This window comes from Eucalyptus grandis, chromosome 6 (assembly GCF_016545825.1).
Source record: "Eucalyptus grandis isolate ANBG69807.140 chromosome 6, ASM1654582v1, whole genome shotgun sequence".
Taxonomy (NCBI): domain Eukaryota; kingdom Viridiplantae; phylum Streptophyta; class Magnoliopsida; order Myrtales; family Myrtaceae; genus Eucalyptus; species Eucalyptus grandis.
This window is the reverse complement of record NC_052617.1, coordinates 35,357,690-35,420,417: the sequence shown is the minus strand read 5'-3', so window position 1 is coordinate 35,420,417 and position 62,728 is coordinate 35,357,690. Positions and strand designations below refer to the sequence as shown.

Genomic DNA, 62,728 nt, shown 5'->3' with positions numbered 1-62,728 from the left:
GTGGCCTGAGTTTTGAACTTTATTTTGAAAGGGTAATTATGAAATGTATAAGAAATGATACAAACCCCACATATCCAACTATAGTATCATAGCTTTTTTCTCACTATTCTTTGTATTAATCAGAAAAAAAAGTTATCCACTAATAGTAACAGTAATTATCAGCTCAATACTTAAATATATAGTTTATTAACCTAGACATACCATGCGGTAGTAGTTAAGAAAACTTAAAAAGATCCATTGATATATATTTTTGATTTTTTTTTTCCAGCCATACCTGATCTCAATCAAATAACATTAGAAAATTTAAAGTAGGATTTCAATCACTATTGCTCTTGATTTAAATTCTCTAAAGAAGAGCAACTTTCTTTGATCCTTTAGTTTGAGATAAAGATATATTCAGTGCCATTCCTTGTCTAACCATCAGATGCAATTGACAAAAGCAGCGTTTGGATTCCAAAATGTGGGCCTGAGACATTCATTATCTCCCTCTCTTTACTAAAGAATCCTCGACAAGACCATCTGTGCAAGCCTGGCATTGACCTTGACCTGAAAAGCAAAGCGACGACTCGCAGGGGCCAATTCACATGTGCGCCAGCTTTGATTGTTTGGTCGGTTTGATTTCCGAGGTTTGCTTTTATTAGAAACGTGATTCATACTTCAGGCTATTTGTCATTTTCCCTCTTACTAAAGCAGCTTTTCTGAAAATTCTACCATCGTGTCGACTGAGGTAACAAGATAAATTTTGCAAGCTGGACCCATTTTTTAAATTTATTCTATGATCTTATTTAGTAAATTCAAGCTTTCGATTCAATTCGATCTCTTGCAGATTTTTATGTTCAAGGTACGAGTCATGTGGACTGTGAAATTTAAACAAATACAATAAATTGATTCATAAGAAGTGGTCTACCTTAACCTATAGAATGATTTGTACAACTTGTTACTCCCTCTAGCTTTTTTTTTTTTTTTTTTTTTTTTTTTTTTTGTGGCTAAATTTTGATGTAAAATATGTTAATTTTGGTCATCATGACATGATACGTAACTCACCACTTGTTATTTCATCGACTATTAAGATATGTTGCGAGATTCATACATATCTATTTAACACTTAGTGTCCTTGATGAAGAGGACTTCTTCATCTAATAGGAGTAATGACCTGAATCAATTTGGCTGACGAAAAGGAAAAAATGAATTGATATGAAGTCACTATTTGGAATTAGCTCAATCAAACAGATATAATGGAAAATTCCTTTGCTTGGGTACAATTCTACTACAAAATTGGAAGAAAAGAGATAATAAGAGCTCAAATGGCTCGTCTATTTAATGATCCTTGCAACTGTCAAAGGAATCCCATTCCTGGAAACTCATCTTTTAGGAGGAAAAAAAAAATTAGTTCAGAGTTCAAATGCCACACTTATTACCATTTGTAGTTTTCTCGTCCTAATTGTAGTTATGTCTTTTGTTATCTATGAGATGTGGCACTATATGTTCTAGTATCCAAATATAAACTATTGGAATTTTTATTTAACAGCTTAAACTTAGAGAGTTTAGTTGGCACTAGTTCTATAAATATGATCCGGGCAGGGTGCTAAAGGGTCAGCCAGATACCTGTCCCACATCGCTTGGGAGAAGCCCGCTGGCCTGCTTTATATCCGTGAAGGTCCCCCTCACCTCTCAAGACGTCTTTTGAGGCTGAGATCCCGAATAAGCATGGGATTCCGAATTCAGATTTTTTTTACGTTCTTATTTACACGTTTTAATTTTAGGCCAAAATCTAGCCTATTTTCGTAAAGGAAGAGTGTTAAAGTTTTTAAATATTAAAACATGCCTTCATCTAACCGCTTAAATTTTTAAAATAGTTGACAAGAATTATACATGTCTATTTTGCATGTAATGTGCAACGTTTTTTTTTTTCCCGGTTGATAAAGCATTCTTTTCGTTATGAAGTAGGAAATGTAACGTGCCATTTATAAGCAAGAAGAGGATGTACATCGTGAGTTAAGGTTCTCTGAGCATTCAAGTTTTCGGGAGAGAATTATGAAGATTTGGGCACATTAAAACTTCTGCTTGGGGCAAAAGTTGGAAGCTTTTTGTTGCCTAAAAGACTTTTTTGAACAAATTACACGTAGGAAACTGACATTATTCGAGTAGCCCGCGTCAGATTCGAAACTGTTCCTAATGGACCTGAGAAAAAATGAGATACCTTAAGAAGCAGTAAACCAAAACTAATGGAAAACTTATGCAGGTTTTAAACGGGATTAGGCCTCCCCAGAAAATCTACAAAGATGATTTTAGTCACTCAAAGTGATGCAACACTCCATTCAAAAGTAAACACACAACATCAGAAGATGCATAATGATCTTCGTAAAATTCCTATATTAATATAAGCTTTGCTATTGCATGGCCTTGAGTCATCTTGAAGTGATCGGTCAGCCCGAAATGCGCGAGCAGGAGCCAAACATGAGTGAGAAGCTCTCCTCCTCTCCTCAGCTGATCAGCGTGGCAATCCCCTCTACTTTGTCTTGCTGCGTACAACAATACATCCACCCAAAGATTCCAGATAATCTCCCACTTTTTTATTCTGTCCTCTTTATTTAGCACCCTCACGAGCCGGCATCCATCGAACAACACCGATTTGCTCCTGCCACCCTTAACCTTAGTCGGTGGAACCTCGGTGTTCACTTTTAGCAACATATTGCAAGCTAACTCAAGAGCTTTTTGGCTTCTGCGGTCTGCGCTGGAGGCACCGCGTCTCTCTTCAGGTTTGGGTTTGGAATGGGCTTGCTCTTCGAAGAACTTTATGGCCTCGGCAAATGTGTCCCGGATCCTGATTTGCCCGATTCCGTTAGGCAACGTGAAGGGATACCTGACTAAAAGATAAAGCATGTACCGTGAAAGGTGCTTGCTTAGTTTGTAATTGGGAAACCCCGACTCTTTTACTTTCTCCGAGTAGAAGCAAAGTTCGGTCGCAATGTGCAAAGTGAGGATAATTTGGTCGAACTCAGCCTCGGTGCCCCAAATTTCATCTGTATGTTCTCTGCCAATTTGGCCTGGATCCGTGGGCATTTCAAGTTTTTCAGACTTCTCCTTCACACGTTCAAAGATCTTTCTTTTAAGCTTGGGCTCTACATTTTCAGAGGTCGTGTAGTGATACTTATCCAGCTTCTCATTGATGTTTAAGCGCTTGAGAATTCCATGGCAGACCAAGGGATTTTCATTGATGCAGAACTCTAGCAAGCTGAACTGAGCAATGGAATTCGACCACCGAGGCTGTCTGGGCAACTGGACACAAGTCACAGCACGGTGAAGGGCACGGCTCTTGTTATGCTTACTCAACCACACGTCTGTCCAGTCCGAGGACAGGAGTATCAAGATGGAGTAAATTTCGAAAATAATGATGACGGCCAGCAATGCGTAAGTTATATAAAGGTCGACTGGTGAGCAGTTTGCGTACTTCTCAGTGAGAGAAAAGAATGCAAGCACAAGGAGAGTGAGGGAGAAAGTAATGAATCGGCGTAGGAATCCCCAAACACTATACAAAAGCATGGCCTTCGTGTAGAGCAAATCATACATGAACCCAAGTTCGATCTCTATCAGTTGAAAAGCGTCATTCCATGAGATACCCTTGAATATGGACCGACTCATGTCCCGGTCGTCATAACTTAGTATCAGATCAATGAAGAGACACTTAAATTTTTGAAGCAATTCATCGGCCTTAATTATCAGATCGCCTGTCACATAAGGAGTGGCTGGGACTTGAACTTCAATTACTTCATCAGCGGTGACGTGGTACCCCTCAGCCTGCTTTAGGCTATACTCCGCCATGAATCTGGGGTAGTTAGGGCTGGGATCAGGTGGACTGAGCATAGATTCTCTGAGCTTATCCTTGCTTGCCAGCCACTGGACCCATGTCCTCTCACCATACTTGATTAGCCCAACCAAGATCATCACAAGTGACAAAACCGACAGAGAAGAGCTTGTCCAGGCCATGAACAGAACATAAGCTGTTGCTCCTGCTTGAACACCTAGGGCAAGAAGATGTCTGAGCCAAAGTGCATTGTCTTCCAAGGAATAAGCAGTGATGGTGTCAGGGCCGCCCAGGAGAAGCAAAAGCAATGGTGCCCACAAAGCCCACAAAGCAACTAGCTTGCTGTTATCGTCAAGATGGCCAGATGTTCCATTCACCTCTCCCAGCTTTCTCGAGAGGACACCGAGAGCGACGGTTGCTACATAGTCTGAAGTCAAATAGGCACACCAAACAAGGACTCTGAGCCTAACCGTGGGGCTGGACTTCCTTCTGTTGCCCAGAAGGAGGAGGACTATTTGGACACCAAGTGTGAACAGAACCATGGCTCTCAGCTCCCACTCCTTCCAGATTTTCCTCAAATCTACGTCAAACAGAGCCTTTGATGTTTTTATCTCCTCTGTTATCTCCATTAGTGCAAGCTCCTACCTGATGAAAATAACAAGCAAATGCATAAAAGACGAGAAGTTTGGATCATTCAACTGTGTTTAGCTTCCCCAAGTTTAAGTATTTGCCAAGCCGAGACACTAACCTTTTTCATCCATCATCTTACTTGACTTTGAACAGAGGAAAAATAAAAGGGAAAAAGTCAGTGACCTTACCTTCCTATGGATTCCCACCAGCTAATGTAGCTTTACTTGGACCAGTGGAGGGTTATTTCCTGAAAGGACGAGACAGCAGTTGACGTTCGAAGCCTAAACTGGAAAACCCTGAACCAAGAAACGGATGCCATCGTAATTTTCCTATGCAGGAAGGAACATTGTTGGGAGGCAGAAGTCAAGAGTCTGAAGAGCAACAATAATGCAAGAGGTGAACAGACCTGTGCTGGTTAATGGCGGAAGGTCATTTTATTAAATGCTGAGAAGAGACCAATAAATATCTGAAAAGGATGCTAAAGTGAAAGCAACACGACTATAATTTTGCTTAAGTCAACATAGGTGGTGGAAGAATTAGAGGCTGACCCACGATTATAATTTTGCAGTACAAAACCCATCTGCTAGTGTTGAAATTTGTATTTCCTTAAATTGCATGTGGCAATACACTTATGATCATTAATATTTATGTCCTACTACTTACAATTAGCATAGAAGATTTGAGCTTGAGAAAAAAGAGAACCTCAGATCGTGATTGCAATATCGATCAGCAACAACGCAGAAACCAGATGTATATTTTCCTTCCCCTTGTGGACCGCCCTCCGATTTTCCTTTTTGCTTCACACTTGAGTTTTGGTCATGGCTTCAATATTAAACAGTGGTGATAACATTTCAAAAAGTTGCCATCACACTAAGACTCAGTATCTTGATGGATGATTCTTGTAGATTGGTTACTAAAATTTTATTACAATAATAATCTCAGGTACATGACACTCTTAATTGAGTTCACTCTATACGGATCACGAGCAAACTCTCAAACTCGCCGAGGCACACTCAACTCACTTGGCACTAAGACAAGGCTCTTGCCACTCTGACACATCTCCTCAGTTAGGGAGATCCTTCATAAAATGGGACCACATCCCGGAAGTGAACGGCTCTGAAAACTTAGCTTTTTGGCCTCATATAGCATGCTTTTCTGCCAAGAGATGGACATTTATATCTGCAGACTAAGTTTCGTCTTGAACAGTTGAGTCCTTGATGATTGATTTACGCCGCACGTGAAGATTGGTTGGAGTATAGCTTGATGATTCAGTAGAAAATGATCCTGAAAGGTGCACCCTTTACATTCCTAACTGATTCTTGAATCTACATTTGGCTTGAGAGGGGGGAAATGCAGACCTCCAAGAACAAAAATGCAGACGATGACTAAGAATTTTCTAACATCGAGCATAAGCACTTTGAAAGTCGAAGGTAAGAGAATTTTGGCCGATAATGAGAGAATATCCAATTATTCACTTCGAAAAACATGTCATTCCCACTGCTCCTCCTGACTTTCTCTACAAATGCTGAAGTCCATCTGACCTGTCCAATTGGTTACATCGCCTGATTTCTAGTTCTTGAAGGAGAGGCATAGCCCTGTCCTGCACGGTCCAGTGCTCAAGTTTGTCAAGCATCCACAGTTTCAATATGCGTAAATTATGGAATCCGCTGCTGACGTGGCATCCAAGGTCCCACATACGAATCATCAAAAAGCCTAAGGATGCTCAGGTCTTGCAGCTGCCCCAGCATTGGCATTGGATCTTCCTCCAGTTTGAACATGGACAATGTGAGTTTCCTGAGGTATGATGGGAGCACCCTGGAAAGCTGGCTGGCAGGGATAGGCAACGAACCAAGTTAATACAAATTGCATAGGTGGCAATGTTGGGCCATGGATGTCACCTTGAGATTTGATGGTTTACCAAACTCATCTATTGATCTCAGCTTCAGTGATTGAAGATTAGGCAGCTGCTTGATCCACTTAGCTACTGCTTTCAAAGAGTTTGTGGGGCATGTGAGTCCCAGTTTCCGGAGGTTCACTAATCGATCTAGTCTGTTGACCAAGGCCTTTTTGTCACCTCCGTAGAGCCCCCTCAGTGTATGGAGGTTGGTCAGAGACCCTTTCGATGGCTTATGGAAAAACGCATCAATGGGTACCTCGTTCATGTAGAAATGCCGGAGGTTCTTCGCCTTCCAAGTGGAACTTGGGATAGAGGTGACATTAGTGTGCTTCAGATCCAAAGTTTCCAAGCATGGTAGATATCCAATGGCAGACGGGATTGAATCCAGTGCAGTTGACCTCAAGCCTACGAACCGTAGAAGCAGCATATTACGCATCGACTCAGGAAGCACGGGCTTGTCCACACCTTCTAAGCCATGAACCTTCGACAATCCAAGGCCTCCAAGAATATCTAGTTGAGTTATCCTAACGTCAGCAATAATGTCAGATATTTTTCTCATCTCAAATAGAAATTTTATTAAGATCATTTATGCAGTTTAGCTCAGATTTGACAAAGATAAATTTTCAATATAAGCGTATCTCTATGAAGAAGGTAAAGTTAACAATAAGAACGCTTGGACTAATTTTAATAGTTATCCTCGTGCCATGGCGCCCTCTGTCCTAAGGATTTAGACAGGTTTTCCCAATTATACTAGATTTGTACAGAAGATACATTCATTTGATACAAGTTAATCATATATAGTTCACCTTTAATTCTACTAGTAAAATAAAGTGTAGCTTGGAAAGTTATTTAGTTTCCTTAAACTTGGTAGAAATGGGAAGTAGAAGACTTTGTTTGTTTTGTAGAAAATCAATGATTTGAAAAATATTTTCTTAAAAATGATTGCCTATGCTGCTTGAAATAATTAGTCAAATAAAAATATTTTCATTAGTGACAACAATATACGGTGAAAATATTTTTTATTCATTCATTTTTGTAAGCAATACAATCGGTTATTTTTGGGAAAATATTTTTCAAATCATTTATTTTCTGTATAACAAAGACATGCTAAAAAGAAATATTTTCTAATCTTGCCCAATTTGTATTGTCTTTCCTTGTTTTTGTGTGTGTGTGTATTGCTCATTAAACACATACTCAATGACATGGCATAAGCCACATGAATTACCACATCATCTAGTAAAATTTTCATTATTTTTTTTAGTGAATAAGCTAATAAATGAATAAACTTATGATGAAAAATTGTCCATCTTAGTGCATGGAAACACGTAGCATCACTCATGATCATAACTACTCATTACCGTAACCATTATTTTTTTTATCAAGAGATCATAACAGTCGTGTTTTTTTCTTTCGGTCGAAGATCACAACTAGTGTTTAATAAGCTAATAAATGAATAAACTTATGATGAAAAATTGTCCATTCAACGGTATGAGAGGTGACAAGAAAGGAAACTAATTCAATGGTATAGAAAACTTAATGTAGCTGGAGCGAAGGATGAGCCCAGTGGCAAAGGCCCTTACCCTTTGAGTCTTAAGCAAAAATTCCAAACATCGCAGATCTCAAAGATCTATTTTCGACAGCCCAGAATCTCTCAGAGACAGATGATCCCACCAATACACACAGGCTTGGAGAAAGATTCTGGATGATAGAAGTATTTGGGTTCTGTATTTTCGGGTGGTTTCATCTTACGCTTGGATAAACATTCGAAAAGGTGATCGTCTGATTCTATTTATTGTACCATTGGTGATGTATATATACTTCACCATGGCATAACGAACAAGATCCTTTCGGTACTCTAGCTTGTACGAGGCAGCGCCATATCTTAAGCAGGATTTACAGTGGCGAGCCTGATTAGCCGATGCAACAAGAGGGGTGGGCTGTTATTGCCTGCAGCTGGAAGTGAGGAAATTGGTGAAGATTCAGGTCGAATGACAGCCCACGATGGCCCACGACAGACCTGTTGCAGCATCAATGCAATTCAGCAAAACCAATCTGTAATGCAATTCAGCTCTATATTCCACGAATTACTCCGTCCAACATAGCAAACCCGGCAAGCGGAGTAGTACCGGACGGCACCCTACAAAAGTGGGCTGGGCTCGAGTCTCAAAGAATGCAAGTTTCTTGAGGCAGCTCGGGTGGCCGGGGGCTTTTGTCTCCATAATGATCAGATTGTGGTGGACCGGGGAACTGTTGAGGTCCCGATCCGGATGGGTTACTTGGGTGCTCCAGAAAGCCCAGAAATCTAACATAATCCAATCATTGATCCGAATTTGATGCAACCTACACATGCAATCCCCCAAAAATATATCAAGTAAGTGAAAAAACCCAGAATTTGTACCAAAGGCAAGTCGAAAGCAGAAGGCAAGCTCATGAAACAAGCAGAAGCCGATAAGGAATCGAACAGAGAGGGAGAATGGAATTAAGGAGGAGACAGATATGAATTCACGTCTCTGACGAAGATGTAATTGGCGACGACCACGGTGGCCACGATGCCACCGAGTATGGCGGCTGGACCAGTGAGCAGACTCCACTTGCCGTATGTCATCTTCTCCTGCTTCTCCTTCCACCTCCCTCTCTCTGCGATCAATCTGTTGACAAAGCTTGATTTTCCAGGAAAAGGAAAAGAGGAAAATAAAACAAAAATGCTATTTTTTATTTTTTATTTTTAAAAATTATTGTTCTTTTCACTATTAACATTTATTCTTTTTCTTTAATGGGCAATTCAAAGAATTGGACACACGTGAATAGGGGTGAGTATATTAGAGACCGAATCAGATGAGTTGACTCTAGGTGGTTTCTGAGGGTGTTGGTAACCAGTTCTCAGTGCCATATAAAAATGAATTAGTGATTTTCTTACGATCCACTTCTATGAGGGGGATCATACTAAACCGGACCGAAGGAAACCACATCACTATATTTTTTAATATTTTTTAATTTCTTAAAAATAGCGACAAGTTTAGTATTTTATTTTTTGGAAAAAAAAAATTTCTTGGTCCATTATGTGCTATTTTTTGGAGGAAAGATTTACCTTCAGGAATGCTGAAATTTAAAGCAATGCGGAATTGCTAAGTGACCGATTTCATTAAACCAAATCGGACCATCTCGCTAGTCCATGGTCTTATACTCCTGCTATTTTTCCTAAAATCTAACGACCCTTTGAGCTTTGCCTTGCTCATTCTCCTATTCCTTCTGTTTCTTTTCCCCTACATCCATAATTGCAAGAAGGGAGAGAGAAAGGAAAGAAGAAAAAGGCAGAACGTCGGACGCACAAGAGAAGAAAAGGAAGCAATCATGCAGCACATTAGACCCGAACAAAAACAAGAGAGGGAATCAAAATATGCTAAAAAATTGGGAAACAAAGGGGTAATATGATAATGACGCTTCATTAAAGAGTGTGAAAGCAAAAATAGTAATGGAAAGAGCGCCGCCCTATTTTCTCCTCCCCATGGACTGCCTTCCATTTTTCTTTATGTTTCTCGCTTGAGTTTGGCCATGCTTGAATAGTAAACAATTATGATAACATTTCAAACAGTTGCCGTCATGCTAAGATTCAGTATTTTAATGGATGAATCTTGTGCATGTGTAACTCAAATTTTATTACAATAATAATCTCAAGTACATTGACACACTCTTAATTCAGCACACTCTATAGAATTCACTCTCAAACTCACCACGGCACGCTCAGGTCACTCGGCACTCAATCCACACTCTTGCCATTAGGAACGAGAAACTTTCATGAGAAAATAAAAATAGAAAATAAGACATGCAAATTTTACATGGAAAAGCCTTTTAAAAACAATAGAACAGATTCAAACCACAAGCTCGACTTTGTTCGGTTCACTTTTGATCAACACATTTTGTTGTCATCTTCTTCTCCATCTCCATCTCTTCTTCACTTTCCTCTCCTTCTTCAACCTAGTTTGCTGTCATCCTCATCATCATCTTCATCTTCATCTTCAGTGTGCGCCTAATTTGCCTACAAAGGTCAAGCACAAAATAACTCTGACACTCGCAAAAACAATTCAATGCTATGAGCACGACTTAAGTTTATAAGACAGATCAGAGCAAACTCTGGACGAAATCATATAATTCAGTCTCGAGAGAGATCAAATACTGAGCTACAAGATCAAGGATACATGATGAAAGCTAGGACTAACAAATAAGAGAAGCAGCAATAGCCAAATCACCATGACACTTTCATTGCGGTTCAACTGTTTAATAAGATAGAACAGTGACAAGAATCTGAGTTCCAAAGCGTAACATACAGATGGAATTGAACATGAGGGCAACAAAGACCTACCTGGACGAGAAAGCTTCCAACAATTTACTTTAATGTACACTTTTCTTTCTATTCCTCTGATTTCTTTTGTGAAACTCTCTGGCATTCCAGTCAGGGTAAGCTCCTTCAAGCTCTGCAAGTGCTTGATTCCATCAATCATGCTCAATTGATCACACCCTCTAATTTCTACTTCTTGTAAGATGGGCATCGTCCCATCCTCCACTTTCCAATTCCTCAGTTCGTCGAGCATCCACAGCTTCAACACCCTGAGTTTCGGAAATCCCCCAACATCGCAAGTCATTTTACTTCCCAAATATGAATCAGCAAGGAGTCTGAGGATGCTTAACTCAGGCAACTTGCCCAGCACTGGCATGGGATCTTCCTTCAGTGCCAACATCGACAGTGTAAGATTCCTGATGCACAATGGGAGTACCCTGCGCAGGTTTACTGGATTCACTAGTTTCCCGAGCAAGTATAAGTTGCAGAGCTTCGTCTGTTCCTCCAGGGACTCCAACTCAATCTTCGATGACTTACCAAATTCGTCAATTGACCTCAACTTCAGAGAGTGAAGATTAGGTAGTAGCCGAACCCAATTCAACACAGACTTCACTGACTTTTCATGACACATGAGTCCCAATTTCCTGAGGTTAACCAGTCTATCCAAACCTCTGGTCACGACCTTTTCATTACCTACACGCAGCCCCCTCAGTGTCTGAAGACTGCTTAGAGACCCTTTAGTCAGCTTCTGGAAGAACGCGTCGACGTGAACCTCGTTTAGGTACAGATGCCTGAGGTTCTTCGCCTTCCAAATTGAGTCGGGTAGGGTGGTCACACTAGTGTGCTTCAGATCCAGAGTTTCTAGGCACGGTAGCTCTCCAACAGCCGATGGGATTGAATCTAGTACTGTCGATCTCAAGCCTAGAAACCTTAAAAGAATCAAATTGCCCACTACCTCCGAAAGCATAGGTTTGTAGACCCCCTCTAGATCAAGGACCTTTAGCAATGCAAACCCCTTTTTATGGACCAAGGCCTTCAAAAATGTACCGATTTCTCTGTTGGCCTTACCTCTGCGTTTGTTGTTGAAAACCACAAAAGACCGTAGATTTTCATCGACGTAATTGTTGGAAATCTCCTCAATTTCCAAATACTCCACGAGCCGTCGAATATTGTAACCTTTAGGAGGTCCGCTTTTATTATCATGAATGTAATAAAGACCTGAACCCACTGATTGTGGAGAGAAGATATCATGGATGCCGCCCGACATGCAACACGTTTTGGGGGTTCCATCCAACTTCCATTTTGTTACTTCAATCAATTTCCGCCGGACCAGCAATTCGAAGCACATGTCGCCTAGATCTTCAGGTTCAAGCTTCTTTTCTCGCTCGGCAGGCGTTGGACTCAAGAAACCCTCCGAAAGCCACAACCACAACAATCTCCGAACGGGGACCTCTAATGCTTTCGGAAAGAGATCGAGATACAAAAAGCATACCTTCAACCGTGGCGGCAACTCATGGAAGCTCAAAGACACGATGTCCAACGATGTCGACCGGCCTTCACCAGGAGAAGGAAGCTTGGCAATTATTCTAGGCCAGTCGCTGGACTCTGTGGCTGATAAAATCCCACCCATTATAACTATGTCCAGAGGATAATGGCACTTTGCCATGATCTCGCCCTTAAATTTGCCCAATTCCGCCTCACGTTTACCAACTTGCTTCTTCAACAATTCCCATCTTTCGAAATCGCATATCCGGTGCAGCTGTAACGGATTGCCCCACAGATCAGCCAATTCAGCTACTTCATCAGAACGAGTGGTGACAATCACTCTGCTTCCGTTTTGCAAATCTGGTAAGGAGATCGTCAGCTTGTGCCAAACCTCAACTTTCCAAACATCATCCAACACAATCAAATACCTCTTCTCCATCAAAGCCTTGAGAAGCATCTCAGCCAAGATGTCATCCCCCATACGGTCTATCCCACTCGACTGGGTTATGGAGACCTGCCTTATCAGGTCAACCACCACATCTCTGAACTTGAAGTCCCTGGACACGCAGACCCAGGCGCGGCACTCGAAGTGCTGCTTGACGTCGACCCTGTCACAAATCAATCTCACCATCGTCGTCTTGCCTGAGCCTCCCGGGCCAACCACAGGAAGAACCCTCAATTCTTGTTCTTCCTGAGGCAGAGGAATCAAGTCCTTCACAAGCTCTTCCATGTCCTGCTTCCGAACCACAGCCTCTGATTCCATGTCAAGAAGTTGAGAGATCCTTTCCCAACGGCGGGTGCTTCCTCCTTCAGGAGAGGTGGCACTGCCAACATTTCCCAGAACTTCGCTTTGAAGAGGTTGAGGTTGAGGCTGATCTTTGTTGGGTGAAGAGAAAAAGGACAAGCGCATGAGCTCACCGTTGAACTTCTTCAACCCTTTGCTCACTTCCTTCTGGCTCCAATTGAGCTTCTGCTGGGCTCTTCTCAGGAGGTAGGTATCAATGGTGTCCTCTGCACTGTAGATGGTAGACAAGAGTTTGGTCTTCTCGCTTTCTTGGTCCTCTGCCGTGTCTTTACCGAAGGTCAAGAGCTGCTGCAGATTGTTGATGGCAGTGCTGATTCTGCCCTTCAGTTTTGGGTAGATTATGGTTTGGTCAGCTCTGAGATTCTGCAGCTTCTCTTTGAGCAAGAAAGCAGCTACTTCAGTAGCCATGACAGATTTCCTCTCTCTCTCTCTCTCGCAGATGAGAAGCAGAATCAAGAAATGGAAATGGGCGTCAAAGCTTTGAGAGAGGGCTCTTTTTCCTCTCTTGTTTCTTTCACAGAGGAAAAGGAGCTTTAGTGATCAGGAGTACAAGAAAGGTGGATCGGAAGACTCTGCCCGGCTATTTTGACGAAGAATGCCTATGCTATCCAATGAGTATCGTGGCGTCACCAATCAAACGTCATCGGTCTACCTTTATTTGTTCATAAATATTACAGACAAACAAGATGCTCATTACGCGAATTTAAAATAATATTTAGGGTACATTTATTTCACAAAAAATAAGTTACTTAAAATAATATTTTTCGAAAAATAACTATTTATATTACTTTTCATTATCGATAATAATTTATGCCTAAATATTTTAGTGCACGATGAAAAATTTTCAATTCATTTATATTTTTAAATAATACAAATAATTATCTTTCAAAAAATGTTTTTCAAATTACTTATGTACATGAAACAAACACACAATATATATAGTTTTAATTTAAATATCGTTGTTGACCTAAATTTTCACGAAAGAACTGATATGCAAGAAATTATAACAAAATAAATATCCACATTGGTAGAATTCTCCGCTAGAGTTCATAGCAAATTTTATTTGATGTGTATCCATACCTCACCATATGGATTTATTCTCCAGTAAAAAGATAATGTGGTATATAAATTGTCATATGTATTAAATCACCATATAAAGTACATACAATATTTAATATGTTTTATAGGTATTCACGTCACAATAGCAAATCACTAGTGACCCCATATTTTGACATCTCTAGAGAAAAAAAAATTGATATTAACTTAAAATAAGCAAGAGATATTAATTAAAATTCTAGTATCATTTGGATGAGATGTACTTTAGTGTGTGATGCGGACTATACCATGAACTTGTTGCTGCTGTTAAAATATGTTTTAGAGTAGTTAGCCAAATAAAATGTATTGAAAAAATTAAAAAGGATCGCCACAATGTCAACAAACGATTAAAAATATCTTAGTGCCTCATTTTTTTTTCATTAAGTCCAAACACATTTCCATTTATCTATTTTTTTTTCTTTTGGAAAAAGAAAACACCACAAGTGGCATAATTTTCATATTATGCTAATTTGAGAATCATAATTTCTTTTTTCCAATCACTTAGGTGTTATATAACGTTTCAATTGATCACTTGAGTATCGTAACTTTTTAAAAATGTTTTGCACAAGCATTATATTTTCTCCACTTGAATGAACATTTTTAAAAGGAATAAATTCACTAAAAACCCTAAAACTTGTTATGATAATATAATTGAGTTCTACAACTTGCAAAAAATGCAATCAAGTCCTAAAAATTCTTAAATGGGTGCAATTAAGTCATAAAGTTGATATTGTCAATTTATTTAATGGAAAATATTGACATGGCAATTTTAAATTAATTTCTCTCTCTCCTAGTTGGCATTTTTATTGTTTTATCTTTAATATATTATTTAAATTAGATTAAAAATTGAAAAAAAGCTAAAATTTTATTAAAAATGAAAAAAAAAAGAGGGAGAGAGAAGAGAAGGGTGAGGCACGCCACGCCGGTAGGCACCACTGCCAATGCCACTCATTGCTAGAGGGGCCAACGACCTTCGTTGGCCCTGCGAGGATTGGCGACCCTCGCTAGGCTTGCACCCATGCTTGAGCACTCAAATTTGGGTGACGCCAATGCTCGCTTGGGTTGGCGAGGGTTGTCTACCTTTACTTGGGGCTGGCGAGGCCTCATCTGGGGTGGCAATCATTGCCCACCCTGGCCTAGGGCTAGTGAGGCCTCATTTGGACCTAACGAGGGCTGGCAGCGGTAGCGACGCTTATCGGCGTGGCCTGCCCCTGCCCTATCCTTCTCTTCTCTTCTTTCTTTTTTCTTTTTTAATTTTTTTCCAAGTTTTGTTTTGTCAAATAAAATGTTGTCGCTAGCCTCTCCAGAGATGGGTGGCAATAGTGGCGCCTATTGGCATGGCCTACCTTGCCCTTCTCTTCTCTTCATTCTATTTTTTTTTCAAGGTTTTTCTTTTTAAATCTTTTTTTTTGTAGTTTCTTAATCTAATTTAAATAAGATTTCAAAAAGAAACAATAAAAAAGAATGCCAACAAGGAGTGAAAATTTAATTTAAAAATGCCACGTTAGTATTTTTCATTAAATAAATCAATGATGATAACTTTATGACTTGATTGCACTTATTTGATAAGTTTTATGACTCGATTATATTTTTATAAGTTTTAGGACTCAATTATATTTTTGTGATAAGTTTTAGGACTTTTAATAAACTTATCCCTTTTTAAAAAGTTATGGCTTTTAAGTGGTCAATTGAAAGTTTCAACATTCAAAGTAACATTGTTTATGGCACAAGCTCCTCAAGCCTATAGCTATTCTATGAGACTAGTCCTTTCATCTAATGGACAAAATTAAGGACCTAGGACCATTTCCCATGACTAGCTGAAAGTACGACCAACTCAAGAGTTTGAGTTCGGTAGCTTAAATCTAACCAAGCTCCATATGCTTATGACCAAATAATCTTGAATTTTAGAGAGAGCTAAATTTTATAACTCAATCTCACATGAAATTTACTAGATCTTAGGTTGATATGTGACATCAAACTGATATTACCATGGTAACGAGTCCTATAAATGGTTATTCTAATGCACCTCTTTTGGTCTTTTTTTTAAGATTACTGTCTTAAACCGATGGTTCTTTCCATTTAATGATTCTTATAATTTATCTTCTTGTTAATTTAGCCTGAAGAAAATGGTGTTTTGGAATTTTCGCCATTTCTCTCTCGACGAAGTGGTTGTTGATCATATGGATGATCGTATAAACTGGCAACTTTTCCTTTTTTTTTTTAATTAGACTGATTGAGCCGCATATAATATAAAAAAAAAATAGTAAAAAGAAAAGGTGACTCGCGATTTCCCTAGGGATGAGGAGGTAGGCCCTCGTCCATCAGATAACTCCTCGCCATCCGGTGGCACATCCCCGTAATTTTCTGAACAACGGAGGTCGAAAAGTTTATGGGCCCGCACACAAAAAGCCCACTGAAAGTCTGAAACTATCAAACGGTTTATCTCTTGAAGCAGACGAGGCGGACGAAGGAGAAGGAGAAGGAGAAGGAGATGGCGATCGTCATCCGCTGCTCTTGCTTCTTTGCGCGGCCAATCTCGCCGCAGGCTCCGCATTCCGATCAGTCCTCCGTTAGGAACCGCCTCTCGGGTCAGTTTCTCTCTCTTCAGCTGTAACTGATGAGAGTTCGGAGCTGATCTGTAGCTCCTGCTCTTGAATATCGGCCGAGTAACGGTGGACCTTGAGGAAAATTTAGGGCTTGAGCTATGATACTCGGAGTTGTTCCGGAGCATTTCTTAAAATTTTGCGCTTGTGCTGCTGTAATAGCTGTGTGATGGACATGAATGCGTTTGGCATTGCGCCGGGTTCGATTTCGCTCGAAATTCAGTTGGTGTAGCTTAAAGATTTGAGCTTTTAGCCATAAGTAAGTCTGTGTTCTGTTGTACATGTTTTGTGTGCGATTTGGAGTTGTTTGAGTGGAAAAATAAATCTTTCCTGAAAGCACAAGCCTGGGGCTTGTACATATCAAGAGTGTCGAGGAAGAACTCTATGCATTAATAGGACTTGAAAACACTTGTGTCGAAGAATCTTGTGTTATGGTGGTAGGGGTGAGCAACGGTCTAGGGTCGACCACCAGACCATACTGGACCGGCCCAACCCTGCCGGTCTTGGTCCGGTTCCCAAGGGGAATGTGGGTCGGTCGCTGGTCTTGAAATTCAAGGCCACTAACATGTGGCGGAGTTGGTCCCGGTCCCAGAGTTTTGGGTCGGTCCAACCTGGACCCAACCCTATATATTATATTATATTATATCATTTATAATTCTCTTATATATTCAAACCTAAGTAAAATGTCCGTTATATTATATTATATTGAAATGTTCTATCAATAGTACTAATAGTAATTTCAATTTAAAACTTTTGTTGAGTATTAATTAAGTGTCGTATGTTTTGTTTTCAGGTATTTAGAAATTCAAGTGAATTAACAAGATGTGAAGTTATATATTCATGGTTTTATATTAAGTATTTTGAACTTTTTATGGTTAATTGTATTTTACTAGTGAATTTCAGTTGCACTTTGCTTTTCAATTTGTGTCAAATAGTAGAAGTTTTTGAAGAGTAGAGTAGTCTTTGATTCTTCTACGGTGATTTCTAGTCAAGTGGTGTGAAGCTCATTTTTGGTTGAGTGGACTCTATATGATCAAATGCAGGAAAACGTTTTTGCATATGATGTTATGAATATTAACGATAGATGATTACAAGAACTTTCCATCTTGTCCCATATCTCGATGAGCAATTAGCAGGTACAAAATTTCTATTATTGTGTCATCTTAAATTTGCTAAATATGTATTGGTATTTATAGTTTAGTTGCACAATGTCGCATTATTGATGGAAGTGTAATTTGAATTTGTAAGTTTGCTTTTTAGGGAGTATAAAAATAAGACAAAAAAATTATCGATCGGTCGGGTTGACGCGGAATCGGACCGAACCCATTAGGTTGGTGGGTCCTTGGTCCAGGAGCTCAATAGGGTCGGTCCTCGGTCCAAAATTGAGGACCGACACCTGTACTGGGTTGGTCCAGAGTTAGGGGGGTGGCCGGACCAACTCGGACCATGCTCACCCCTATATGGTGGGTTAGTTTTTGTCATTCCCATGACTATGAGAATTTAGTTTACGCAGTTGAATGCTCGTTGTGAATTCCCACACGAGGATGGATGTTCTTCAGGCATAAATATTACAAACAAACAAGATGCTCATGCATTGCACGAATTTGAAATTATATTTATTAGGAATATTCGTTTCGTAAAATATAAGCGATTTGAAAAATATTTTTCAAAATATGATTATTTATATTATTTAGAAAATTTAGTCAACGAAATTTGTTTTTATCATTATTAACAATCTATGCTTGACTATTTTCATATGAAAAAAAAGATCCGTATATTTATTTTTCTAAGTGATATAATTGACTATTTTTCAGAAAATATTTTCCAAATCTCTCTTTTGCTGCAAAATGAATGCACCCATATTATTTTAAATGTTGTTTTCAACCTAAATTTTCACCAAAGAACTAATATGCACAAAATTATAACAAAATAAATATCCACATCAATGGAATTCCGATAGAGTTCAAGGCAAAATTTATTTGATGTGTATCCATACCTCACCATATAGATTTATTATCCCGTAGAAAGAAAATGTGATATATTAATTTTTCATATTTATTAAATCAATATATAAGTGCATACAATATTTAATATGTTTTATAGGTATTCATGTCACGACAGTGAATCACTAGAGACCTCATATTTTGACATCTCTAGAAAAAAAATTGATATTAACTTAAAATAAGCAAGAGATATTAATTAAAATTCTAGTATCATTTGGATGAGATGTACTTTAGTGTGTGATGCGTCCTATACCATGAACTTGTTGCTGCTGTTAAACTATGTTTTAGAATAGTAATATTAGCCAAATAAAATGTACTGAAAATATTAAAAGGGATCGCCACAATGTCAACAAATGATTAAAAATATCTTAGTGCCTCATTTTGTTTTCATTAAGTCCAAACACATTTCCATTTATCTGATTTTTTTTTTTTTTTTGGAAAAGAAAACACCACAAGTGTCATAATTTATGGGCAAAAGAACACTTCAAGAGCCTTAACTTTGCACAAAGGGACACTTAAGTGCCATAACTTACGAAGATACACTTAAGTGCTAAAATCGGAGTAAAATGGATCACTTGAGTGCCAATCCAGGCCAAAATGCGACGTGTCAATTTTCCGCGAAGCAAGTGCGAAACGGCGTCGTTTTAATGCGATGTGGCAAAAAATTTAATAAAAAATTAATTTAAAACTAAATTTATTTAAATATTTAAAAATATTAAAAATTTCAAAAATTTCAAAAAACTAAAAATATTAAAAAAATTTAAAAAAAATTTAAAAAATTTAAAAAATTTAAGAATTTAAAAAAATTTAGAAAATTTTGTAAAAATTTTATAAAAATTTATAACATTCTATAAAAATTTATAAAATTCTATAAAAATTTATAAAATTCTATAAAAATTGATAAAATATTTAAAAATTAAAAATAAATTAAAAATAAATTAAAAGTTAAAAAAAATAAAAAAAATTCAAAAATTTTAGAAAATTTAAAAAAAAATTAAAAATTTTAGAAAATTAATTAATTTTAATTTAAAAATAAATTTATTTAAAAATTTTAAAAATTAAAAACATTTGCAAAATTAAAAAAAGTTACAAAAAAAATAATTTAAAAAAAAGAAAAGGGTGCCGGTTGAGGGCTGAAATTTTTGTAAATTTTTAAATTTTTGTAAATTTCGTAAGTTTTTAAATTTTTTGTAACTTTCTAAAATTGTTTGTAAATTTTTTGAATTTTTGTAAATTTTTTGAATTTTTTGTAAATTTTTAAATTTTATGTAAATTTTTTAAATTTTATGTAAATGTTGTAAATTTTATGTAAATTTTGTAAATTTTTTTATAAATTTTGTAAATTTTTGTAACTTTCTCAAAATTTTTGCAAATTTTCAAAATTTTTGAAAATTTTCAAAATTTTTGCAAATTTTAAAATTTTTAAAATTTTTAAAATTTTTGCAAATTTTAAAATTTTAAAATTTTAATTATTTTTTAAAATTTTTAAAATTTTAATTATTTTTTAAAATTTTAAATTTTTTCTAAATTTTATGTAAATTTTGTAAATTTTTGTAATTTTTGTAATTTTTGTAACTTTCTAAATTTTTTTGTAAATTTTTTAAATTTTTTAGTAATTTTTAATTTTTTTTGTAAATTTGTAAATTTTTGTAATTTTGTAATTCTTTTTTTTTTTAATGTTTAAAGTTTCTAAATTTTTTAAAAATGTTTTAAATAAATTTATTTTAAATTTAATTTAAATAATTTTTATATTATTATAAAATTCGAATGATGTCAAACGACGTCGTTTTAGTAGAATTCGAGCTCGACTTTCTCTCCGTGAGACACATCAGCGAGAAATATTAATATTTTAATGCCACGTATGATTTCCGGCCAACTTCGCCGGAGATGGCACTTAGGTGTCCCACTTTTCTTAAAATGTGGCACTTAAGTGTATCTTTTTGAGTTATGGTAAGACTTAAGTGTCCTTTGGCCAAAGTTATGGCGCTCAGGGGTCCGCACGTCTAATTTATGTATATACTCATTTGAGAAGTTATAATTTTTCTCCTAATCACTTGAGTGTCATATAACTTTTTAATCGATTATTTGAGTATCATAACTTTTTAAAAACGTTTTCCACAATTGCTTAGCCATGTCAAATTTTCTCCATATAAATGAACATTTTTAAAAAGTTATGATTTTTAAGTGGTCAATTGAAAGTTTCAACGCTTAAGTGACATTTTTTACAGCACGAACTCCTAAAGCCTATAGCTTTTGTATGAGACCGGTCCTTTCATCTAATGGACAAAATTAAGGATTCTAGGGCCATTTTCTGTGACTAGCTGAAAGTGCAATTAACTCGAGAATTTGCGTTCGGTAGGTAGGCATATGTTTATGACCAAATAATCTTGAATTTTAGAGAGAGAAAAATTATATAACTCAATCTCGCGCGAAATTTAACTGCTCTTAGGTTGGTACGTGACATCAAACTGATATTACCATGATAACATGTCCTATAAATGGTTTTTGTTAGTGTACTAATTTTTGGTCCCTTTTTTTTTTAGGTTATCGTTTAAACTTATTAAACTTATGGTTCTTTTCATTTAATGATTCTTATAATTTATCTTCTTGTTAATTTAGCCTGAAAAATAGTGTTTTGGAATTTTCACCATTTCCTTCTGGACGAAGTGTGTTGATCATATACCTTGGCAACAATTCCTTTTTTTTTTATATTTTAATTAGAGTAATTGAGCCGCATATAATATATACTTTATATATAAAAAAAAAAAAGGTGACTAACGATTTCCCTCTCCACTGATTGGACCGCCCAGGGATGAGGACGTAGGCCCTCGTCCATCAGATAACTCCTCGTCATTCCGTGGCACATCCTCGTAATTTTTTTGAGCAAGGGAGGTCAAAAAAGTTATATAGTGCATTAAAAGTGCATTTGGTAACGTTTTCGTTCTGGGGAATTTTTATTTTTCAGAAACATTTTTTTGTTTCTATTCCCGAGATCAGTTTCGAGTATTTGAACGCGTTTGGTAACTATACAAAATTTATGTTCTTGGAAGAGAAATGCATTTAATATGACCAAATATATTTTTATGATTTAGAATTTCTTTTAATTTATTAATAATTTTATTAATTTTTTTTCTTTTTTTTTTTCTTCTCATTCCTCTAGCCGGTCATTGGCAAGGCCGGCAAGGTTGGCCTTGGGGAGGCTCGGCCCTTGACGAGGTCACCCGAGCCTCACCATGGGCGAGGCTGGCTAGGCGAGGTGCAAGGCGAGGCCGGGCCTCGCGGAGCTAGGTAAGGCTCACCATGCTAGATTTGGGCAAGGCCAGCCACCAGCGAGGCTTGCGGTGGCCACACAAAGCTTGGCCATACTAGATCTAAGCGAGGTTGAGCCTTGCCGTTGGTCAGCAAGCTTGGGGAAACCTCGTCGGGCTAGCGAGGCTCCGATGAGGTCATTGGGCCTCACGCTGGCCAGCTAGGAGAGGAAGGAAGGAAGGGAAAGAAAAAAAAAAAAAAAAAAGGAGAAGGAAAAAAAAAACTTGATTTTTTATTCGTGTTTCTTGAGTTGTTCCCGAAAATAACAAGCAACTTTTTTTCTTTCCTGTTTCTGTTCCAGATCTGTTCCCAAGAACAAATTTATTCTTGGGAATAAAAAACTTATCAAACATATTTTTATTATATTTCTACTTCCGGGAACAAAAAAGGAGAAATACCTGTTCCCAGGAGCGTTACCAAATGAACCCTCAGACCCGCCCCAAAAAAGCCCATTGAAAAGAATGAAACTTTCAAACGGTTTATCTCTTGAAGCAGACGAAGGAGAAGGAGAAGGAGAAGGAGATGGCGATCATCATCCGCTGCTCTTGCTTCTTCGCCCAGCCAATCTCGCTTCAGTCTCCGCATTCCGATCAATCCTCCGTCAGGAACCGCCTCTCTGGTCAGTTTCTCTCTGTCTCTCTCTCCGTCCGAGAATATTCTTCTCGCTTTGCTTGCTTCGCTTGCTTTCAGCTGTAACTGATTGGAGTTCCGAGCTGATCTGTAGCTCCTGCTCTTGAATATCAGATCGAGTAACGGTGGACGGTGAGGAAAAGTTAGAGCTCGAGCTATGATGATTCTCGGAGTTGTTCCGAAGCATTTTTTGAATTTTTGTGCTTATGCTAATGAAATGAGCTGTGTGATGGAACTGAATGCGTTTGGCGTTGCGTTTGGCTTGAAATTCAGTTGGTGCAGCTTAAAGATTTGAGCTCTTTGCCATAAATAAGTCTGTCTCCGGTTTTAAATGTTTTGTGTGTGAGCCGGAGTTGGTTTGAGTGGAAAATCGGTCTTTCCTGAAAGCACAAGCCTGGGGCATGTACAAATCAAGAGTGTCAAGGAAGCACTCTATGCACTGATAAGATTTGAAAACACATGTGTCGAGGAATCTTGTGTTATGGTGGGTTAGTTGTGATAATGCCCATGACTTTGAGAAATTAGGCTCTATTCATTTCGCGGAAAATATAACGTTTTTTAGAAAGTCATTTTTTAGTAAAACGACAATATTTGTTAGTGTTTGGCTGAAATTTGAAAATAAATTAGAGAATATTTTCTGCTATTCGGTAAGAAAAAACTTTTCCTCCATGTGCTCCTTTGCAATATTTTTTTTTAAATTTTTTTTAAATCGATTTTTTAATTATTTTTTCTTTTCCTTTTCTCTTTTTTCATTTCTTTCTTTTCTTCTCCCTCTTCCTTGGCCATGGCAACAATAGCCGACTAGTCGTAGGCGAGCTCGAGCCTTGCCGGATCGGTCGAGGTTTGAGCTCTCTCAAGACTGTCAAGCAAGCTTAAGCCTCTCTAGAGTGGTGAGCTACGCGAGGCTTGAGCCTTGCTTGAGGTTGCCGCCGCCATGATTGGTGATTGGCAAAGGAAGAAGGTAAAAAAAAAAAGAAAAAGAAAAAGAAAGAAAAATTAAAAAATTTAAAAAAATAAAAACTTGATTTAAAAAAAAAATTGAAAAGAAAAAATGAAAAAAATGAAAAATAAAAGGAAAAGGTGTATAGTGAAAGAAAGTGAGGCAGAAAAAGATATAGAAAACGTTTTCCCCTATTTGAAAAGGGAAAATATATTTCCCTATTTTAGAAGACTTTTTTTTCATTAATGGAAAATATTTTTCTAAAAAAAAATCATTGTCCATGAGCTCTGTGCTTCTCTTATGCAAAGCTGCCCTTGGGGGCAAAGAGTATTGTATTCATTCGCGCTCTTTTTTCAATAACTCTTCCATTTGATTATATCTGTGTCTAGAGGAGTTGTTTATATAGTACATTTGCTTAGAAAACATGATTTTTTACCGTTGTATCTTGGGGCGAAGAATCAAAGGGTTCAGATTACGTCAGGCAACAGAAAATGTATGGTCATTCGTTGACCAATGAAGACATTTTCGCTGCCTAAGTAACTTCTAGAGAGTTATCTCAAATTTTTATAGTTTTTTAAATGTGGAAATTAGGCATAACATCTCTCTCACTTGCGCTCCCCTTTTCCTTTGCCTGCAATTTGCAGGATGAGGGTTCAACCTTAAAAGCTTATGCTGATTCAACTCTTGATGCTTCTTCGAGTTGGAAGGTGAACCTCCATACCATCTTAAATTATTTTGTAATTAATCATTGAAATTTTTTCTGGGCAATGTTTCATCAAAAGAATCGTGTTCTATGAATGAATGAGATGCGCGAGGTAGTGTCATCCAACGTAGAAATAGTTTTAATAGCTATCTTACGATGACTTTTTTTCATTCAATTTTTGCTTGTTGCCATGACCTACAAATGATAACTGGATCTTTATAATGCCTCTATTTGCTTTATTTGCTATGTTGTTGGTCATGTAACTAAGTTAAAATGCTGCAGGACATTGGATGGTTGAGATCTAAAACAAAATTGCTGATTCTGATCGAGGGAGTTCTTACACACAAAGATGCTAAGATCTAGGATTGTATTCTGGAAGAAAAGCAGTTGAGGATCCGTCTGAAGACTGTTTTGTGTCTTAATTTGAACTATAGCTTACTTAGCACATTCGTTGCTTAAACCAGATCAGAGATTGAGCCGGATTGCTGTCCCATACCAGGTTGAACTGATCGAAATCAAGCCAAAGCTGTGGCTAAAACCTTCTGGTTCGGTTTTAAAAACACTAGCTTCAACGAGAAGTTTTAATTTAAGATGGCCAAAACCCAGTTCCTAGCTCAAAAACCATGGCCGTGTTTGCTATGTAAACTCAGTTGGGGGATGTTGGTTGATGAAAACAAAGTCGGGGGTTAGGTTTTGAAAGCCAGGTACTCGCAACATAGTAATCTTATGGGAGGTGACTAGAAAGAAAAAAAAAATCGATGGTATGGAAAACTTATTCAAGCGGGAGCTAAGAATGAGCCCAATGGTCAACCCTCTCATCCTTGAGTCTTAGAAGTATGTTCTAAACATCCCAGGCCTCAAAGATCTATTTTGGACAGCCCAGAATTGGAGAAAGATTCTGGATGATAGAAGCATTTAGGTTCCGTATGTTCCAGTGGATTCATCTTATGCAAGGATAGACATTTGAAAAGTTGGCTATCTGATTTGACCTCATAATTATTATACTATTGACGATGAAAACATATTAGACTATGGCATAATGAATAGGACCGTTTCGGTGCTCTAGCTTGTACAAGTCAGCGCTAAATCTTAATCAAGGTTCACGGTGGGGAGTACATAGTTATTGCCAGCAGCTAGAAGTGAGGAAATTGGTGAAGGTCCAGAACGAAAAACAACCGATGACGGACCTGTTGAAGAATCAATGCTGCCACTCGGCCTGCAGCTAAAGCTAAACCAGTCCTTAATTCAATCGAGCTCCATATCAGTGTCCACGAATTACTACATTCAACACAGCAAACCCCACCAAGAAAAAAGAGGGCATTGGCTCGAATCTCAACCGATGCACCTTCTTTGTTTTTTTAACCAATGTAACTTTAATGTTGTGATCTAAATCTGATGGATTATTGGGCCACTCTGAAAAGGCCAGACTTCTATCACAGTCCAATCAATTGAACAATGGAAAAAAGGACTCTCACCCACCCGAAGCAATCCGCCAAAAATCTATCAAATAGGTGGAAAAAAACGGAAACTTTTAACAAGGGCAAGTCGAAAGCAGAAGGCAAGCTAGCGAAACAAGCAGAAACCAATAAGAGATCAAACGCCGGGAGAGAGAGAGAGAGAGAGAGAGAGAGAGAGAGAGAGAGAGAGAGATTTGGATTTGTGTGTTTGACGAAGATGTAATTGGCGACGACCACAGTGGCCACGATGCCGCCGAGGATGGCGGCGGGACCAGTGAGCAGACTCCATTTGCGTTATATCATGTTCCTCCGCTTCTCCTTTTCCCTCCCTCCCTGCCTCCCCCTGCGATCAATCTCTGTACAAAGCTTGTCTTTTCCAGGAAAAGGACCGGAAAAGGAAAAGTTGAAAGAGAAAAGAAAATTGGAGAGGCGTGGAACATGAGCCACATGGATCCACATTGGGTCCCATAAGGCCCTTTTCATCATAGACATTTATTGTTTTCTTTTAACCATTGAAAGGAATGGGTTGTATACATAATTGGATGAAGGTTTGTTTATTCCCAAAAAGGAATTTGTGAACTTACATATTAACATTGTGGAATTGAAGGCAAACATCATGGCTTCTCTTCAATGCATGCATGACTTTGCATATGTACAGATCATTATGTGAATTTAGTTTATGAATATTTCAAGTCTTGATTAAGAGGGGTACCCAGAGAATTTTCTATTGAAAAGCACGTAGAAATGGCCTCACTTTTGAATGATTACTTTTACAACTATTGATAGCGGTTCCATCAATATAATTTGAGATAAAGAAAACTGGGTAGCTCCCCTCTCTCTCTTTCTCTCTCTCTCTCTCTCTCTCTCCACCCTTAACCACCCTTAACAGGAGCAACATTGGCCACCTCCTGACATGGAACCCGAAGCCGAATCTGAGATCCAGGAAGAAGCCAAAGAGATGGGCTCAGAGGAGAAGCATAAGCAAACAGTGGAGGCAAGAGTAAGAAGACCACCACACAATTACGTGGCCATCGTGAAAGATTCTGTCGTGCCCATTGAGACTTCCTCTCTCGACAAGCTCTGCGATCAGCTCTACAACGGAGTGGTTCTGCAAGGGGGGAAGAGAGTGAGCCTCTCTCTCTACGATTCTATATGGACTTTGATATATGCTGGAAATGTAGAAATGAATACGAAATTTCATCCTTGCAGAAATACTGGGTCGATAGGGATCTGAACAAGAATTGCTTCATGGTGTTTGCGAGGGAGCTTGCAATAACATGGGGCCACGAGCCCCAGTACTGGGAATGGAAGACCGTCGAAGAGTCCGGGTAAGAGTGAATATTTTTTAAAAAAAAAAAGCGATAAAAAAGAAAAAAAAACCAAAGAAAATGATATCATCATTTCTTATGGAAAAAATCTTCTGAAAAAGACAAAAAAAATTGATTTCCTCTTTGTTATCATATTTTGTTTATCTTGGACAAAATAAAGCGAGTTCATCTCTTGTGTGAGCGTTCAGGCCCTACAATGACAGGTAGTTCGTTTTTTTCTCCTCCCTGCGTCATTTGAATAATTTATGCTCATTTGTACACAACCAATGCAAAACAAGAAATACACACTCTAATTGCAAAGTATGGATGTTTCAATTCTGGTAATCGGTCAATGCACTTGTAAAAGAAAATTTACAGGCACATGAAGTTAACTCCTTATGACATTATCATATACATGCTATTATCATTTTCGCCTTTTAACCAATGATGGAGTGTCGAGGGATCCCGATATTATACCTTTTAGTGAGCGTCAATCCACACCCTCATAGAATCTCAACACATATTCTTTTAATGCTTAATTGTTAGAGATGCCATTCTAAGCATGACAGATCGAGGTACCCTCATAGAATCTATCCACCATTTTGAGATGATCAAGAAGCCAAGATTTTAACCCTTCCAGTTTAGAGTAATAGAGTGACTCTACACCTCATTAAAAATGCCAACTTGAGATGGCTGAGATGCAAACTATACGAACAATTTCAACTATCAAGTACCTTTTCAAGAGCTCTCTTGCTCTTATTCCCTTCCAACTAGCCTTTTATGCATGTAAGTGTTACTAATACATTCTCCATATTTTGCTGAATGATAAGGAGATCAGTTGACAAACGCACAATCCCTCTCGTTATGCAATTAGTAATTAGTGTTTTAGTTTCTCCATTTTGTGTTCATTTAGAAGATTAGCTTGATAATGCACTGAATGCAGGGAGACAACCCTATTAGTTATGAAGATCGTTAGGAAGCATCCTAAGACCAATATATCTCATTGTAGAGACAATAGAGTCAAGAAGTTCCAAATCTAGACTTATCAACATTCCTAGTTAAATTCACTTCATTTCAAAGTTTAAACAGTCGAATCAATGAACTGAGTAGATATAATGATTATTCCTCTTAAGACATCAATTATGCCATTAGAGATTTTATATTGCTAACATCTTAATACGTGCATCTTAACAAAGGCAACTTTAATGGGAATGATGACCAATTAAGTGTCAAACCCAAAATTTATTTCACTAAGGTGATAATGAACTAGAGCAAAACCAAATCAATTGTTAAAGTAAATTTCTTGAATTGCAATATATTGGGTTATGATGAATTTTACATACACATGGTCTCCTTCTACCCATTGGTTCAAGTTTCTAGCTTGAATATTCTAATATAGTATTAGAGCCCCATTATGTGTTCTTTAGATCCCATTAATATTTCATTTTGTGCGTAGATCTAATTCCTTACTATATTATTCCACTTGCAACACAATTGTCCCTTCAATCTAGCATGCACTTCATATGCAAATATGATCTGCACTACGATCTATTGAAGCAACTCACATGTAGCTATATATCTTTTCTTTCATTTCATTGTCTAATTTGATGGGGGATGCACACTTTAGCGATTTGTCTTCTGCAAAATTCCGACCCCAAAAATTGAACTTCAATTTTTACAGTGTGGATATAAAGGTAGCTGAACTGAGAAGTGTTTGCTCGCTGGAAATCAATGGGAAGTTCCGAACGATCGTGCTTTCTCCAAAGACCTCGTATGAAGTCTCGTTGTTGGCATCAATGACTGAGTCAAGTCAGGGTTGGGGTGTTCCTGTGAACATCAACATTACTTTACCGGATAAGTTGAGTCTAGGACACATGGAGAGTTTGCAGCATATGCCCCGAGGAAGGTGGACAAATATTTTGATGGGCGAATTCGAGATGTCGTCCGAAAATATTGGGGAACTCACATTTCATATATCAGAATGCAGTAATAATTGGAAGCAGGGGCTAGTCATCAAAGGCGTTGCTTTTCAACCCAAAAAGTGAAGTTGGAAGGTGTGGTGGCTTTGGCTATTCGTTTCTTATGTTAAAAGTAAAAAACAGCCGTGCGACTCGTGGGTACCAATAATTATGTGTATATTCTTGTCACTTGCTCACGTTGTACCTTGTGAGGCATGTTATTTCTTGTTTTTCTTGAGTTTATTTTTTTTTTTTTTTTAACAAAGGATAGCTTGAAACTTTTGGTTTATTCGACCCTAAAATGGGTAGCTAAGTGGTTAACCACTTGATCTGAATTAAGTAGATCATGTGTTTAAATTACAGCATCATTCATTCATATTAACCATGGGAGCTATGCCCGGTGTTTTATGGATGGAGTCTTAGTCAATACATGTGAATGGATGATATGTGTGTATCAGTGAACATAAATTGAGCTGCAAGGCTTGGATACTCATGTTAATTTGCCAAAAGAAAAAAATCCTTAGATTATGTGAAAAGATAAATTCCCTCCCTATCAATCTTTTTTTCTGAGTTTCTAGAGGAAGCTCTCCGCCCTAAAGGGATAGAAGGAAAGTTGGTTCAAAAGGATATCGATTCTATGTTAGGCTTATTAATCATACTCTTATCTACATGCCCCATACTTGATTAAGATACATGCAATCATCTTGTTGAGACTATATACTATATATACTGTATTTCTTGTTTTTCAAGTTTACTTAATCTAAAAAACTGACCCCCACCATCCAACTTTACTTAATATAAAATAAATTAACCTTAATTCCCCCCCCTTCGGAGAAATTTTTGAGTTGAACTGTAACAAGTACATTGACAAATTGCCAGAATTTTAATAATAAGTAAAAAAGAAAAAATCTCCATGAGCTTGGAAAATGAAAGAAAGATTAAACTAAAACCTCTGGGAACAATGTGCCTGATTTCCAACTCTTTTCCGCTCTCCAATAAAGCAACTTACTTTGTCTCGGAGACCATAGATGGGAACGAAGATTGTTCAGTGCCATCACTGTCCAAGCATCCCAAAAGCAGCTTTTAATTTTTATTTTATTTGGTCAGTAGCCTTTAATTTCTAAGAAGTGGGCCTTATGACAGCAAATTCTCTCTTTCCCATTACTAAAGAAGCCTTGACACCATTCCTAAAAGCAAAGCAAGATTTGGATGGCCAAGTCATATGTACGTCCGATTTGAACGCTTTAATAATTGTGTCACTTGAATTTAGAAGTTACGTTTGTGTACCTTATTAGTAATTTATTATAATTGTTTTTATACTCAGTCACAATGATTTGTCATAATCAATTTCACAGTGTAGGACGATGTTTTCGTAGTTGATTGTAATGACACATCATAATATTGTACAATGCATATGAGTTATCTAGAAGTGCTCGTGATTCACGTTGTCATGTTGCAATTTTGTTTGTTTTTCTATAGTTTCCTCTTTTCTTTCTTTAAAAAATAAATAAAAACTTCAACATTATGTTAAGTAATTGAGACAATTTTCACATTTTGTGGAGTTAAAAAGCGATTTAGTTCCATGTTAGTGTATCATCGACAATGTTGGTAAATGTTAAATCCCATTGGTAATAGACAAGTGACAAATAACTTATTAAACTGGTCACGCTTGAGTTACTAACAAGTTTTGACAAATATTAACATCTATTCATACTCAAAAGATTACCTACTATCTTAATAATCTACTAACATTTCTTTTTGTGGCTTACCAACACCATGGATGTTACTACCTTTTATTAGGAATTACCAACTTTAATTTGACTTATGTACCAACATTCATCATGTAAAGATACCAATTAATTTTAATAATTTAGGAAGAATTTTATCTGGCTTGGTTTTGAAAAGTGTCAACATTTCTTTATACTTGCAAGATTACCAACTATTTAAATAATGTACGAGCATTTGGTTGGAGAGTTCACCTATGCCTTTGAAGTTACTAACTTTTATTGAAATTACAGACCTTAATTTGATTGATGTACCAACATTCGTCATATTAAGATACCAATATATTTTAGTTGATGAACAATTGTTTATCTTGGTTGATTTAGAAAGTACCTAGATTTTTTATACTTTAAAGTTTATCAACTATTTTGTCGATTTACCAACATTTATTCTTGTGTTTTATTGTTGCACTGAAAAAGTGAATAATCTTTTAATATTTGACATGGTGGATTGAATAATAAAAGTTGTGAAAGGAAACTTTGTTGATTTTGGATAGGAAAGGAAATTAAAGAATTTTAATGTGACTACTGGAAATTTAAAGTGTTGGAAAGATCATTTGCAGGAAAGTAAAGTATGAAAATAAATTTGCAAGAAAAGATAACAGATATTTTGTGAATGATCATGAGACTTTTACAGAGGTTACAATATAGGTATTTCTGACCCACCAATGGCAATTACTTACAAGTTTGAACCTACAAATAACTTCATAGACATGTCTTACAGTTAAGTACTTACAAAAATGATCTTTTGCACTCGTGTTGATCCATCTTTGTCTTCATGTTCCAACACCTAGCAAAATTTATAATAGGTGGCTATCAACATTGCCGATTGATGAAGGCCCTTGATAACCTTTGCAATGTTTTTTTGTTGGTAATTTTATTGGTGAGTTATCCATTTCCTTTGAGTGGTCGATTGCTTATTGGTATTTTTTTTATAAGCATATCATTGGAAACAAGTTTCACACGGCTATTCTCTACCACATCACCACTACTTTTCTAAATGAAGGATTCTAGAAATTATCACCTCGAGCACTTTCCCGGGTATTAAATTGTTTTTATTCTTTACAGTACTGGTAGTATGTGCTCTCCACAAAGTTACAATGCGGAGTCCGAGTCCTTAAGATAACACTACCATTTTCTTTCACAAAGATTGGAAATTGTTTACTAGAGGACTAGCAAGTCAATAGGTTGTCCATGTCTTGTGGCAAATTTGTACTAGTCATTTGGTGTAGTTTTTGGGAATTAGTGGATAATACAGAGAAGTCCAGCGCATCCTTTGCGAAAGAAATCGAACTACTAAAAAATCCCTCTTCCTTGGTGCATATGAAAGAAGAAATGCTGTGGGATTTTTCAAAACACATTAAGCCACCATAGACTAATCTTCCGATTTCTAGAAGAGTACAAGTGTAATCAACCAGAAATAATTTATTTCTCTTGAGATCCTTGGGACTTTAGGCAAAAATGTGAAGAAACTTATCTACATAATATGTGTCTTGAGAATAGGAGATAAAGGACTTTAATTAGACATGCACCCTAATATGAAGATATAGTGTGAACTAGTCAAAGAGCGAAGGAATCTTACCAGATTTTCAATATGCGTGCTTTATGATTTTCAATAATATGCGGAAATCTTCCCACCGTATTGTGCTAGTGTCACTTTATAACTATCTAACTTGTATAATGGAATCTATTCTTAAGATATACTATTGAAAAATGGTCATAAGTATTGTCCACTTAAGGCCTTACGTAATTCTTGTTATGTGCTTGCCTTCATTTATAAAAGGCGAGGAATTATTTTAACCAAATCACAGTGAACTATCTTTTAAAGTTCTTCATATTCTCTACCAACTTTTCCGTTCTCTAGGCCTAATGTTACTTGAAAGATAGGAATAATCTTTGATAAGGTGATACATTGCTTCTTAGTTTCTTAGTGAAGTAAGTATACTCTCCACTTGCCACTGTAAGTAAGTCATATGAACTAAAACTAATGCTAAGACCTTTGAGTCTTTAATGCCCATTTTGATGAGGTTTGAAAACTAAAATGCAGTTCTATTATGATGATCGAGGGAAGAGCCTATATATTGGGAAGACATATTTGTCTTGAATTTTATTTTTCTTGGTCAATGTAGCTACCATTAACTCCCGTTGTTATCCATGCTTTTATTTGCTTTAATTGAATTCATTATTATATGTTATTTGGAGAAATGGTACATAGCATATGAGATGAAACTTAAATGAATTTCATTTAATTATGTTATTGTCTCTCGTTACTACTATTGAAGCACACGCTATAATTGTAAGTGGCTATATCTGAAGAGAGAAGAAATAACTAATCTAGGAGAACTTCAATGGTTACTTATGGATGTGGCTAGTAGCCATAAGATATCCACTAGATGGCCTGATTTTTGAACTTTATTTTGAAGGGTAATTATGAAATGTATAAGAAATGATACAAACCCCCCATATCCAACTATCTTATCAAATATGGTACCATACTTGATTCCTATATGAAAGTATTTTCTCAAGAAGAGATTTTTATAGAGTACAACCACACAAAAAAAAAAAAAGACTGGCTAGCAAAGAAGTTTTTCATTGGATAAAACCTCCTATAGCTTCAATATTATGTTGGAATGATAAGATCTGACATACAAATAACATAGTGAATAGAATGAAAATTTATAATCACCTTGCGAGATAGCTTTTTTGTCACTATTCTTTTTATTAAGTATAAAAAAGAAAGTTATCCCACTAATAGTAACAGTAATTATTAGCTCAATAATTAAATATATAATTTATTAACCTAGACATACTATGCAGTAGTAGTTAGTTAAGAAATCTTAAAAAGATCCATTGATTTTTCTTTTTTTCCGTTTACCAGCCATACCGGATTTCAATCACTATTGCTCTTGATTTTAATTCTCTAAAGAAGAGCAACTTTCTTTGGTCCTTTAGTTTGAGACAATGATGTACCGAGCACCACCCCTGTCCAGCCATCAGATGCAATTGAAAAAAAGCAGCGTTTGGATTCCAAAATGTGGGCCTGAGACGTTCACTCTCTCCCCCTCTTTACTGAAGAATCCTTGACAAGACCGTCTGCGCAAGCCTGGCATTGACCTTGACCTGAAAAGCAAAGCAACGACTTGCAAGGGCCAATTCACATGTCTGCGAACTTTGATAATTTGGTCGGGCTCGGATTCCGAGGTTCGCTTTTACGAGAAACGTGATTCATGTTGGCGGGGCCAATTCGGAGCTAAACTTCAGGCTATTTGTCGTTTTCCCTTTCATTAAAGCAGCTTTTCTGCAAATTCCACCAACGTGTTGACTGAGGTAAGAAGATAAAATTTCCATGATTTTTAAAATTATTCTAAGATCTTAATTAGTAAATTCAAGCTTTCAATTCAATTCGATCTCTTGTATAATTGTGTTATTCTCAAGCTATGAGTCATGTTGACCGTGAAATTTAAACAAAGACAATAAATTGATTCATAAGAAGTGTTCTATCTTAGCCTATAATACGATTTGCACAACCTATTGCTCTCTCTGTCTTAATTTTTTGTTTTGAAATTTCAATGTAAAATATGTTAATTTTGGTCATCATGACATGATATGTAACTCACCCCCACTCACTATTTCATCCACTGTTAAGATAGGTTGCAAGATTCATACATATCTATTCCAATGTCCTTGATGAAGAAGACTTCTTTGTCTAATTGGAATGGTGACCTGAATCAATTTGGCTGACAAGAAGAGGAAAAAAAAAAACTGATTTGGAGTCACTGTTTGTAATTAGCTCAATCAAAAAGAATGTAATGGAAAATTATGTTGCCTTTGGGTACAATTCTACTAGAAAATTGGAAGAAAAGAGATAACAAGAGTTGAAATGGCTTGTCTATTTAATGATCATTGCAACTGTCAAAGGAATCTCATTCCTCGAAACTCTTCTTTTAAAAAAAGAAAAGAGATTTTCTGACACACACGACAGTGATGATCAAGAGTTCAAATGCCACACTTCTTCCCATTTGTAGTTTTCTGGTCGTGATCGTAGTGTATCTTTTGTTATCTATGAGATGAGGCAATATATGTTCTAGTATCTAAATATAAAAAATCGCAATTTTTATTCAACAACTTAAACTTAGATAGTTTAGTCAGCACAACAGGAGATTCCAAGTTCCGATTTTTTAGGTTCTTATTTACACTCTTTAGTCTTAGGCCAAAATCTAGGCTATTTTCATAAAGGAAGAGTGTTAAAGTGTTTAAATATTAAATCATGTATCCATCTAATCATTTAAATTTTTAAAATAGTTGGGAGAGATTATTCATATGTTTATTTTGCATGTAATGTGCATCATGTTTTTTTTTTTGTTTTTTTGGTCGATAAGGCATTCTTTTCATTATGAAGTAGGAAATGTAAAGCGTCATTTATAAGCAAGAGAATGTACATCGTGAGATAAAGTTTTCTGAGAATTCAAGTTTTCGGGAGAGAATTATGAAGATTTGGGCACGTTAAACTTCTGCTTAGCGCAAAAGTCGGAAGCTTTTTGTTGCCTAAAAGACTTTTTTTTAACAAATTACTCGTAGGAAACCGGCATTATTCGAGTAACCCCGCATCAGATTCCAAACTGTTCCGAATTGACTTGACAAAAAACGAGATACCTCAAGAGGCAGTAGGCCAAAACTTAAGGAAAACTTATGCAGGTTTTAAACGGGATTAGGCCTCCCCAGAATATATTACAAAGATGATTTGGTCACTCAAAGTGATGCAACACTCCATTCAAAAGTAAACACACAACATCAGAAGATGCATACTGATCTCCCTAAGATTCCTATCTTAATATAAGCTTTGCTATTGCATGGCCTTGGGTCATCTTGAAGTGATCGGTCAGCCCAAAATGCGCGAGCAGGAGCCAAACATGAGTGAGAAGCTCTCCTCCTCTCCTCAGCTGATCAGCGTGGCAATCCCCTCTACTTTGGCTTGCTGCGAACAACAATACCTCCACCCAAAGATGCCCGATCATTTTCCACTTCTTTGTTCTCTCCACTTTATTTAGCGCCGTCGCGAGCTGGCATCCGTCAAACAACACCGATTTGCTCCTACCACCCTTAACCTTCGTTGGAGGAACCTCGGTGTTCACTTTTAGTAACATATCGCAAGCTGATTTAAGAGCTCTCCGGCTTCTGCGGACCACCTCATTGCTGGAGGCACCGTGGCTCTCTCCACGTCTGGGATTGGAATGGGCTTGCTCTTCGAAGAACTTTATGGCCTCGGCAAATGTGTCCCGGATCCTGATCTGCCCGATTCCGTTAGGCAACGTGGAAGGGTACCTGACTAGGAGATAAAACATGTACCGTGACAGGAGCTTGCTTAGTCTGTACTCGGTGAACTCTCTTACATTGTCCGAGTAGTAGCAAAGTTCGGTCGCAATGTGCCAAGTGAGGATAATTTGGTCGAACTCCGCCTCGGTGCTCCAAATTTCATCTTTATGTTCATAACCATCGAGTACTGTGCCAATTTGGCCTGGATCCGTGGGCATTTCAAGCTTATCAGACTTCATCTTCATGCGATCATCATACTTCACCTTCACGCGTTCAAAGATCATTTTTTTAAGCTCGGGCTGTACTTTTTCAAAGGCCGTGTAGTGATACTTATCCAGCTTCTCATTGATGTTTAAGCGCTTGAGAATTCCATGGCAGACCAAGGGATTTTCATTGATGCAGAACTCTAGCAAGCTGAACTGAGCAATGGAATTCGACCACCGAGGCTGTTTAGGCAACTGGACACAAGTCACAGCATGGTGAAGGGCGCGGCTCTTGTTATGCACACTCAACCACACGTCTGTCCAGTCCGAGGACAGGAGTATCAAGATGGAGTAAATTTCGAAAATAATGATGACGACCAGCAATGCATAAGTTATATAAAGGTCGACTGTTGAGCACTCGGCGTACTTTTCTTTTTCGGTCGAACGCTCGGGGTACTTCTCAATGAGAGAAAAGAATGCAAGCACAAGGAGAGTGAGGGAGAAAGTAATAAATCGGCGTCGGAATCCCCAAACACTATACAAAAGCATGGCCTTCGTGTAGAGCAAATCATACATGAACCCAAGTTCGATCTCTATCAGTTGAAAAGCGTCATTCCATGAGATACCCTTGAATATGGACCGACTCAAGTCCCGGTCGTCATAACTTAGTATCAGATCGATGAAGAGACACTTAAATATTTGAAGCAATCCATAGGCCTTAATTATAAGATGGACAGGAATTCCACGTTTGGTTTTTTGGGCATAATTAATATTAGACAGATCGCCAGTTGCATAAAGACCAGCCGGGACTTGAACTTCAATTACTTCATCAGCGGTGACATGGTACCCCTCAGCCTGCTTTAGGCTGTACTCCGCCATGAATCTAGGGTAGTTAGGGCTGGGATCAGGTGGACTGAGCATAGATTCTCTGAGCTTATCCTTGCTTGCCAGCCACCGGACCCATGTCCTCTCACCATACTTGATTAGCCCAACCAAGATCATCACAAGTGACAAAACCGACAGAGAAGAGCTTGTCCAGGCCATGAACAGAACATAAGCTGTTGCTCCTGCTTGAACACCCAGGGCAAGAAGATGTCTGAGCCAGAGTGCATTGTCTTCCAAGGAATAAGCAGTGATGGTGTCAGGGCCGCCCAGGAGAAGCAAAAGCAATGGTGCCCACAAAGCAACTAGCTTGCTGTTATCATCAAGATAGCCAGATTGTTCATTCACCTCTCCTAGCTTTCTCGAGAGGACACCGAGAGCGACGGTTGCTACATAATCTGAAGTCAAATAGGCACACCAAACAAGGACTCTCAGCCAAACCTTGGGGCAGGACTTCCTTCTGTTGCCCAGAAGGAGGAGGACTATTTGGACACCAAGTGTGAACAGAACCATGGCTCTCAGCTCCCACTTCTTCCAGATTTCCCTCAAATTTACGTCAAACAGATCCTTTGATGTTTTTATTTCCTCTGTTATCTCCATTAGTGCAAGCTCCTACCTGATGAAAATTACAAGCAAATGCGTAAAGGACGGGAAGTTTTGGATCATTCAAGTGGATTTAGCTCCTCCAAGTTCAAGTATTTGCCAAGCTGAGACACAAACCTTTTTCATCCATCATCTTACTTGACCTTGAACAGAGGAAAAAAAACAGGGAAAAAGTCAGTGACCTTACCTTCTCTACCTTCCTATGGATTTCCACCAACTGATGTAGCTTTACTTGGACCTGTGGAGGTTTATTTCCTGAAAAGACGAGACAGCAGTTGACGTTCGAAGCCTGAACTGGCAAACCCTGAACCAAGAAACAGATGCCATCGTAATTTACCTATGTGGGAAGGAACATTGTTGGGAGGCAGAAGTCAAGAGTCTGAATAGCAACAATAATGCAAGAGGTGAACAGATCTGTTTTGATAATGCCAGAGGGTCATTTTATTAAATGCTGATTAGACCAATAAATTTCTCAAAAGGATGCTAAAGTAAAAGCAACACGTCTATAATTTTGCTGAAGTCAAGATAGGTGGTGGAAGAATTAGAGGCTGACCCACGATTATAATTTTGCAGTACAAAAACCCATCTGCTAGTGTTAAAATTTGTATTTCCTTAAATTGCATGTGGCAGTACACTTATGATCAATAATATTTCTGTCCTACTACTTACAATTAGCATAGAAGATTTGAGCTTGAGAAAAAAGAGAACCTCAGATCGTGATTGCAATATCGATCAGCAGCAACGCAGAGAACCAGATGTATATTTTCCTCCCCCTTGTGGACTGCCCTCCGATTTTCCTTTTTGTTTCACACTTGAGTTTTGGTCATGGCTTGAATATTAAACATTGGTGATAACATTTCAAAAAGTTGCCGTCATGCTAAGACTCAATATCTTGATGGATGATTTTTGTAGATTAGTAACTAAAAATTTACTACAATAATAATCTCAAGTAAATGACACACTCTTAATTGAGTTCACTCTATACAGATCACAAGAAAACTCGACTCTCAAACTCGCCGAGGCACACTCAACTCACTTGGCACTAAGACAAGGCTCTTGCCACTTTCACACATCTCCTCAGGCAGGAAGAGTCTTCATAAGATAGGACCACATCCTGAAAGTGAACGGCTCTGAAAACTTGCTTTTTGGCCTCATATAGCATGCTTTTCTGCCAAAAGATGGACATTTGTATCTGCGGACTAGATTTCATCTTGAACAGTTGAGTCCTTGATGATTCATCTACCCTGCACGTGAAGATCGGTTGGAGTATAGCTTGATGATTCGATAGAAAATGATCCTGAAGGGTGCACCCTTTATGCTCCTAACTGATTCTTGAATCTACATTTGGCTTGAGAGGGGCAAAATGCAGACCTCTAAGAACAAAAATGTACACGATGACTAAGAATTTCCTAACGTCGAGTCGTGCGTGGGCAATTTAAAAGTTGAAGTTAAGGGAATTTTAGCTGATAATGAGAGAATTTCCAATTATTCACTTCGAAAAACATGTCATTCCCACTGCTCCTCCTGACTTTCTCTACAAATTCTGAAGTCCATCTCAACTCTCCAATCAGTTACATCGCCTGAAGGACAGGCATAGCCCTGTGCTGCACGGTCCAGTGCTCAAGTTTGTCAAGCGTCCACAGTTTCAATACGCGTAACTTATGGAACCCCGAATGACATGTCATCCGAGGTCCCACATACGAATCATCAAAAAGCCTATGGATGCTCAGGTCTTGCAGCTGCCCCAGCACTGGCATTAGATCTTCCACCAGTTTTAACATGGACAATGCGAGTTTTCTGAGGTATTATTGGAGCACTGGAGAGCTGGCTGGCAGGGATAGGCAACGACCAAGCTAATAGAAGTTGCATAGGTTGCAACGTTGAGCCATAGATACACCTCGAGATTTGATGGTTTATTAAACTCGTCTATCGATCTCAGCTTCAATGATTGAAGATTAGGCAGCTGCTTGGTCCACTTAGCTACTGCTTTCATAGAGTTTGTGTGGTATGCGAGTCCCAGTTTCCGGAGGTTCACTAATCGATCTAGTCTGTTGACCAAGGCCTTTTTGTCACCTACGTAGAGCCCCCTCAGTGTATGGAGGTTGGTCAGAGACCCTTTCGATGGTTTATGACGAACGCGTCAATGTGTACCTCGTTTATTTAGAAATGCCGGAGGTTCTTCGTCTTCCAAATGGAACTGGGGATAGATGTGACATTAGTGTGCTTCAAATCCGAAGTTTCCAAGCATGGTAGTTATCCAATGCAAGACCTCAAGCCGAGGAACCGTAGAAGCAGCACATTACGCATCGACTCAGGAAGCACGGGCTTGTTCACGCCTTCTATGTCAAGAACCTTCGACAATCCAAAGCCTCCAAGAATATTTATTTGAGTTATCCTTACGTCAGCAATTGTCAGATATTTTTCTCATCTCAATTAGAAATTTTATTAAGATAACTTATAGCCCGGATGTGACAGATAAATTTTCAGTATAAGCGTATCTCTATGAAGAAGGTAAAGTTAATATTAGGAACGAGTGGGGACTAATTTCAATAATTATACTCGTGTATGGGCGTCCTCTGACCTAATGATTTAGACGGTTTTTCCCAATTATACTATATGTGTACAGAAGATACATTCATTTGATACGAGTTAATCATACTTAGTCCACCTTTAATTCTACTAGTAAAATAAAGTGAAGCTTGGAAAGTTATTTAGTTTCCTTAAATTTTGTAGAAATGGGAAGTAAAAAACTCTGTTTGTTTCATAAAAAATCAATGATTTGATTTTTTTCCTTAAAAATGATCGCTTATATTGCTTAAAATAATTAGCCAAATAAAAATATTTTCATTAGCGACAACAATGTAAATCTAAACATTTTTTTGGACGGTGAAAATATTTTTTGTTCATTTATTTTTATAAGCAATATAAACGGTTATTTTAGGAAAATATTTTTTAAATCATTCATTTTCAGTGTAACAAAGACACACTAAAAAGAAAACTTTTCTAATCTTGATCAATTTGTGTTTTCTTTCCTTGTTTCTTTGTGTAATACTCATTAAACACATACTCAATGACATTAGTAAAATTTTCTTAGTAAATTCTTAGTACACGTAGCATCACTCATTATCACAACTTCTCATTTACCTAACTATTATTATTATTATTATTTATCAAAAGATCATAACAATAGTGTTTTTTTTTCTTGGTCGAAGCTCATAACTATTGTTTAATAAGCTAATAAATGAATAAACTTATGATGAAAAATTGTCCATTCAACGGTATGAGAGGTGACAAAAAGGAAACTAATTCAACGGTATGGAAAACTTATTGTAGCTGGAGGGAAGGATGAGCCAAATGGTCGAGGCCCTTACCCTTTGAGTCTTAAGCAAATTCCACACATTGTAGATCTCAAAAATCTATTTTGTACAGCCCAGAATCTCTCACAAACAGATGATCCCACCGATACAAACGTGCTTGGAGAAAGATTCTGGAGGATAGAAGGATTTGTGTTCTGTATGTTCCATGTTCCGATGGATTCATCTTATGATATGATAAACATTCGAAAAGTCACTCCTCCGATTCGATTTGTCCTACCATTGGTGATGTATATATATACTTCACTACGACATGACGAACAAGATCCCTTCAGTACTCTAGCTTGTACGATGCGGCGCCACATCTTAAGCAGGGTTTACAGTGGCGAGCCTGCATAGCCGATGCAACAAGAGGGGTGAGTTGTTATTGCCCGCAGCTGGAAGTGAGGAAATTGCTGAAGATTCAAATCGAATGATAGCCCATGACGGACCTGTTGCGGCATCAATGCTGCTACTCGGCCCGCAGCTAAACCAATCTGTAGCGCAACTCAGCTTTATGGGACGGTCCACGAATGACTCCATCCAACACAGCAAACCCGGCAATCGGAGTAGCACCGGACTGCACCCTACAAGAGTGGGCATGGGCTCGAGCCTCCCAAAGAATGCAAATTTCTCGAGGCAGCCCGGGTGGCCGGGGGCCTTTGTCTCCATAATTATCAGATTGCGGTGGACCGGGGAACTGCGGTGATCCCAATCCGGATTGGGTTATTTGGGTTTCTCCAAAAAGCCCAGAAATCTAACATAATCCAATCATTGTTCCGAATTTGATGCAACCTACACATGCAATCCGCCGAAAAATATATCAAGTAAGTGAAAAACCCAGAATTTGTAGCAAGGGCAAGTCGAAAGCAGAAGGCAAGCTCATGAAACAAGCAGAAGCCGATAGGAAATCGAACAGAGGGGGAGGGAGAGAGAGGGAAATGAAGGAGGAGACAGATTTGAATACACGTGTCTGACGAAGACGTAATTGGCGACGACCACGGTGGCCACGATGCCACCGAGTATGGCGGCGGCAACAGTGAGCAGGCTCCACTTGCCGTATGTCATCTTCCCCTGCTTCTCCTTCCACCTCCCTCTCGCTCTCTGCGATCAATCTGTTGGCAAAGCTTGGATTTTTCAGGAAAAGAAAAAAAGAAAAATAAAACAAAATTGTTCTTTTTCTTTTTAATTTTTTAAAATTATTGTTCTTTTCACTATTAACATTTATTCTTTTTTTTTTTTAATGGGCAATTCAAAGAAATGGACACACATTGATAGGGGTGTATATATCGAACCAACTGAATCGAGAACCGTCAAATTAGATGAGCCGATTCTAGGTGGTTCCCGAGAGTGTTGGTCCGGTTCCCAATTCCATAAAAAAGAAATTGGTGATTTTCGATCTAGTTCTAGGAGGGGGGAATCAAACTAAACCGGACCGACTTTATTTTTTAATTTCTTTTAATTTCTTTAAAATAGCAACAAGTTTAGTATTTTTTTTTTTTGGCAAGAAAAGATTTTCTTGGTCATTTTTTGGGGAAAAGATTTACCTTGAATGCTGAAATTTAAATGCGGAATTGCTAAGTGACCGGTTCCATTGGACTGAACCGGATCATCTCATCTAATCCATGGCTTTAGAAATTGGGAATCGGTCCTTCTAGTTCAATTCGCAATTCTTGGGGGACCAAACCAAATCGGGAACTAATCATCCCTAAAATGGATAGATAAATGTTTGTTTATGCCGAAAAAAGGAATGGTTAATACCATTTAATTCCAAACTATATTCATAACAAATTTATCAGCAACTAATTTTTATCTTACAAAGAATTTCATACTGGTATCCAAGACATGTTTCTCCCATATCTATTATTCGTAAGCAATTTGGGATTTGATGAGCTAGATTTAGATTAAGGTTATTAGTTTGAAATTTTCGGCGAGACAAAAATTATTTTGGATAAATGTGTCATGAGATATCAATTTAATACTGTTTATAAAGATGAAAATTAGTGTGTGATTCTTTACCAAATAAAAAAAATTAGTGTGTGATTAAATTGTTTTTGAGTTATCGGTCTAAAATTTTTTATGGTATTGATTCATAAAAGAATTCTAAACTTATATATCAACCTTATGGAATAAAAGGCAGATACTATGGCTTCTCTATGATGCATGTGTGACAGATCATTATGTGAACGTATTTTATAGAATATCATGAAAGATAATACGATTTTGAAAGTCACTATTAGACCTTACAAAATTGTAAGGGGATAATTTCACGAGTTCATGATTTATTTATGCTTTAGAAAGTTATTAACAAACCAAAATGGAACCATTCACAAGTCCTAAAAATTACCGGCATCTTTTGAAAACTACCCATCATATCTAATGATGGTGTTTAGCCAAAAGAATAAAAGAATATAAATTATGGGGTTCAGGCCCACATCGTGTCACCACGGTATGCTGGTTATTCCAAGTTTTGACGAAGTGTGAAAATTTATCACTGAAAGACGCAGAAAAATGGCTTCACTTGCTAATATCTACTTATATGACTTTTGATAGTGGCTCCATAAAGCGGCTCTCTCTCTCTCTCTCTCTCTCTCTCTCTCTCTCTCTCTCTCCACCCTCAAGAGGAGCAACATCAGCCACCTCCTGACATGGAAGCTGAAGCTAAGATCCAGGAAGAAGCCGAAGAGAAGGGTTCAGAGAAGCCTAAGCAAACAGGGAAGGCGAGAGTAACAAGACCTCCGCACAATTACGTGGCCATTGTGAAAGATTCCGTCGTGCCCATTCAAATTTTCCCTCTCGACAAGCTCTGCGATCAGCTCTACGACGGAGTGGTTCTGCACAAGGAAAAGAGAGAGAGCCTCTCGAGAGTGAGTCGCTCTCTCTCTCTCTCTCGCACGATTTTCTTACCTTCAGAGAAAAAAAAAAAAACGAAAAAAAAAAGAGAAAGAAAAAAGAGCTTTGTAAATAGATTTGATATGTGTTGAAACTGTACAAAAGAATATGAAATTTCATGGTTGCAGAAGTACTGGGTCGACAAGAGTCTGAACAAGAATTGCTTCTTACTGTTCGCGAGGGAGTTTGAAATAGCATGGGGCCGCGAGCCCCGGTACTGGGAATGGAAGCCCCTCAAAGAGTCCGGGTAAGAGTCAATAATCGAAAAGAAAAAGAAAAGGAAAAAGATATTACCATTTCTCTCGAAAAGTTCTGCTTAAATAGAAGAAAAGGAAAACATTTCATTTCCTCGTTATTATCAATTTTTATATATCTTGAACAAAGTAAAGCAAATTCACCTCTTGTGCGCGTTTAAGTCATCCGCTGCAATAACTTTGAGTTTGTTTTTAGCTCCTGGTTGCTTTATTAGATAATTGGTCAAGTATGGATTCTCAATTCTGATAATTGGTCAAAGCACGTGTATAAGAAAATTCGCAGGTGTGCAAAGTTAACTAGTCATGACAGATTGTTTGTTATATAAAAGCTATTATCATTTTTCCCCTTTTAACCGGTGATGGAGAGTTTTGAGAGGGATGCCAATCTTCCATCCTTTTAGTGAGCCTCAATACATGTACATACGATCTCGACACATGTTTCCTTAATACTTAATTATTAAATATAACATTTTAAGTATGACCGATGGAGGTACTCTTAGAAATAGAACCCATCTTCCATTTTGAGATGATCAAGGAGGGAAGCTTTTAACCCTTCCAGTTTAGAGAAATAAAGTGAAGTATGACCGATGGAGGTACTCTTAGAAATAGAACCCATCTTCCATTTTGAGATGATCAAGGAGGGAAGCTTTTAACCCTTCCAGTTTAGAGAAATAAAGTGACTCTCTACATTGTTAAAAAGAAATGCGAAGTTGAGATGGGTGATTGAGATGCAAATCATATGAATAGTTTTCAACTATCAAGTACCTTTTCACGAGGTCCTCTCTTACTCTTATACCGTTCCAACTAGCCATTTGAGCATGTAATTGTTTCTAATATATTTCTGTAATATTGAATCAGGAGATTTGTTGATAAACATATAGTCCCTTGCATTATGCAGCCTGTAATTAGTATTTTAGTTTGTCTATTTGGTGTTCATTTAAAAGATAATTATTGTGCTGCACTATATGCCAGTAGACAACCCTTTTGGTCATTGAGGCTGTTAGGAAGCGTCCTAAGACCAATATACCTCATTGTAGAGACAATAGAGTGGAGGAGGTCCAAGTGTAGACTTACCAACATTCATAATTAAACTCACTTTTAGGTACCAATACAATAATCATTCCTATCACATCAATTATGCCATTAGAGATTCGATATCGCTAAAATCTTCATATGTGCACCTTAACAAAGGTGACTTCAACTGGACTAATGACCAGCGAAGTGTTGAACCCAAAACTCATTTTACTAGGGTTAAAATGAACTAAGACAAACCAAATTGATTGCCAAAGTAAATTTCTCGAATCTCTTTATATGGGTTTAAATGAACCTTACGTACACGTAGTCTCATTCTACCCATCAATTCAAGTTTCTAGCTTGGACATTCTAATGTAGTATTAGAGACCCATATTACATTCTTCAAGTCCCATTTAATATTTCATTTCATGCGTGGATCTCATTCCTCGCTATTTTATTCCACTTGCAAAACAATTGTCCCTTTGATCTGGCGTGCACTTCATGTGCAAATACGATCTGCGGTACGATCTATTGAAGCAACTCATGTGTAGCTATTTGTCTTTTCTTTCATTTGATGGGGGGAATGCACACATTAGCGATTCTTCTTCTGCAAAAGTCCTACCCCTAACATTGAACTTCAATTTTCACAGTAATGTGGATGTTGAGGTAGCCGAACTGAGAGGTGTCAGCTGGCTAGATATCAGTGGGAAGTTCCGAACGATCATCCTCTCTCCGAATACCCGCTACGAAGTCTCATTGGTGGCATTAATGACCGAGTCAAGTCAAGGTTGGGGCGCTCCCGTGAACATCGACATTACTTTTCCGGATAAGACGAGTTCGGGACGCTTGGAAAGTTTCCAACATATTCCCCAAGAAAAGTGGACAAACATATTGATGGGCGAATTCACAACGTTGTCCGAAAATATTGGAGAAATCGCATTTCATATATACGAACACAGCCCTAATTGTAAACAGGGGCTCGTCGTCAAGGGTGTCGCTTTTCAACCCAAGAACTGAAGTTCCTAGATGATAACTTGGCGTTTACAAGGGGGAAAAAAGAAAAAAAACAGCCTTAATTAATGTATTGTTGTCACGATTCATGTATGTTTGTAGTTACCAATAAGTCTGCGTACATTCTTGTTGCTCATGTTGTAAGGCATGTTAGTTCTTGTTTTTTTTTTTTTTTCAATCTTTATCTCGAAATGATAGTTGGAAACCTTTATCTAACCCTCAAGAGTTGGCTGAGTGGCATATCATCCACTCATATTAACCTTGGGGCCAGGCGTGACTCTTTATGAGTGAAGCTTTATTTGATGCACATGAATAGAGCACGCAAGGTTTAGAGTCCCATGTTATAGAAAAAACCTTTAATTTATCTAAAAAGATGAATTTTGTCTCTTCCTACCAATCTTCCTTTCTGAGTTTTAAGAGGAGGCTCTCAAGACCAATGGAGTGAAAGGAAAATTGGTTCAGAAGGATACTGATTCTACCTTGATTTATTAATCATGTTCATATCTACATGAGCCATACGCTAACATACATTTTATGTATATCCAAGTAAAGTAATTTAGTCGTAAGGTTCGAATGCTCTTTGGATACTGATTCTTTCACAGAGAATGGAAATTGTTGACTAAAGAACTACTAAGCCAAATAGGTTATCAATGTCCTGTAGAAAAATTGTGAAGGTTTTTGGATACAATTTTGGATACTAGAGATGTAATCTACCAGGCTCTAGAAGAATACACGTGTAATCAACCAGAGCCGATGGATTTTTCTCAAGACCCTTGGAACTTTGGACAGAAATTTGAAGAATCTTACCTAAGATAATGAGTGTCATGAAAACGGTGACCATATGACAAATCTAATCAGGATGGCTACCATGAACCAGTCAAGAAGTGAAGGGGTCTTGCCATGTTGCCCATTTATATGATTTATTATTTTAATAAAATGCAAGAATCTGCCTACTTTGTTGTGCTAGTGTCACTTTATAACTATCCGTCTTATATAAGAGAATTTACTGCAAAGATGTATTATTGAAAAATGGTCATGTGTATCGGCCATTCAAGACATTATGTAACAACCTGTAATGCCCTTCCTTCAATTATAAAAGGCGGGGAAAAATTTGGTAAAGTCATAATGAACTTTCTTGAAAAATCTTCATATTCTCTCCTGTCATGTTCTAATAAAAAAATTTGTTCTTTGAGCCTAATGTTACTTAAAGGAGGAATAAATCTTTATACGGTGATACTTGGTGAGGCCTTTGAGTCTTAAAATGACCATTTTGATGAGGCATGAAAACTAAAAGGCAATCGTATTTTGATGGCAAGGGAACTGTCTTGAATTTTCTTCTTCTTCTTGCTCACTTTAGATACCATAAACCCAGGTTGTTATCCATGTTATTTCTTGCTTTGCTTAAATTCATTATTTTATTTTATTTGGAGAAATGGTGGATAGCAAATAGCATAAAACTTTGATGAAATTTCGCTCAATCATATTATCGTATGTATCTACTAGTATTGAGGCACACACTACAATGTTAAGTGATTACATTTGAAGAGAAAAGAAAGAACCAGTCTAGGAGATATTCAATGGTTATTTATGGATGTAATTGGTAGCCATAAGATATTCATGAATTTAATGGTCACTTAATCATTTGGTTATTAAGAGGTCTGATTTTTGAACTTTTTTCATAGAAGGGTAATTATGAAATGTATAAGAAATGATACAAACACCACAAATCCAATTACACTATAAATATGTTAACATACTTAATTCCCATACGTAGGTACTTTCTTAAGACGAGATTTATATAGAGCACAACAATGGACAAATATTTCGTTTTTCTTTTTCTTTATTGCTCGGAGAGAAAGGTTTGGTTGGATCAGCCATGCCATAGTTTCAATCTTAAGTTGGAGCGATAAGATGTAACAAACATAGAAGTAATTAGAATTAAATTTTGTAACCACATCATGAGGTAACTTTATTCTCACTATTCTTTACCTTATTAGAAAAATAAGCTTGTCACACTAATAGTAGCATCAAGTATTATGTCAACATTTACATATTAATCTGTGTATAGCTATTAACCTAGACATACTTTACAGTGGTAGTTAATAAAACTAAGAAGATCCATTGATTTTTTTTTCCGTAAACCAGCCATACATGATTTCAATCAAATAAAATAAGAAAAATTAACTAAAATTTCTATCACTCTTGCTCTTGATTTTAGAACTCTAAAGAAAAGCAACTTTCTTTCGTCCTTCAGAATAAAACAAAAATATATTCTGTGCCATTCCTCTTGCCCCCCACCCGGCGCAACTGACGAAAGCAGCATTAGACTCCAAAATGGGGGCCTAAGATATCCATACCCTCTCTCTCTCTCTCTCTCTCTCTCTCTCTTTACTAAATAAGGCTTGACAAGACCGTTCGTGGATGCTGGACGTTGATGTTGACCTGACAAGAAAAGCAACGACTTGCGTAGCCAACCCATATTCCCTTCGGTTCGAGCGCCGTGCGGGCTTCAATGGTTTATTCATGAAATTCCGAAGTTCACTTTTATAAGAAGCGGTATTCACGTTGTGTGCATCTGATTCTGCCAGGAAAATGGACAAGAAAGTTTTAAGAATCTTTGGACAAGGGCGGAAATTTGGCAACTACTTTTAGGAGTCTATTTGAGAATTGCAAGCGGTGGCTTGCATGGCCAAACCATATCCCTACGATTCAAACGTTGTGCGAGTTTTAATAATTGGTCCATGGAATTCCGAAATTCACTTTTATTGGAAGTGGGATTCATGTGGTGCGCATTTGGTTCAACCTTGAAAATAAATAGAAAGGTTCTAAGAATTTTTGGACAAAGGCTGAAATATTTGGCAACTACTTTTTGGAGTCTATTTGAAAATTGCTAGCTACTGCTTATGTGATCCAACCATATCCCTCCGATTCGAATGCTATGCATGCTTCAATAATTGGTCCATGGAACTCTGAAGTTCACTTTTATTAGAAGTGGGATTCACATTGTGCACATTTAGTTTGACCTTGAAATTGGATAGGAAGGTTCTAAAAATCTTTGGAGAAAGGCCAAAATTTTGTGACTACTTTTAGGAGTGTATTTGAGAATTGCTAGCATTTCTAAAGTCATCCAATGTCCTTTAGCCCTTGTCTTAAGCTTTCAGTATTTTCAAAAAATCAACTATAAAGTTTGATATTTTCTTCCACATTGCCTTCATTAAATTATCTAAATTCTAGTTTTACCCTTATGTTACACATCCGTCTCTCTCTTTGCCTCTCTCCTCCACCACAATGCTGCTCTACACTACCATCTTCGGTGAGCCAGACCTGATTGCTAATGACCAAATTGAGCTAGATCTAGCATCGATGTCCCTAACCTAAGGTCATGTGACCTTAAGCGACTACCACCTTGCTAGATTAGGCTTATTGACATCGGGCTATCGGAATTAAATTTTGTTGATGTAAAATATGTAATTAAGTTCCTAAGGCACTTTTCAATAACACTTTATCAAATACTATTTGCATTTGAAAAAAAAAAAACCTTTTGACCTAAAGTTATTGCATTTCTCAAAAAAAAAAAAAATTTCAAATGCTTAACCAAACGCAACGGTTGTCATGTTTCAATTGTGACATGGGGAGAAAGTATAGAGAATTTATAGTTAATGCAAGTGAAAACTTAGACATATAGATTACTCACCACTTGTAGGAATTTACATAAGGGATAAAAGCAAAATGAGAAATCTTTCTTGTTCTCAAACTAAAGACTCAAGTAAGTTATGAAATAATCAAGTCTTGGTTTTTTCATTCATCATATTATGCTTATATAATTAAGCATGGAACAACCCTTCCAGTATGAGTAATTTCCTAAATTCATTGGAAAGACATAACATAATAAAATCCTAAGAACTAGAACTTTGACTTTTGGAACCTTCATCACAGTTTAGATGTATAAAGACCAAAGAACTAAGAAATGCAATAATGACATTTATGAGACATCGAAAAATATGAGAAATATAGTTGGTTGTTGATGTGGACATCGAGCCATATCGAGGAGGTGGTGCTAGGGACCCATTGTCTACTCCTACTAGTTCGATTACTCAAGTGCGGGCCAAGCAATTCAGACAAATTGTTGGCATCATGGTTCGTAATCTTCGGCGTGGAGATGACCTTGGATCAAATCTTGAAGAATCTTGGAAATCTTGGCACAATTTGATTATCTGGTCACCAAATATTTGACCAAGTCAATAATATTTGATATAGTCAATATATATCTTCTTGTTTAGGTATATTCTTGTTTAGGTATATTCTAGAATATGACGCATTAGATTTCTAAGGTTGATTTTAAGGTTTGTGTGACGGCTAGAAGACCTATATTAAAGACTGACTGAATTTCTTTGGGGGATATATTTTATTTTTGAGGAAAAGAATTAAGAGATTCTCTTTTATTGTTCTTTTGAGGACTTGACCTTATCAAGATTCTCTTGTAAAGGTCGATTCAACTTATCGAGTGAGATAGTGAATTCTTTCGCTCGTGGCATCTATAATGTTGGTTGGTTGAGATGCGTTCGTCAACAGGTCACATTCATACCGAAATTTCCAATCATAGGTTCGATTAGAGGTCGAGGTTTGCAATTTGCACCATCCGAGCCTTCGTAAAACGATATTTTCGCAACGAATTCACATCAATTGTAGGTCTCCATGTTTTGACTATTTCCAAAGTTGTCGTATTAATGGCCTTCGAGGGATGCTTCGACATCAAATTGGGTTATTGGATTTTCCAAGTTACTTTAAAATAATAAAGATCACAGATGCAAACTTTTTCTTTGCAATTGTCCACTCATGAAATAAATTGGTTTCAATGGGAAAAAAAACACACTTAGAGTGTTCGGGGAACAAAAAAAGAACAAAAACACATTTGTTTACGCTTTTTTGTTATCAAGAACAAAAAATCAATTTTTTTTTTGTTCTTGGGAACAAATTTGGAACATAAACAAGAAGTAGAAAAAGCTTGTTTATTGTTCTCGAAATATTTTTTGAAGAAACAAAAACAAAAACACAAAACTTGTTTTTTTTTTCTCTCCTTTTTCTTCTTCTTTTTTCTTTTGCTGGCGACCTCATCGGAGCGTTGCCGAAGTGTTGCCAAGGTCGAGCCTTGCACGGCCAAGGCGAGGCTCTGCCTCCCAGCCGGCGTGAGGTCAGGCCTCGCTAGGCCAAGCGAGCCTCACCGGTGGCCTGGCGAGGCTTGCTTGGCCACTGGCAATCTCGCCGGGGCCAGGCTGGCGTCCGGCAAGCTCGATGGGCCTTGCCCTAGCCTAGTGAGGCTACGCCGAGCTCGCCAAAGGTCGCCTAATCGGTAAGAAAAAAGAAAAAGGAAAAATAAAAATGAAAAAAAAATGAAAAATATAATAAAAATATTTAAAATTAAAAGAAACAAAAAAATTATATAAATTTATTAAACGTGTTTTTATTCTTTTCTATTCTAGGAACAAAAATTTTATACAGTTACCAAACGCGTTCCTTTATTCAAAAATTGTCCCTTAGCACAAAAATAGTTTTTTTTTTTTAATTTCTATTCCAAAGAACAATTTTTGAACAAAAACGTTACCAAACACACCATTAAATACCAAATTCGGTGATCTTGACCAGAAATCCTACATGGCAAACTTTTATTAATATGGCTTGCCGAAAGCGAGTTAGTAAAGAAGAGGCAAAACAACATCGTTTTGCCTCTTATTTGCAAGCTCTCACCTACAACTCTTCCCCCTCCCTTTTTTTTTTTATATTTTATATTTTAAAAATTTATTTAAAATTTAATTTAACTAATATATATGTATATATTAAAATTCAAATGTGAGATAAAACGATGTCGTTTTGGCTTATATAGCCACATTAGCATGCAAAACGACATTGTTTTGCACTTGTCTTGCTGGAAAAATGCAATGTCAGCATTTTGATCGAATTTTCTCGCCGTTAACTTTTAACTGATCCATTTTGCTCCAATTTAACACTCGAATGTACATTTTCAAACTTTTGGTACTCAAGTATCCCCCGTGCCAAGTTTTGGTGCTCCAAGTGTTTTCTTTCTAGTTTCAATAGATAGTGCTCATGCGCATGGGTGTCTCTAATGTATGAACTCCTTGACTATAAATACAAACTTGACATTGTATGTAGATCTTTATGTGGAAACTAATATATTGATTTGTCACTAGATACAAATTTCTTATTTAAAAAGGTTGATCAATTGGTAAATGCTAATGATTCAATTTACTCGGTATACCACAACTAATCTTAACTCAAAATGAAAGGAAGATACAAGCAAAAGTAGGATTTTACTCAATGTCAGTGGTATATATAGCAAAATAGTTAAATTTTTCTTCGCCAAATATAAAAAGGGATAAAAGTCACCAAAAACACTAAATTATGTCAACCGTGACATATTTATCTCAAATTTTTTTATGACACCAGAAACTCCAAATTTGTATCTTTGTAACACATTTACCTTAAATTTGTATACCGTAAGACATTTAACCCAAAAAAAAAAAACCGTGACACCAAAAATCCTAAATTTGTATCCATATGAGACATTTGCCCATAGAAAAAAGTTTACGGTAAATGTGTCACGCATGATAAGTTTGGGATTTTCCATGTCACAAAAAGAGTTTTGGGTAAATGTGTCAAGTTTGAGATTTTTGGTATTATTAAAAAAAAGTTGGGAGTAAATGTGTCATAGTTGGTAAAGTTTTGAATTTTTTGTAGCTTTTTCCCAATATAAAGTTAAGAAATAGTACAACATGAGACTTTATACAGGCTCTGTCAATGCCTATTAAATATCAACCAATTTGATGTGAAATTCCAATGATTATCTTTTCAAAGTTATAACACTCAAGTGGTCTAAAAAAAATTAAGGTGCTTAATTAGGCGTCATACGAAAATTATGGTATTTGTAATGTTCTTATCCCTATATTTCTCCATTTTGGCATGTGGTAATACGCTTATTATCAATACTATTTCTGTCCTATTACTTAGCATTATCATAGCAGTTTCGAGCTTGAAAAAAAGAGGAACTCAGCTCGTGATTGCAATATCGATCAACAATTACATTAAAAATCAGATGTTTATTTTCCTTTTTGTGTGGACTACCTTGCATTTTCCTTTTCCTTTTTTTTTTTTTTTCATGGTTTGAATATTAAGCAGTGGTAAACATGTCAAAAAGTTTCCGTGATGCTAAGATTCAGTATCGTGATGGATGATTCTTTTGGATTAGTAAATCAAATTTTATTACAATAATAATCTCAAGTACAATGACACACTCTTAATTGAGTTCACCCTATACAAATCACTAACAAACTCGATTCTCAAGCCCACCCCGGCACACTTACTCACACGGCACTCGCACCACGTTCTCGCCACTGTCGTAATCTCCTTAGGTAGGAAGATTCTTCATAAGATAGGGCCAAATCTTGGAAGTGAACAGCTCTGGAAACTTAGCTCCTTAGCCTCATACTGCATGCTTTTTGCTAAGAGACGGACATTTATGACTGCATACTATGTGTTTCATCTTGAACATTTGATTCCTTGATGATTCATTTACCCTGCACGTGAAGATTGTTTAGAGTATTAGCATGATGATTTGGTAGAAAATGACCGTGAAAGGTACACCCTTTATGTAACTAAGTGGCTCTTTAATCTACATTTGGCTTGAGATGGGGATAAATGCATATCTACAAGAACATAATTGTAGACAATGACTAAGAATTCATGACGTGGAGCATGACATAGATGCAAATTGAGAGTTAAAGGTAAGAAAGTTTTACCTGATGATGAGAGAATTTCCATTCATTTACTGTGACAAACACTTTATCCGAACTGCTCCTCCCGAGTTTCTCTACAAAACCCTGCAACATACCGGTTAAAACAAATTCTTTCAGGCTTCGCAAATGCTCAAGTCCATCTAGACTATTCAATTGGATGCATCGCCTGATTTCTAGTTCTTGAAGGAGGGGCATAGCCCCCTCCTGCACGGTCCAGTGCTCAAGTTTGCCAAGCATCCAGAGTTTCAACATGCGTAGCTTAGGGAATCCGCCACTAACACATGTCATCTGAGGTCCCACATAGGAATTTGCAAATAGCCTAAGGAAGCTCAGATCGTGCAACTGGCCCAGCACTGGCATCGGATCTTCCTCCAGATTTAACATGGACAAAGTGAGTTTCCTGAGGCATGATGGGAGCACTCCCGAGAGCTGGTTGGCGGGGATGGGCAGCGAACCAAGCAAATACAAATTGCATAGGTTGCGATGCTGAGCCATGGATATCACCTCTAGATTTGATGGTTCACCAAACTTCTCTGTCGATCTCAGCTTCAAAGATTGAAGATTAGACAGCTGCTCGATCCACTTAGCTACTGCTTTCAAAGAGTTTCCGTGGCAGGTGAGCCCCAGTTTCTGGAGGTTCACTAATCGATCTAGTCTGTTGACCACGGCCTTTTTGTCACCTACATAGAGCCCCCTCAATGAAAGGAGGTTAGTCAGAGACCCCTTTGATGCCTTACGGGAAAATGCATCAATGCGTACCCCGTTCATGTATAAATGCCGGAGGTTCTTCGCCTTCCAAATGGAACTTGGGATAGTGGTGACATTAGTGTGCTTCAAATCCAGAGTTTCCAAGCATGGGAGATTGCCGATGGCAGACGGGATTGAATCCAGTACAGTTGACCTTAAGCTCAAGAACCGTAGAAGCAGCAGATTACACATCGACTTAGGAAGCATGGGCTTGTACACGCCTTCTAGGTCAAGAACCTTCAACAATCCAAAGCCTCCTTTGTTAATAACATTCTTGAGAAACATACCTATCTCTCTATTGGCCATGCCCCTTGATGCGGAGATGAAAGATACATAAGAGCGGAGCCTGTGATCATGGAAAGAATCCAGGGAGTTTTTTATTCTTGAATACTCCACGAGGCGCCGAATTTTATAGTTTTCAGGGGGTCTGCACATCCTAAAGCTTGAGTTCTCTCGAACGTGGAAAAGACCTGAATCCACCGATCTTGGAAAGAAAAATTCATGTATCACTCCCGGCATTCGACACATTTTTGGGCATCCATCTAATTTCCACTCCGTGACCTCGATCAAGTTTCTATTAACCAGTGTTTGGAAGTAAAACTCTGCGAGATCTTCGGGTTCCCACTTCTTTCTTTCTTTGCCCAGCAATCCATCGAGGAAACCCTCGGAAATCCATAACCACAATAACCTCCGCACGGATACCTCAGATGCTATTGGAAAGATACCCATATAAAGAAAGCACGCCCTCAATTCAGGAGGTAGTTCTTGGTAGCTCAAGGCCAAGATGTCCGGCAAGGATGATTCGTCTTCGCAAGAAGATGGGAATTTGTCTATTTTTCTGGACCATTCACTTGGTTCTGTGTTCAAAAGAATCCCCCCTAAAAGAAGAATTCCCAGAGGTGAACCATGACAGAGCTTTGCCATGATCTCGTCCTTGTGCTCAGTCAGGCCACCTTCCTGTTCCTTCATTTGCTTCAACAGCAATTCCCATCTGTTCTCGTTAGTTAACCTGCAGATATGCATCGGGAGGTTCCATGGATCGGCCAATTTCACCACTTTATCATCACGAGAAATGAGAATCACTCTGCTACCCTTTTTTGAGTCCGGAAATGGAATTGTCAACCTGTGCCAGGCCTCGGCATCCCAAACATTATCCAAAACAATCAAATACCTCCTATTAATCAGCTCCTTGAAAAGCATATCACTAAGAACATCATCATTCATGTGGTCCACATCATTCAACCTGTTTATGCTAACCTGTTCTATTATGCTCATAACAACATTCCTGTACACAAGTTCTCTGGGCACACAGACCCAAGCACAGCAACCGAAGTGCCTCTTCACATCCACCCTGTTATAAACACGTCTCACCATCGTGGTCTTACCTGAGCCTCCTGGTCCGACAACGGAAACGACTCTCAAAGCTTCTTCTTCTTGTGGGCCCATTAACTGATAGACCATCTGGGCCATGTCTGATACCCGACCAACGATGTTTGAGTCCTTGTCCAAAAGATGAGCAACCGAATCCCAGCGACGAAACCGCCCTGTATTCACTAAACAGCGATCCTTTTCTTGGGTCTTGCCAAGAACTCTGCTTTCTTGATTGTTCTTCTCAGAAGAATGAGAAGGCAAGGCCTTGAGATCGTTCAAGAACTTATTCAACCCTTTGCCCAAGTCCTTTTGGCTCCATAGAGGAGCCAAGTACTGGAACAAATGGTGTGTCTTCAGGAAGTCTTTGCGTCGCTGTTGCATTCTTTTCAGGAGGTACGTGTCGACGACGTCTTCGGCACTGTATATGAAGGGCAAGGCCATAGAGTTGGTGACGTCTGTGCCGTCGGAGGAGCTCAGCAGCTGTTGCAGAGCGACGATGGAGGAGTTGATCTTATGTTTGAGCCTCGGATAGATGATCGTTTCGTCATCTCGCAGATTTTGAAGCTTCTGCTTGAGCAGGAAAGCTGGAACTTCGGCAGCCATGGAGTCTCTCTGTGTTTTTGTGCGCGCGCGTGTGGGTGTGTGGGTTATGAGGCACGAGCAACGGGCAGATTATGTGTTCTTATTTCAATTGAATTAGTTTGGACTACAGATGTCCGTTTCTACCGTTCAAGGATCCAGGAAATTCGAGACGTACGTACGGGGAAATGTTTTTCATCGTGTATTAGGATACTTGGACTTTCAATATACTAATCAGGATAATCATAATTTATTTATAATTTATTTATAGGAATTAGATAATTAGCCTACGTAGAGAAAATATTATTTCCAAAAGGCATATCGAATAAAAGCATGTTAGTTAGCTACTGAGGTAGTCATCGGCTTCTCAAGAAAGATAATACATTGAACATTATTCTACTAAAAGGGTAAAAAAAATTTACACGAGATATTATTTTACCACCACACCTATAAACAGACAACGAAAGTCAAAATACACAAAATATTGTTTATTGAGTATTTTCTACTTGGAATGAGTTACTTAACTATATTTTTACAGTACCAATAAACAAAATCAAAGATTTTAGGCTAGTATCGAGCCTTAAAATCATTGCTCCCAACCGTTGATTGAAAAGCATGATATTTTCTACATAGAACTACCGAGCCTGATAGAGCTTGGATTGTGCTAGTTGTGAAGTTGGTGTCAAACTAACTTTTTTGAGTAAAAATCTTCTTAAATTAGTTATTCTTTTTTAAATTCTAATAAATAGGGGCTGCGACCAATATGAAAATTGCTTGCCTAGATTAGCCCACAAGTCTCATACGAGGAAACACTCAATCAAGTCTATTCCATAATTGTCATGTTTCGACACTAATTTCATTGGCCACATCGTCTAGTCAAGCCTTTTTTTTTTTTTTTTTTTTCACAAAGAAGGCTTTCTCTCAATGCCAGCCGCATAGGCCGTATTGCTTAGTATCTATCTTCCCAAGCCAACCGTTTAGACTGCTTAATGCTAAGATGCTAGCCATATAGGCAACATTGCTCAATTACTATTTCGCAGCCAGCTACATTGACTGATTGTTGTCTCTCCTCCAATTATCGACCTTGTGTGCATCATTTCGAGAAGCTAACGCCATAACTAGATACACCACTTTTAGACAAGGAAGATCTTGAAGATGCTGCCTGACACACCACCTCACCACTAGACTCGCCACTTTCAAATGAGGCAGATTTGGAAGACGCTACTTGACACATCGCCCCACCGCAAAATTACCAAGCCCGATGTCACGCGGCGTTCTTAAAGAAACAAGTTTTCATGGCATTGTTCAATATTGATTCAAACTTCACTTGACCTATTTGAAGTCACCTTGAGTTTAGGTGGATATTATATCAGAAACAATTATGATATTACCGTTGATTATCTATATTTTTCAAGATTGTACGTATATCTTCTTTGATTGTGCATGTATTAATTGATATATACTACCTTAGATAGTCGTTTTATAAGTCCTATAAATAGGCTAATGTAAATTTCATTATGATACATGGATTTATATACAGAAATTTCACACTATTCTCAACTTTTTGAATTATGTTATTGCTAAGAAATTAGTTTGACAAAGAGTCAAACAAGAACTGCTTCATGGTGCTTGCAAGAGATCTGGCGATTGTTTGGGGGGGTGAAAACAAGGGCAATTGCGAACGGATCGCATTTCAAGAGACAATGTATATCATCTTTTGAGACAACGTGCCATATGCCATCAATTATGTGTAAAGTTGGTAATAAGAATGCATTGAGAAAAAGGAAACAAAGCAAACGCAAAGATCATAGAAAATAATCATTTTCTCCCTATTTTTGTTATTCATTCTTTAGTGAGGATCACAATCTTTCCAATGAAGACCGATGCCCCATGTCCTTCAAGCATCTCTTTCAAAATTAAACGCAGATCATCATTATTGATTGTTTCTATTGTTTTTTTGTATATATGTTTTTAAGTAAAAAAATTTCATTTGGTTGAGCTTTCTTTCATTAGGTAATCTAAAGTTTCAATTTTGCAATAGAGAGTTATTATTCAAGAGAAATCCATAAGCAAAGAGGGATTTTATTAGAAAAATGATATGGAAATACATTTTTACCTCTGTGCATTGCATGTGCTAATGAAAAAATAATGAAGGGTTAACGGCTGTAAAAAAAATAAAAATAAAGAAAATTTGAGGAGAAAATGTGTAACAGTTTAATTGGGCAAACTTGTACTATTCCAAAATTCTGGGGATTGTTTTCTTCTCCTACAAAGAAAAGATGATAAGGACTTTCTATGAAAGCAGTGATAATCCGTGTACGACCTGTTCTAAAACCTGTACCTGTGCATTCTTTCCTTAGACTTCCATTTATAGACTATGTGCATAGTTGGCGTTGAAAGAGTTCTTCCAAGGAGAGTAATGATCATCACCACTTCCTAAAGTTGAGCACCTTATAGTGGAAATCAACAGATGTGACTCGGGAACTCTATTCAGATTCCCTTCCATATTGGGGAATGAAACGTGAAAATGGACCAAGCTTGAGACCGCCGGCATCTCTCGGTCCGTTAATCTTGCACTAGAAAAAGGAAGAATATAAAAAGCAAAAGTATGCGGTTCTCTCTCCACAGAAGTCATGCTCGCAATCAGGTGTCCTGTCCTCCGCCGGTGTGCTGGGTTCGAATTGGGATGACGTGGACCCCTGTCCGGACAGCTGTCAACTATTGAATAGTTTAAAATAGAAATAACGTGATACGCCTAACATCCATCATTTACGGCTAGGACTACTGGAGTATCTAATCCCATTCGCTCCTCTAGCTTTTATAGAGTATTTTCTCTTTAACATACTCATGGAATAAATTGTCCATATGCTTCAAACTCTACTTTTGGCTCTGTCGGAGTCCAATGGGTTGCACATGCATTGCACATTCGTCGTTGTTAATATACCCAACATAAAATTGAAATCAACCTACTGAAAAAATAGAAAAAGTTGGGGCGCAAACCCATGCGTAATAACTCATCACCCGTCGATCATCAGTAACTCGGCTCGTAATAGAAGAAGATATTAATAAACATGTATGTAATATAAGTTGGATGATGTGGCACAATAAAAGCTATTCAATCCAGCCCTACTTTTTAAATCAATAATCATTTTTTACTTCGCAAGGCGGGCGGTCTGTTGGGCCTGCTAGGTCCATTCGCGCCAAGGAGCGAAATAGATGGGCCTCGGAAAGCAATTCTCATCTCAGGCCCGGTCCACTCGCCTCCGCCCGCCCAGTCCGATTTAGTTTATAATGAAAATAGATTACTTTTTAAGCATGGTCACCCTGAAGGACACTTAGGTCGGGTACCACGCGTCTCACGCCTCTCCCGCCCTGTTTATCAATGGATTAAGACGCATCGAATGTCACGAGAAAACGCAATCTCATTTTCAATTTGCAAGGAATTCAACTTGATCACGACGTGTTGACTGTTGAGGCCCATTTCCTTTAAATCATAGAGTGAACATATGCTTGGAGCATATTTAAAGTCCAGCTGGGTGAACTGATCCCGGTGAGCACATTTCCTCTCTCTCTTTCTCTCTCTCCCCCTCTCCCTCTCTCGAACTAACTTCCAAATTTTCATCACCAACTCATCCCTCTCTTTCTCGGATAATCAGAAAACCACTCATAAATGAAGGAGCGTTCCTGGGGGAAATTTTGGAACTTCTGGGAGCTAAGAGCCATGGTGGTGCTCACACTGGCGGTCCAAATCTTACTCATCCTCTTCGGCCACAAGAGGAAGTCCAGCCACAATCTCATGCTCAGGATTGTCGTCTGGTCCTCGTACTTGACCTCGGACTCATTCACCACGGTAGCCCTCGGCGTCCTCTCCAACAAGCTCGCACAAGTGAGGGAGAAAACTGGCGGTCACCTCGACAGCAATGACCAGTTGCTCGCATTCTGGTCCCCCCTGCTTCTGCTTCTCTTGGGTGGCCCTGATACAATCACTTCCTATTCTCTGGAGGACAATGCACTCTGGCTCAGGCATTGCCTCAGCCTAGCGGTTCAAACATCAGCCACGGCATATATCATTTTCATTGCATGGACAAATACTTGTCTCTCATATCTCTCGTCGGTGATGGCATTGGTCGGGTTCATCAAGTACGGGGAGAGAGTGTGTGCTCTTTGGATGGCGAGCCATGACAAGCTCAAGCGGTCGATGCTCCCCCCGCCTGATCCAAGCCCAAATTACCCCCGCTTCATGGAGGAGTACACTTTGAAGCAGGACGAAGGTTATTATGTTGTGGCGGACAAGGTGATTGAGGACCAAGTGCCAGAGGGTGTTTGTAGTAGTGGTGACGATCCATCCTCCGTGATCGATTCTGAGGACATTGAGAAAGCCTATGGCCTGCTTCAGATGTTCAAGTGCCTCTTTGTTGAGTTGATACTCAGCCATGATGAGAAGAATACTAGCAAGTCCATATTCAAGGTGATAGATCGTGAAAAAGCTTTTAGGATTGTTGAAATCGAGCTCGGGTTCATCTACGATATGCTCCACACAAAGGCGATGGTGCTTTACACCAAGCGGGGACTCAGCCTCCGCTCGTTCACATTCTCGTCCACTCTATTGGTGCTGGTGCTCTTCTCTTTGGTGGAGAAGTCACCCCCGTGGTCCGATCTTTTCATCACTTACTTGTTGCTGGCTGTCATTGTTTTCTGCGAGACCTATTCAATTTTGATGCTGGTTTCCTCAGATTGGAGCGACGTTTGGTTGTGCAAGCGCAACAAGAGCAGTGCCTTGAGACGTGCTGTGAACTTCGTAAGATTGCCTAGACAACCTAGGTGGTCACATTCAATTGCCCAATTCAGCTTTCTCAGCTTTTGCACTACAGAGAGGCCTTTGGTTTGCCACAATATGCTTGAGTTCTTGAAGATCAATCAGGATCTAGAAAAGTATCACTACACCCTCCATGAAGACATGTCCGGCGAGATTCGGCAATGGATCTTCCATCATGTCAAGGAAGAACTTGCCAACGTGGAGGAGAAACACGACCCAGTTCCCATGAATATTGACAATTCTCTTGCTCAGCTAGTCGATAATTATCATGTCCCTAAAGCTGAGTGGGCCACTAAGGGGGATTTTGACCAGGTTGTCTTAATTTGGCACATCGGCACCGAACTATTGTACTACTCGGATCAAGAGAGAGAATCCGTTCTCCATGATATTTGGGTGAGCAAGCTTCTCTCCAGGTACATGTTTTATCTTCTGGTCGTGTACCCATTCATGCTACCCAGTGGAATCGGAGAAATAAGGCTCCGCGACACTTTTGCCGAGGCCTTTAAATTCTTCAAGGATCACCGAATACCCAACTCCAAATCAAATAGAGAGCCCTATCAGTGGATTAAAAATCTAGTGATCAGTAGAGGGAAGAGAAATGAAATGAACCCGTATCTTCAGGAAGCTTCCAAAATGCTGCTACGGGTGAGAACTGAGGTTCATCCGAATCAAGTGAAGGGCGGAAAGAGCAAGTCCGTGTTGTTCGACGGATGCAGGATCGTGGCGGCGTTCAAAGAGACGGAAGTACGAAAGAAATGGGAAACGATCGCGAAGTTCTGGACGAAGATATTGATGTACGCCGCGAGCCAATGCAGAGGGGATGGTCATGCCAGGCAGCTGAGGCGAGGGGGTGAGCTTTTGACTCATGTCTGGCTCATGATGGCTCACTTTGGCCTGACTGATCATTTCAAGATGACCCAAGGCCAGGCCATTGCTCAGCTCATTTTGAGATAGACCCTCATTCCGAGTAATGACAAATCCTTATTCGGGTTTGGTCCGTCTCGGTTGCCTTTAAATAGAGTCTTGCAGATAAAATAACACAGATGCGAGCTTATGTATATGCACTTTTATCGCGTATAGGTCAGGTGATCAGTCGATGTGAAATGCTATTTAGTGGCTGATGTGAGCCAATTTAGTT

The 62,728-nt window shown here is 38.1% G+C and overlaps 7 protein-coding genes across 9 annotated transcripts; 3 read left to right on the top strand and 4 right to left on the bottom strand.

Annotated features, from left to right (window-relative positions):
* Positions 1 to 2,178: 2,178 nt before the first annotated feature.
* On the bottom strand, positions 2,179 to 4,897 carry LOC104449398. Of its 3 annotated transcripts, none has more exons than XM_010063537.3 (3): positions 4,842 to 4,889; positions 4,624 to 4,731; positions 2,179 to 4,450 (listed from the first exon to the last, which is right to left on the bottom strand). In XM_010063537.3, exon 3 carries the CDS (start codon positions 4,432 to 4,434, stop codon positions 2,371 to 2,373), a length of 2,064 nt encoding a protein of 687 aa, XP_010061839.2. In that variant the 5' UTR covers positions 4,435 to 4,450; positions 4,624 to 4,731; positions 4,842 to 4,889; the 3' UTR covers positions 2,179 to 2,370. The 3 variants fall into 3 exon arrangements, with proteins under 3 accessions (XP_010061839.2, XP_018731599.2, XP_010061838.2); XM_018876054.2 differs by having other exon boundaries at positions 4,624 to 4,764; positions 4,842 to 4,876; XM_010063536.3 differs by having other exon boundaries at positions 4,624 to 4,897.
* A 5,070-nt stretch (positions 4,898 to 9,967) lies between these two features.
* Positions 9,968 to 13,366, bottom strand: LOC104449399 (disease resistance protein RPP13). The gene is made up of 2 exons (XM_010063539.3): positions 10,693 to 13,366; positions 9,968 to 10,368 (listed from the first exon to the last, which is right to left on the bottom strand). Exons 1-2 carry the CDS (start codon positions 13,364 to 13,366, stop codon positions 10,349 to 10,351), a joined length of 2,694 nt encoding a protein of 897 aa, XP_010061841.2. The 3' UTR covers positions 9,968 to 10,348.
* A 12,983-nt stretch (positions 13,367 to 26,349) lies between these two features.
* Positions 26,350 to 29,320, top strand: LOC104449400 (lectin). The gene is made up of 3 exons (XM_010063540.3): positions 26,350 to 26,824; positions 26,908 to 27,026; positions 28,687 to 29,320. Exons 1-3 carry the CDS (start codon positions 26,612 to 26,614, stop codon positions 29,048 to 29,050), a joined length of 696 nt encoding a protein of 231 aa, XP_010061842.2. The 5' UTR covers positions 26,350 to 26,611; the 3' UTR covers positions 29,051 to 29,320.
* Positions 29,321 to 35,420: 6,100 nt separating this feature from the next.
* On the bottom strand, positions 35,421 to 38,073 carry LOC104449402. Its single transcript, XM_018876535.2, has 2 exons — positions 37,933 to 38,073; positions 35,421 to 37,754 (listed from the first exon to the last, which is right to left on the bottom strand). The coding sequence occupies exon 2, from the start codon at positions 37,740 to 37,742 to the stop codon at positions 35,568 to 35,570; it is 2,175 nt and encodes a 724-aa protein (XP_018732080.2). The 5' UTR covers positions 37,743 to 37,754; positions 37,933 to 38,073; the 3' UTR covers positions 35,421 to 35,567.
* A 5,606-nt stretch (positions 38,074 to 43,679) lies between these two features.
* On the top strand, positions 43,680 to 46,440 carry LOC104451911 (lectin). Its single transcript, XM_039316193.1, has 3 exons — positions 43,680 to 43,965; positions 44,119 to 44,237; positions 45,909 to 46,440. The coding sequence occupies exons 1-3, from the start codon at positions 43,747 to 43,749 to the stop codon at positions 46,273 to 46,275; spliced, it is 705 nt and encodes a 234-aa protein (XP_039172127.1). The 5' UTR covers positions 43,680 to 43,746; the 3' UTR covers positions 46,276 to 46,440.
* A 7,123-nt stretch (positions 46,441 to 53,563) lies between these two features.
* Positions 53,564 to 56,830, bottom strand: LOC104449397 (disease resistance RPP8-like protein 3). The gene is made up of 2 exons (XM_010063535.3): positions 54,081 to 56,830; positions 53,564 to 53,858 (listed from the first exon to the last, which is right to left on the bottom strand). The coding sequence occupies exons 1-2, from the start codon at positions 56,796 to 56,798 to the stop codon at positions 53,850 to 53,852; spliced, it is 2,727 nt and encodes a 908-aa protein (XP_010061837.1). The 5' UTR covers positions 56,799 to 56,830; the 3' UTR covers positions 53,564 to 53,849.
* Positions 56,831 to 60,444: 3,614 nt separating this feature from the next.
* LOC108960259 lies at positions 60,445 to 62,544 on the top strand. Its single transcript, XM_039314522.1, has one exon. It carries the CDS (start codon positions 60,445 to 60,447, stop codon positions 62,542 to 62,544), a length of 2,100 nt encoding a protein of 699 aa, XP_039170456.1.
* The last annotated feature ends 184 nt before the right edge of the window (positions 62,545 to 62,728 follow it).

Coding starts and splice junctions, on each gene's coding strand:
- LOC104449398 (XM_010063536.3), bottom strand. CDS start 4,434: ATGGAGATAACAGAGGAGATAAAAACATCAAAGGCTCTGTTTGACGTA.
- LOC104449399 (XM_010063539.3), bottom strand. CDS start 13,366: ATGGCTACTGAAGTAGCTGCTTTCTTGCTCAAAGAGAAGCTGCAGAAT. Junction 10,369..10,692: donor TTGGAAGCTTTCTCGTCCAG/GTAGGTCTTTGT, acceptor TGACCTTTGTAG/GCAAATTAGGCGCACACTGA.
- LOC104449400 (XM_010063540.3), top strand. CDS start 26,612: ATGGAACCCGAAGCCGAATCTGAGATCCAGGAAGAAGCCAAAGAGATG. Junction 26,825..26,907: donor TTCTGCAAGGGGGGAAGAGA/GTGAGCCTCTCT, acceptor TCATCCTTGCAG/AAATACTGGGTCGATAGGGA. Junction 27,027..28,686: donor AAGACCGTCGAAGAGTCCGG/GTAAGAGTGAAT, acceptor CAATTTTTACAG/TGTGGATATAAAGGTAGCTG.
- LOC104449402 (XM_018876535.2), bottom strand. CDS start 37,742: ATGGAGATAACAGAGGAAATAAAAACATCAAAGGATCTGTTTGACGTA.
- LOC104451911 (XM_039316193.1), top strand. CDS start 43,747: ATGGAAGCTGAAGCTAAGATCCAGGAAGAAGCCGAAGAGAAGGGTTCA. Junction 43,966..44,118: donor AGAGAGAGAGCCTCTCGAGA/GTGAGTCGCTCT, acceptor TCATGGTTGCAG/AAGTACTGGGTCGACAAGAG. Junction 44,238..45,908: donor AAGCCCCTCAAAGAGTCCGG/GTAAGAGTCAAT, acceptor CAATTTTCACAG/TAATGTGGATGTTGAGGTAG.
- LOC104449397 (XM_010063535.3), bottom strand. CDS start 56,798: ATGGCTGCCGAAGTTCCAGCTTTCCTGCTCAAGCAGAAGCTTCAAAAT.
- LOC108960259 (XM_039314522.1), top strand. CDS start 60,445: ATGAAGGAGCGTTCCTGGGGGAAATTTTGGAACTTCTGGGAGCTAAGA.